Genomic DNA, 60948 nt, shown 5'->3' with positions numbered 1-60948 from the left:
AAATCTTGGTGTGTCTTATACTCTGAAAAATACAGTAATGCTTTGCCTTGCATGAGAAAATCTGCAATCTAGAGAGTTAGAAATGAAATAATCAAGCCTATGTTTTATCTAACTTTCAGCAAGCAACCTACTGTATATGGATGAAAAATCTCAGTTTGAGACATGGGTGCAAATTTTTGCAGCACTGAACAGTCAGAATTTGTTTCTCCTCTTGAGCAAAGCAACCCATCTCCAGGCCAGTTTGGGACAAATCTCAGCCCTTCCAGGTCCTCCAAGGGCTGGGCTGATCTCATTGGCTACTGCCTCCTTTGGTCCTGTTTTTGGCCTGCAACTCATGCCCAAATCCAGGCTCAGATTTCTCTGTGTCAGCCCTGCCCATGGAGGGCAGCTGCTCGTTCCTTTCTTGCCCTGTCACACCGGCTGGGAACACCCGAAGCATTGACATCTTGAGCCCCAAGAGGAAAATTGAAATTATCCTTGGCAGATCTCTAAAAAGACGTTGTGAAGAAGGGAAGAGAGCTGAGTTTGGGACAGTTTGGGAAAGATACAATTAACAGGAATACCTTCTTTCTTTTAGAAAGTAAGTATTTCCCCCCTTTTTCTAGTTTTATTCTTTATAAGTTATTTTTTTAAACAGGGATACAAAAATCCTTTCATTCTGAGAATTGTAAAGCTAGAGAGTAAAAGCTTTTGTTTTTGGCCTGTTGTTTCTCCTCGTTTAAACTTTAAACTTTCTGTATTTGTGACGCATGACTGTCCAATTATGGAGGTCAAAAATGGCTGAATTCTAGAAGATCTGGAGAGGGATTGGTATCACAATGGAGAAAAGGCATTTTACGACTGCCCTGCAGGCCAGGGAATATGGTGGTATCCTTGTATACTGTAACTTGTAATTTGAGCTTCTGCCAGCGTTCAAGACTGGCCTAAAGTTTCATTTTCACCAGACCGTTTTTTTCCGGATGTTTCAGTTCTGCAGGAAAAAAATTGGCATCTGTTACCAGCTCAGCAAGTCTCAATCTGAGAAGGAACGGGGTTGAGCTTTCAGTCTGTGGCTCTTTGCAGCTCCCAGGAGGCAAGATTCCTAGGTTGAAATGTGAGCAATGATTTAGTATGTGGGACGGCCACGGATCCAGAATGGAAAAGGGGAGAAGCTAAACTTTGAGCCGAATTTGAACCCTCAGTGCTGGAGGCAGGTTCATTCTCTGTACAGCCCTGAGATCAATGGGAAGCTTATGTAAGTGTCTGGGTGGAATTGGGGGAGGGGCTGGCCTGCCAGGCCTATTGCAGAGGGCTTTCTGTCCATTTGGGGGCAAACAGAAATTTTGGAGGTAGAGAGATGCATTAGAAAGCCCCAATGTTTTTCCACCAAGAAGCTGCACTAACATGATTGATAGCAGGCTTGAGTTGGGCTTGGGATTGGCCACTCACTAACTTTGTCACAAAAGTTGAGGTGATAATGTAAAGATCAGAGGAAAGGAAAGCAAAAAAAAAAAAAAAAAGGCCTTTTCCCCCCCCTTCTGGTTTGGTAATGGGGCTCCATCCTGGTACTGATAAGCAATAGCTCTCTGGCACATGGGGGAAAACTAGGTGGCTCAATACATTTCTAGAGCAGTGATGGCTAACCTTTTTGTAAAGGCATGCCAAAATTGTGTGTGCACGCTATCGCGCGCACGTGCATACCCAAACCCAAAATTTAATGCGCCACCCACCTGTGCATGCACGCATGACCCCCCCAATGTGTGTGTGAGGGGGGGGGTTGCCCTCCCCAGGCTCCATAGGCTTTCTTGAAGCCCGGGGAGGATGAAAACGGCCTCCCCCGGCCCTCTAGAAGGCCAAAAATCAGTGCGCACCAGAGCTGAGGGCTGGCATGCTGGCAAATATCGCTCCATGTGCCACCTGTGGCACATGTGACATAGGTTCGCCATCACGGTTCTAGAGGGTTCAAAACAGGGGTGGGTTCCTGCCAGTTCTAACCTCTTCTATAGAAGAGGTTCCACAAATCTACAGTGCTGTTTAGAACCGGTTCCAGCTCCCTCCCCGTGCCCGTCTGCACATCATCAAGATGAAGAGCGAGAGGAGGAATTCTGGGAGTTGAAGTCCACAGGTTTAAAGCTGTCAAGTTTAAACATCCCTAGGGTTTTCTTTCTAAAGGGTTAGGGGTGCAAGGGTCTTGTAACTTGACAGCTTTAAGACTTGCACTTCAATGCCAGAGTTCCTGAGCCAACATGACTGGAAGAGGAATTCTGGGAGTTGAAGTCCACAAGTCTTAAAGCTGTCAAGTTTGAACATCCCTGGGGTTGTTTTTTTCCTAAAGGGTTAGGGGTGCAAGAGTCTTGTAACTTGACAGCTTTAAGACTTGTGTGCTTCAAATGCCAGAGTTTCTGAGCCAACATTTTGGTTGCTAAGCAAGAGCAGTGTTAAGTGAGTTTCACCACATTTCACAAGTTGGCCACGCCCACCCAGTCACATGGCTGGCAAGCCACTCCCACCCAGTCACATGGCTGGCAAGCCACTCCCACCCAGTCACATGGCTGGCAAGCCACTCCCACAAAGCAGGCCACACCTACAGAAGAGGTTCTAAAAAATTTTGAAACCCACCACTGGTTCAAAAGGTGGGATGGGGAATGTGAGAGGATTTCAATCATTCTGTGGTATTTGCTCCTAGTATAATTTAGGTATTTCAAGCTGGATGTGCGCCCCATGTGGCCCATGGTGGCATGTGGCCCTGGACAGCTAGTAATGTGGCCTCAGAAGATAATAAACGTTATAAAAAATAAAGGAAGTTTATATACCTTAATTTTATTCTGTTTTTTATTCGACCCAAGACAATTCTTCTTTATTCAATGCAGCCCAGGCAAGATTGGGCAACCACGGCCTAGAGGAATACTAAGGGCAGATACCTCTGAGTGTGTACAAACTGCCTTTTCCTTTTTTCTGGGTAATCAAAATAGATTGGAATAATAAATAAATGTGTCCCTAATTGCCTAGGAATAAGACACAGAGATTTTTAGGTGATATACAAGTAATAGCTTCTAGCCCTTCAGTGCTGTATCTAATCTGATTTTTAACCAAGCAGTACACGCAGAATAATTTATTTTTGGTCTGGTATGAGATAGAACAGCTTTTCAAGAACAGATATTTCCTTTTATTTTCTTTAATCATAATGAATTGCTCCTTTCCATACTGCCTTTAGGAAGAGCAGTCAGCCAGAGAAATAAAAGTGCTCTATCATTGAATTTTGGCTGCCATACCTGATCCCATAAACTCCACCATGGAAATCCTGTGTGAAGATTTCATTATAGATTTAAAGGTGTTTTAGCAGCCATGCTTTCTCAGGAATCTAATCAAACTACAGTTCCTAAGATTCTTAGAAAGAAGAGCCATGACACTTATTTCATCCATGCAGTGGTCTGCCATTTTACCAGCTGAATTTACAGTAACATCTCTGGATTAATTAGAGATAACTAATCTGTACTAGAGATGCGGTGGCTCAGTGGCTAAGATGCTGAGCTTGTCGATCAAAAAGGTTGGCAGTTCGGCGGTTCGAATCCCTAGTGCTGCATAATGAAGTGAGCTCCCATTACTTGTCCCAGCTTCTGCCAATCTAGCAGTTTGAAAGCATGTAAAAATGCAAGTGGAAAAAATGCAAGTGGTGGGAAGGTAACAGCGTTCCGTGCATCTTCGTTGTCTATTCATGCTGGTCACATGACCACAGAGACATCTTTGGACAGCGCTGGCTCTTCGTCTTTGAAACGGAGATGAGCACTGCCCCCTAGAGTTGGGAACAACTAGCACATATGTGCGAGGGGAACCTTTACCTACTGTACTAGCTGGCAAAGTTCCTAGATAAGTGGTAATTAGGGGTATATGTACAACCTGAGAGATATGTTGAAAATGCATCCTTCCCGTACAACCTGAGAGATACGTTGAAAATGCATCCTTCCTGGAAAAAAAGAGAGAGCCAATTCTCTAGATAGTATTTGGCTTTTTCCCATCCTGTAGTTAGCAGTGGAATGCAAACACTGTTTGATAGCACAACCTAGAACTAATATTTGCTCTAAATCCAGTGAAAGGAAATGATTGCATTTACTTTTCTCATGAGATATAGTAAAATGAAAAAATAAAGCTCCGAGGTTGTTCCTTGCTTGGAACAAAATACCCCAGTTGCAAAGATGATGGATGGTGATGGATTTTCGAATGACTGACTCGGTCTGAAAGGAGTCCCAATTTCAGTCATTTTTAGAAGCCATGCTTCAATCAGTTTTGACAAGGACTGTGTCTAATTTGAATATAACATTTACTTTGATCGAATAATAGGCATTCAGTTTTATAGTTGGTTCCTGCTTATTTCTAATGGGTTTCAAGCTAAAACCTAACCCTGGCGCTGTTTACCCACAGCTACTGCCCAATGGATAAGCACTTTTTTTCCTCCTGTATAATTGTACACAGTGTAAAGTGAGCATGAGAAAAGAGAGATTTTATGCAAAGGAGATTTTCCTATCGCTTCTACTTGGCTTCATATCGCCTGCTGAGGTACTTGTGTGGTTCTAAGGCGAACCTTTCCTATAGGGCAGGGGTGTCAAACTCGCGTCGTCATGGCAGCATCATATGACGAATCACGACTCCACCCCCCTTTCGCTAAACCTGGTGTGGACCTGGCCAGCACGTGACACATCTGAATTACCTCATATGTCACGCCTTGAGCAATTTCCAAAAGGGGAGGGCTGGGAACAGGAGGAGCAGATTTCACCTCATTAGGGGAATGCAGAGATAACTTTGGAATTTTTTTTAAAAAATAGCTGAGTTGTCCTAAGGGAAGGCATAGACGAGAAATTCCAAATAACTTCATACATGGTTTAGTTTGGGATAAGAAGGGCCAGAGGGAAAATGTCAAGCTTTCAAAATGTGGTTATTATGCCCTATAACAATAAAGTACAGTACAGCATTCCTGTAATCCTTGCAAAGTCTCTTGATCTGGCCTACTGCAAAAGGCTGACATCCCTTCCAGATTTGAACTAAGCTGAGGACTTCTAATTGCTATGTCCGTAAAATACTATCTGCCTAGGACAGGGGTCAGCAACCCACGGCTCTGGAGCTGCATGTGGCTCTCTCATCCCTCTGCTGTGACTCCCTGTCACCAGTTGGCGCCACAATTTTGAGAGGAGCTTCTGGTTTGTGTGGGGGGGGGGGGGGGAGCCAAGCGTGCCAGGAGACTCTGTGGCAAGGGGAGGGTTTTCTGCTCCACAATTGATAGGGCTTTTGGTAAGGACAGATAGAGGAAAAAGGATGCTGCACTAGGAGGAAACTCTATGGTATGGGAACCGGACTTCCAGTCGGTAAAAGGAAAAAGGATGCTGCGCTAGGAGGAGACTCTATGGTGGGAGAACCAGACTTTCGGTTGGCTTCAGAATTGAATGGGGGGCTTCCTGTTAGGACCTTTGTGGCTCTTTGAGTGTTTAAGGTTGACGACCCCTGGACTAGGACAAATTTTCTCTAATCTGTCATATTCCAAATATGTTGGGACTGCCAGTCCCATAATTCCCAGCCAAATAATCCATCAGATGGAGTTTCTGGAAGTTGTTGATTTCCAGCACTTTGCTGGAGAAGACAATGGCCAGCTATTTTTTTCCAGCTGTGGTCCTTAATGTTTTTTTTTTAAAGTATCAACAAGTTGAATTCTTCATTCCTTGCCAGATGCATGCAAGATGTATTTCTGCTCTTTGGAGGAGGACATACTGGTCAAAATTAGTCAAACCTTTCACAATGGTTTTGCAGGATTGAAAGCATGAATGGGCTGCTCTAAGTTGCAAACTAAATTGAGAAATGCTGCTTGAATAAATTGCCCTTTTCCATGGGAGCAAAACCACTTATCTCAACAAATCAGAGTCGCTAAGCTCTGAAAACTAGTCTTTCACTTCAGAAATATTTTCTGCCCATCTCTACTCACTTGATTGGTTTGGATCCTGTTTTCTACAAGTAATAGAGTTAGGTTGAAGAATTAGAATTACAATTGACTTTTAGAGGCGAGCATCCCACATACACACAAAGGAGTGGCAGGGAAATAGGTTGGGGGATGCCAAGAAATAGCTTGGCCTTTGAGCAGCAAGCCAGCAAAGATTAGACTCTGAAAAGTTGTAGCATGTGGCCATACAAAGATAGAAAGGAAGTTTGATTTCATTTCCGTAGTTAGTAAACATCACAGCAATGGCTACTCCTCATGCTTTTAATACTATTTCCCTTTTGTCTTACTAGAAATGTAAATTTTGTACCCGTTTTTGGAGAGGTTTCAGAGGCTGAAGCAAAGCTTTTGAAGCATTCAGTAGTTTGATTAGTGCATTAAGGAAAAAGGATTAAAAGAATGTTCATTCCCACATCGCCACTTCTCTCTGCACCATGGCAGACAAGGAGGCAAGCATTTCAAATGTTGCAACTCTCCCTCTGCATTCTTACATATGTACTAGTCATGGAAAATGGTTCCCAATTGATATCTGCTAAATTGGGTATCAACTATTGGGTTTCAGGACAATATCTTATGTCTTTTTTTAAAAAAACAACCACCACCTCATAGCCATAAGTTAGCACGGGGAACAGCTGGTCATGCATAACCAACGCAGCCAGATGGATCCCTTTATATCCCTATTTCAAAGTAATCCTCCATGCATTAAATGAAGTAGGCTATAGTTGCAATAAAGTTTATGTCATCATAAACTTCTTAAAGCTCAACAAGATACTGTCATATTTTCTGCCAGAGGCATTCCAACCAATTCCTACCTTTGTTTTGTTTTGTTTTACATGTTTCATTTCCAAAAATGGCTTAATTTCTCAAATGAAACAGGAGGAACTGGAGCTTAAGAAGAGGGGAGATACCTTGAATTTAATGGATTTCTAGTTCATTTCTATCTTTTCCTATTGGGGACAAGAAAGACAGTCAGACAGAATATTACTCAGCTAAGTGGAGATGATTAAGTCACTTCTTCCTAAAGGGAATAGAACTAAAATTTTCTTCCCCAATAATTACTTACAGCATTTTATTAGATCATCTATCAATGAAATGATACAAAGCCTATTGTCACTGCTGTTATTTTGGCACATAGATAGTTGAATGACTGCAGATAATACAATGAATCACTAGTTGGGAAATGACCTTGGAATAGATAGAGTTTCTCCTTAATCGTTTGTGAGTAACGTATTGATTACTAATCATAGAGTAAGATTTTCCCTCTATTCATAAACCCATATTGCTCATATTTTAGGCGTTCTCCATACAGTTAGAGACAAGGCATTTATTTTGGATAGAACCACGGCAGACTGCTTTATTAAAGATAATAGATGCAGTGAAGAAGTTATTTGGAAGGCTAAATATGTGTGGATTCAGTTAACTCTGTATTCAGCTTCAAACGTGGGTATTGGGGAAAAAGGCTTTTGAAGTAATGAAAAATAAAATTTGTAAAACTGAGCTGGGGCGGCATCTTGCTTTGCTGTCAAAACAAAAATGTTTTGTAGATTAATAAGGGAGTAATTGTCCATAGGCACTAGTAATTTGTTTTCCCATTCCCATTTGCAATTAAAATGATACAACAAAATGCTCAGGATTGTATAGATTTGACGTCTTATTAAATTCCGTCCCGGTCTGATGAATTCTGCATCCTCTCTATTGTATCAGTTAAAAGGGGGCAATAGTTATTGGACTGAAAGTGATACTCCATGTGTTCAAAAGAACCATTTTTATAGGTCTTTTTATAGGTTTATGGTTAAGTGTTGATCCTGAAATTGCATTCTGGGGATAAACGTGGCTTAGGTTTAAATCCAATGTAAGTATTTGCATCTTCAAACAGGCCTGTAATTTTGACATTTAAGTGTCAGCTTCCTCACAGTGGGGAATTATAAACTGTTATTGCCAGTGTATCAAAAGTATTGGATATATGACCCAACTAGATAAAACATCAGATTTTGCTTTATTTTTGTAAAGAGTTGAAATTTCTTCTATGTTTGTATTTTATCTTTGCATCTGTTCTCTTTTTTTGTGCAGTATGACAGAAAAAGAAATTCTTGAGCCATCCGGTTCACCCATATCTATAAGGGGGAAATCTCCAGAAGGGGTAAGTGTTATGGGTTATTTTAGGAGGGTAAGGGTGTAAAATCCTATCTCCTAATTCCTCCACAATCAGCCACAAGGTTTTTCTGGAGTCTTTTCCAACCTCCTGTCCTCTGGATATTTTGAATTATTGAGTGAGAAGTCTGAGAGTTATCATCTAATATATCTGGAAGCCACAAGACTGAAAATCTGCTCTGGAGAGACATGGTTATTCAGAAAATCCAATGATGCCAGAACCTTCTAATGACAGCCTTTGGCCATGATGGCTGCAACCAATCTTCTCCTTTCAATTAAGGTTATAACCCATCCTAAACCACATCTACTGTGTTCACGAGCAACACACTATTATTTTTTTACAATTAGCGTGTTGGGTTTCATGACTGGAGAAAGTACTTCCTCCTTACCATTATTTCTACCAAAGGTTAAAGTTGCTGCCATTGGTCCCACTTGTCCAGCCTCAAATTTAGTAAAGTTCTCTTTTCTGTGATCCAATATAAGACTTGCCCAATGGGATTTTTGAGAATGTATTTTCTTGAACAGAAGTCAATATGTTACAAAGAACTAGTTGTCAATAAGGTATTAATAATGTTATTATTAATTTTTAAGTAGAGGAAAAAGGGAAGGTGCATACAGAGCAAACTATAATGGAATGATGGCAGTGCCACAGACACTGTCAAGATTTTTCTTATCTTCTATATAATACACCATTATTCCACAGTTCCTTGCTTATGAAAACACAAATTCTAATACAACCCAGCATGTCCAATAAAAAAAAATCATGGGGGTAAACTAATACTTTAGTTCAATTGGAGAAACCTTTTGAAGACCCCATTATCAGACTCATAACATTAATTAAGCCAAAGCTTTATCCTAACACATAGTTCCTCTCCAGTTTGAAGATCTCCAGTGGGGAGAAATGTCCACTTCTATCAAGACAATTGGTTCTATTTTCAAACTCTTCTTGCCATCAAAACATTATTGTCACCTGAGAGCTTAAACTCATTAGATTTAATCCTAACTCTAGGGCAGAACTGAGCAAATCTTTGCCCCACTTCTATACGGTGGTCTTTCAAATCCAGGCACCTGTATTGTTTGACATTGAAGTTGCCAGTGCAAGTTTTAGAATTCACTTTGCTTTAAAAAAAATGGATTGTGGGTACATATGGAAACCTGCTGTTCAAGAAGCACACTTCCAAATCCCATTTAAGCGGCAAAATTACATCTAGGAATGAAATTGCAACCTGGTTGAAAACTGCACAGCATCGTGGAACTTTGCAAAAAAAGGAGGTCAGATTTCTGTACCAGTGGATATCCATCACAGTGAAGTGTTCAAATATATTTAAGCTGCATAATTGCTGCAATCTTTTAAAGGTCCATGGAATTCCTGAAAACTGCAGAGAATGGATAAGTTCTGACATTACGAAGATGTTTAGCAAGCTTATCTATGAGGAATTTCATGTGGAAAGATGAGCTAGCTTTTGGATAAAGGCGTGGTTTCTTTCTGTGAGTTCTGAACATTAGCACGGGAGTATAAATGCTAGAAAAGTGGGTCATTTATATGTGGATACACACATTCTTGTCTGTGTGGCTTGTAATATATGAAACCACTATTGATTATGGATCCACTAAAATGCTGGCTTAAATCAGCCTATGGTATATCAAATAAGCCTATGACCCATGGCAATTGGTAGTTAATTTATATTCTTACCTGTGCATACTATTCAGTTCCTGCATTTAAAATAATAATCAAACACCCAGCAAATCAGGATGCGGGTCTGAAATTGAATGTTACTTACTCCATCAACTGCTTCTAACCCAGCTAAACTCATAGGTCTGAACTCTGCCTTTCTCCAAGTTGAAAAGCTGCTTCTATTTCTTGTGCTGTTTTTTTCCCATCTGTTGTATTCTGATAGGTGTTCCTTTCCATAGAAGAGAAGGAGTTCCAACCATCAAGTGACATATTATTTTGCTAAGTCAATAGTGGTTCAGTGTTGGGTCCATTTACTTAATTATGATGTCAAAGGGTTGTTTTTGTTTTTGTAGTGTAATAACCCCATAATCCCTTGCGAGATGGAGTCATGGCGACTGAATGGAGCTGAGTGTTTACTGGCCGGATGCCCTCCCAGTTGCCAATGCGGCGTTTTTGCAGCAGATATATTCTCATTGTGCCCAGAGAGAGAAATATCAGCCTCTACCTAGGATCGAACTCACAGCCTCCTGATTGTGAGGCGAGAGCTCCACCTCTAGGCCACCGCACCACTCAATTAAGATGCCAAAGTCATAGTGGTAAAATAACGTAAAGCACTTTCACTGGTCTATAGCAGATCTTAAGATACTTGCAAAAAAAAGTGTTGGATGCTAATGGTGGCATTATCATGTAGTTTTAGGTAACAGGGTAATTTTTAATCTGCATTCTGCATCAATGGAATCAGAGCAATAACCTCCCACTTTATGGAAGAACTGTTCTCCAACTGATAATAATAAAAACATTTAATAAAATTAAAATGATATAGGATAATAAGTGAAAGAACAAGAGGAATATGAGTCGAAGATAATTAAGAGCCAAGTCTATAAAATGAGGGTTCCTATTATAAATATCTTTGGCAATCTAACCTTCTCTCTCTATTTTTTAAAATATCTTTTAATCCTGCCTTTATTATTTTCATAACTAACTTAAGGTGGGGAACATACCTAATAATCCTTTGTCTTCCTCCTATTTTCCCCATATCAACAATTGTTGAGATGGGCTAGGCTGAGAGAGAGAGTGATTGAGTCGCAATCACCCAGCCAGCTTTCATGCCTAAAGCAGGATTGGAACTCACCATCTCCTATTTTATAGTCTGGTACCTTAACCACTAGACCAAACACTTGACACCTGTATCCCTAATATTCATAAGTACTTTTGAGAAAGTGTTACAGGTGCATCCTCCGCAATGCTTACAATAAGCCCTTTATAGTCAGACCATTATTCTGATACCTTTATTTCGTGTAAGGGTTGGTAAAAGCTAAAAATGGTTTGTCCAATGCCCAGCTAGTGAATTCACTGTATGAGTCAGATTTGTACAAGGGACTGGGATTCTCCATTTGTCACTCTCTTCATTGAGCAGTAACTGTGATGGATGAGTAGTGTAGCTCATTCTTGCTACATGCCTTGGGTCTTCTGTTAAGGCAAAATCTGTCATTTCCCTGGTAACAGGTTGGCAAGCTTAAAACATCACGAGCTACTATGACTGCATAGGGCAATTGCCACTGACTGCGGAGTGAGAGGAGAACTGAAGGCATTTGTAACAAGACTTACAAGCCCTCTTTCCACGCAGACTTCAGGTAGAAGATCGAATTAGTAGGACTTTGGAAACCTGAATTGGAAGTGATATAAGCAGTCAGACCTGAAGTAGAAAACGCTGAAGACACATCTGTGACCTGATTCAGACCTTTCACTAAACCAAAATGTATTTGGTTGGTTTCTGACTTAGTAAGATTTGCAAACCCAACTTTTCGCTATTTACTCAGCGGTTAATCACAGCATGGTGTAATGTGCTATGCATACAGTGCCAACAATCTCACCTAAGAAATAGACTTTTAGCAGAAGAGAGTTTGATATTCGTGTTTTTCCGTAAGTTTGCCTAGAGCAGGGTTCAGTAAGCCACAGCTCTGGAGCCGCAAGTGGCTCTTTTATCCCTCTGCTGTGGCTCCCTATCACTCAAAATATGCGTGCAACACTCCCTGGCATGCGATTTATTGAGCTTTTCGATCCCCCCGGTAGGCCAACCATGGATGAATCCAAGAAAAGAAAAGTTTCAGAAGAAAACAGAGCCTTTAATTCAACTACATATGCTAGTTCTGTGGACGCTCAGGAAATAGTCAGGCACCGGGAAGGTTTTGTGGCTCCTGGAGTTTTCTTTTCTGTGGGAAATGGGTCCAAATGGCTCTTTGAGTGTTTAAGGTTGACGCCCCCTGGCCTAGAGTTTCCTAGAGAGAGAGAGGAATTGAGGGCTGAAGTGGAAGTGAGCATTGGCAAGAGGTGCAGTTCTTAACCATACGGAAACTTTGAAAGAGAACATAGTCCCTTCAACCCAATCAGGAGAACCTGCAGGATAACACAGATGGAAATATTGCTCAGGCATCCAGAAAGCTGTTTGCTTGGTACGGGATCTATGTTGTCATACTTTGTTCTGAAAAACCCTGGACAGAGCCCAGAGTGTTGTGTGCTGGGTAAAATCGTTATGTCCTCTGTTGCCAGAAGCCTGTTGCAAGAGCACCAATGCTGCAAGAATTTCCGCATTTCATTAAACTGCCCAATTCTGGGATCTCAGGAGACCCTGAATATGAATGAATGAATAAATATATGCAGGCGAATGATTTGCTGCTTCCCCCCCTGAGACATATGCTATCAGCCCTTAGCCTCAGGAAATGGGCTGCATGTCATCCATTGCTTTCTCCCTGCTGACTCTGGAATTTGCAACTTGTTCCGTTCCCAGGAATCCTACAGTATGTCCTCTGCTGCTTTGACTGCCCTGCTCAGTATACAAGCAATATCTCAGCCAGTAAACCATCCTCCTTTCTCAGATCTTACACAGTTCGTGGGGTCAAGATGACATTCGCCCTTGTGGAAATAGGTTACTGTATCAATAGCTTAGGGATCGATAGGATAATAGGGGTACATAGAGTATAAATGTGCACTTCAACGGGGACTTAGAATAGAATAGAATTGGAAGGGACCTTAGTGGTCTTCTAGTCCAGCCCCCTATTCAAGCAGGAGAACCTATACCATTTCAGACAAGTAACTGCCTATTCTCTTCTTAAAAGCCTCCAATGATGGACCACATATGATATTTGAAAGCAAAGCCGTTCCACTGGTTATTTGTCCTCACTGTTAGGAGGTTTCTCCTTAATTCCAGGTTGCTTCTCTCCTTGATTAGTTTCCACCCATTGTTTCTTGTCCTGCCCTCCGGTGCTTTGGAGAATAGTTTGACGCTCTCTTCTTTGTAGCAGCCCCTCAAATACTGGAATACTGCTACCATGCTACCCCTAATTCTTTTTTTTTTTGTCTTTAGACTAGCCAAAAACCAAAACCTGCAGCCATTCTTCATATGATTTCATTTCCAGGCCTTTGACCATCTTAGTTGTTCTTCTCTGATCTTATTGGAGTTTACTTTCTCAGGTGGGGTGAGCCAGCTCACTCTCTCACTACCACTGGAGAGAATATCGTGTACTGAAGAATTATCCAGAAGCTTACTTTCTTTCCTCAATTAGGCTGCCTGCCTTTCTGAGTATTTCCCCAGTCTATACAGGTAGCCCCTGACTCACGACTGCAATTGAATCCAACATTTCCGTTCCTAAGCGAGACAGTTGTTAACTGAGTTTTGCCCCGTTGTACGAATCTCTTGCCACCCTGGTTAGGTAAAATCACTGCAATTGTCACGTTAGTAACACGGTTGTGATGTGGATCTGGCCTTCCCCGTTGACTTTGCTTGTCAGAAGATCGCCCTTCTGATTTAAGAATCAGGTGGCCTAATAAACGAGTAAATGATTCTGTGAGGTTTGTATGGCTTGCTGGGATAATATACGTAAAGACGTGAACTATATTAACTCAGTTATAGATTACCAATAGTTGATCATTTGGTTGAAAAGATAACCAATCAACAAACCTTTATTTGGTTTCTAGTCCTGCTTGAAATGCTATCGCATGGCCTGCTGTTCCCCATCTAAATCTATTTTTATTTATTTACTTATTTGTTACATTTATTTGCTGCATATTTCACCATGGACTACTCTAGGCAGCCTTCAATAATAAAAAGGACGAAACATGAGAAAGGGTGTAAAGAGAACACTAGTAAAATAATAGAACAATAAAGCAGCCAATGGCAAAGGAACACAATGAGAATGAATACATCAATATGATAACCAAAATGATGGATGGGTGGAGAGCTGAGAGTAAGTGGGGAGAGGTGGAGTCTGCCATCAATCTGGCAGCCACCTCCAATGTGGACTCCTCCATTTGGTCCCCAGGCCTACTACTACTACTACTACTGCGACTACACCACACCAGTACACACCAACAGCTTGGTTACCATTAGCTAATATTGGGAATAGAAAGCTGCTACATGCAATTAACGAGCTTTGTGGTGGACTCTTCATGCAGTTGCATGTTGCAACCTTGCTGCTTCTTGTATCTTCACACTGGACATTTGCTTGCATTTACTTTGAAGAAAACCTCCACAAGTAGGAATTGGGGTTTTTTGTCTCCCTGTTTTTACCGTGAACCCCTCTTCCTTTCTCTTGCCTTTTGGGGCTAGACAAGTTGGGTGTCTGTGTGCATGTCAATTCCACGTGTTGCCAAGGTTCTTGGTTGGCATCTATCAAGTGCTGATTGTCCGTCCCATTCATCCACCCACCCACCCACCCATCCTGCCCCATCCTGCCCCATCCCAAACTGGACCCTCAGTTGCAGAAGCTAAAGCAGTTTTTCCAACGCAAGCCCATGGAGGAGGAGCCTACCACAGAGGAGCCACAAGCCAACGGGGAGCTGGTCAGCCCTACCGGAACCATCTACTACTACGAGGAAGTGGAGGAGGAGGAGGAAGAGCCTGAGGCACCAGCTGAGCCGGAAAAACCAGTTAACGATAAGCCTCACAAATTCAAGGACCACTACTTCAAGAAGCCTAAGTTTTGTGATGTCTGTGCCCGCATGATTGTCCGTGAGTTTCTATTATGCCATGTGCAGTTGTTAAAAGATGCATGGATCATGCCTGAACAAAAGTAACAAAGGAGGGATGGTGGGATATATTGAAAGCCGAGTAAGTCCTAGCAGGCATATGATTTGGCTCAAATGGAGGGAGGAGATACAGATTATGATTTACGTCTAGTGATAAAATGGTAAGCTGACTGTTGAAACAGAGAAGGGTTATATGCTCACGTGCACCTCGCATGATTGTTTAATAGTTTAATGTAAATAGTTATCTCTAAGTAGGTATTTAGCCGAACCAAAGAATCCCTAAGACCGCCCCAGTGGTGGATTGGCAATTTTTAAATCACTGATTTGGGCACGCTCATGTGCGTGCTCCTGCGTGCACATTCGCATGTGCAGAAGCATCCGAGTGGGTGGATGGAGCCTCCGGCCACTGCTACTACCCAATCTGGGCCAAACTAAGAGAAACCCACCTCTGGATTGCCCCCCACCCTAACACAGACAGGCAAGACACCAGAATATAAACTGACAGCAAACTGCACTCCTTACTAGCACTGATGGTGTTACCTAGTTAGGTTAATGAAACGTCTGCAAGAAAACAAGCAAGCTCAAAGGGCACCAAGGACCCCTCGTAGTTATCTCTGGCAGCCCTGCTGAAATTCAGGAAATCCCTAGGAATCTTTCACAGCAAACTATGAACGGTGGAGGAACATTGTATGAAGAATGGCAGAATGTACTCATAGGCATCCATAGTTACAGGTGATGTCCGGTGCATCCTGAGGTCATTGTGCAAACAATGCAATCAGGCCCTTGTGCCATTGCTTCTGATACAAGCGCATAAGTAGGGTCATTTGCATTGTGATACATTTGCCCGCACTCGATCCCTGAATCCTTTACGTCTACATTCAAGTGTCAGCGTTCCAAATATCATGCAGAATTAAATCAGAGTCCAAGGCTCTCTCCTTAAAGTTCCAATTTAATAAGACAGACATGTTGGCACATCTGTGGAATCCCAAATCTAAAAGCTTCCTGGGATTCCACCCAGTTGAAAGTTCATGATCTTATCCCCACACCCATAAATCCATCACATGGTCCAATCTTCTTCGGCCACGCTGGCATCTCCACCCAGCTGGTTCCGGTCAGGTGCAGAGGTGCGGAGACAAAAGATTACCTTGGGCGTCTAGAAAGGAATGACGACAACACATTCCACAATTCTACTCCTTTCTATTCCTCCTCCCAATTACTACACTAATGAAACAGCATAATGAAATAATAGAGAGTGTGGCAGGCCAAAGATCCTAAAAAGGAATATAACTGCAGGCCTGACATCAAGCTTTATCACCTCTTCAGTTCTGAAAGCAGTGGCCTTTTGAATCACCCACAATTTTGACTTCTAGGTTGGTTGCCGGTAGAGGTGCATCTAAAGCCAAGCCAAAGGGAGAAAAGTATGCTTGATGAAATATTTCTAGTTTTTCAAACCTTTTTTTTTAAAGTTATCTTTCAAAACATTGTCAGGATGTATGCATTTTTAAAAGTAGCCCAAGCTATTTTGTCCTCTAAACCAAACTCATTTCCTTTTGTTGAGAAAATGCTGATGATCGTAGTTTTACTTAAACTGATGATCGTAGCTTAGTTAAAGCTGTTTGTGAGGGAGGAGATTGCATGTCAGTCCTCCCTTCCCTGTGTAAAAGAGAAATGAGAGTTTGTAGGGTTGAAGAGAAGTTGGCTGCTAGAAATGAACTAGAAATTGAAAAGCAGAAGCCAGAGAGGAATCAAAGCCAAGGAACAAATGGAAATATACCATACCAGCCTTCCCCAGTTTGGTACAAACAATGGTATAATCCAGAAATGCACGAAATATTTATCATTCACAGTGGAGATTGGTCATGATGTCTGAGCATGGTGGGAATGGTAGCCCAATACATGGCACTATACTTGGAATATCTTATTTGCTCAAGCCAGGCCATAGGTCAACCAAGTGGCTCTTCTTTCTATCCAGGAGGCCAAGACATGGTGGAGAGCAGGAGGACCTCTCAAGCTAAAAGTTAGAAATCCTTTGTTGCCAAGATGATTCTCCAGGCTACGTTTTTTGATAGAACTGAATATACACAGAGATTTCCCTTATGGTTTCCGGCAGAACATTTTTAAAATGCCAAAAGGAAGCATGTTTAGGGAAAGTTGATGTTGCCTCCTGAAAGTAATTTCCCCTCCATCTAGGAGACAAATGGCTTCTTTGTATGCTTTTAAATGGCCTCTGTCTGGCTCAATTAGAAGGCATGCTGTGGTGTTATGCTATTGCTTGAGTTCAGAAATGGGGACACCCAGGGTTGGGGGCTGGGCGGGGGGAGAGATGCAGAGGTGGGCTGATGCCAGTTCAGACAGGTTCGGGCGAACCGGTAGTTCCAACCACCGGCTCACCCCGCCCACCTGCCCCGATGCTATCCCGTCCTATACATCTCATTCTTTGGCTCACTCGCCCCGCCCACGCAGCCCAGCTGATTTCCGAGCCACGCCCGCTCTACTCACCGTGGCTGCCTGAGAAGGTATGCTGGAAGCCGCGTGCATGAAATCGGCATATGTTAGAAGCCACACGTGCACTCACATTTTCAGTTCTGCATTAGGCCAACCAGTTTAGCCTATATAATGCCAATGATTGCCTTTCTTTTCCTTGTAGTCAACAACAAATATGGCTTGAAATGCAAAAACTGCAAGACTCACATCCATCATCACTGCCAAAGTTATGTGGAATTTCAGCGCTGCTTTGGCAAGATAGTAAGTAGGCCTCTTCTGAGCCCCAATGCAATGTATTTGCCCTCTGCCGATGGCTATCCATAACATGATTTGATATGGGAGGCTGCAGTTTGGGTTCTTTGCTTGCTCCATTAGACGTGTAGAGAACACTGAGATGTAGAAGTGGGATAACTTTTTTCCAGAAAGGTATGCTACCGGTACTTTGAAAAGGGTAGGATTCTTTTCATTAGTTTTTAATCATAAGTGTAACAAAAGCTGTACGCTCAAGAACCTGCCTATAGCAAGCTGAGTGCTCACAGCTAGAATATAATTAGCTAACATTGGTGGGTTTTTTGTGTATTATCTTTGGATCCAGATTGGGATGAGGTATAAGGCTGAGGTTACTACATTTTAATTAGCAAAATGGAGAATATTGCAAGAGTATCTTTTAAAGAAATGAGGAAACAAAGACATTTAATTTGGTTTTGGATCCATCGGTATTTGATGATTTTAAAAAAATCTATATAATGAAGTCTATAGGCTGGCTTCCAATAAGAAACGTAAAAGTGTTTGTTTGTTTGTTTGTTTGTTTGTTTGTTTGTTTGTTCATTCGTTCGTTCATTCATTCATTCATTCATTCATTCATTCATTCATTCATTCATTCATTCATTCATTCATTCATTCATTTATTACACTGATATATGACCTATCTTATAACAAACTCTGGGCAGCTCCCAATCAAAAAATGAAAGCAATGTAAAAACCACATTAAGACTGCAAAAACACAGCCTATTAAAAACAAACAAACAAACAAAAATGATGCCAAGTCAAGCTTCCAATATTCAGTCACCTCATCTGATAAGAGCTTGTGGGGAAAAATCAAGTCTTCAGTTGCTGGTGGGAAGGTAGACTCCTGCCAAATGTCAGGGAGAAGAATGTTCCATTGGCAGGGGCTGCCATGGAAAAGCTCCCATAAAGCTCCCATAAGATGCCAATATTTAAGGGAAGGGACTAGGAGCATGCCTATCTATCGGATCTGGTAAGACAAGTAGATAACCCTAACCCTTCCCTGACGCCTTCGGAGCGCTCAAAACGACCCTCCGAGCAAACCGGTTTGCTCGGAGGGTCGTTTTAAGCGTTCCAGAGGCTTCAGGAGGCTTCCCTAAAGCCTCCGGAGCGCAAAAAACTGGCCCTACGGGCAAACAGGAAGTTCGGGAACAGACTTCCGGTTTGCTCGGAGGGTCGTTTTGAGCGCTCTGAAGGCGTCAGGGAAGCCTCCTGACAGTCCCTGAAGCCTCCAGAGGGCGTCCGGGGGGCGGGGGAGGCTGTTTTCGCCCTCCCAGGCTCCTATAAAGCCTCTAGAGCCTGGGGAGGGGGAAAAAGCATGTAAAAATGGGGGAGGAGAGCGCCTGTAGTGCACGCATGCGCACTGGTGGGGTCACGTATTGCATTATGGGTGCGGCACACCCGCACATGACCCCCCCTGCGCTCCCCCCACTTATGGCACGCGAGCCAAAAAAGGTTCGCCATCACTGGCTAGAAGCTCAAAACCCTATAGACACTCTGTGCTGCCGAGGTTGAGTCAGAGCCCGTTCCTCCCCATGGAGTTCATATTTAGGAAAACTGACTGACAGAAACAATAGATCTCAAGCCAGATAGAATTGTTACCTAAATGCGGATCTTGTGCCTCCAGTGCTCAAGGTTGTGAAAAGAACGGCTAAAAAAATCTGTTGACTAGACAAGGTGAGAAGGAAACTCCTGGGATTTGAGTATGGGCTTTGATTCCTGTGTTCTGCAGCTCTTCCTGCAGTGAGGCGCTTTATTCAGCTAAGCTCTATTTGTGAAGTCTCTAATGATTACTGGATATGGCTGAGTTTGTGGAGAGTTCATACCAGTGACTGTGTCTGGTAAATATGGCAGGAGCTGCCCAAAACTCAGACCATGAGATTGCTGTTTCCCCACTGCTAAGACTTGTGTGTGTGTGTGTGTGTGTGTGCCTTTGAGCCAGATTTTGACTCCTCTAACAACTTCCTAGGCCCTAGGACAGTGATGGTGAACCTTTCTGTCCTCATGTGCTGAAACTGTGTGTGTATGTGCATGCGCGCGCGTACTAGCGCGCACTTGCATGCATGCCCCACACCCACAATGCAATGCACCCTGCCCACCTGTGCTTATGCGTGCGACCCCTCAATGCATGTGTGCGTGACACACACACACACACACACACACACACACACCGTGCAGGGGGGAGTTTTTGCCCTCCCCAAGCTCCAGAGCTTTCCTCAAGCTTTGGAAGGGCGAAAACGGCTTCCCACAGGCTCCAGAGCCCATCCGGAGGCCAGACACACGCTCTGTTTTTGGCATCAGGAGGCTTCAGGGAGGACCTTCGGAGCCAGGGGGAGGCTGTTTTCACCCTCCCAGAGGCTTGAGGAAAGCCTCCAGAGCCTGAGGAGGGTGAAAAACAGGACTTCCAGAAGTTCCGGAAGTTTGGAAACGGGCGTGTTTCCGGCCTCTGGAGGGTCTCCGGGGGAGGCTGTTTTCGCCCTCCCAGAGGCTCGAAGAAAGCCTCCAGAGGCCGGAAGTTCTGTTTTTTGCCCTCCCCAGGCCCTGGAGGCTTTCCCAGAGCCTGGGGTGGGCACAAACGGCCTCCCCCGGCCCTCCGGAGATGCCGAAAATCGGCTGGCTGGTGCGTGCGTGCATGCATGCTGGAGCTGACATAGGGCAACAGCTCGTTTGCCCACAGAGATGGCTCCATGTGCCACCTGTGGCACGTGTGCCAAAGGTTCGCCATCACGGCCCTAGGAAATCTCTGCAGTTTTCTTGGCAAGATTTCAGAAGCGGTTTGCCCTTGGGAGAAGAACTGGCCCAACATCACTCAGTTGGCTTCATGCCTAAGGCAGGACTAGAACTCCTGGTCTCTTACCTGATACCTTAACCACTATATCAAACTGCCTCTCTCCTGCTAGTAAGTGAGAAACAACAAACCTGGGTAAGATTTCTGGGTTCAGAGCCAAGAAACTAGCTTCTCTCCTCGCCAACAGTTTTATGTCTGGGTGGCCTTCATGGATGAATGTGTATGGTGTAATCTTACTCATCAGCTCTACTTGCCTTGAAGCCTCTAAGTGATTACACAGAAGAGCTGTCATTTTTATCTTGCACCATTTCTTCTTGCATTTGTATCCAGGATTTTTGTCGGTATCTGATCCAAATCAACCTGGTCTTATGGTGCCGCCGGAATTTTAAGTAGGGCACCTTGATTTAAGAGCTAGTTTGCTACACTTGTTCTACATGGATAAAATAATGCACAATCGGAATATCAATCTCCGGAAGTGACTATCTCAAATAGATGTATGCCATTGCCTCTCCATGGGCCAGAATAAAAAATAGAAATGTGCAGTCGTTACGGTGTATATAAGGATTACATTATTTTTCAATTGGAAATTATTCTTGTGGGAGAAAAAGTACATTTATTGGCCCTACAATGGACTTTATACTTTTGAAAAATGGATTCCAATTCTTAGTGTAGTGCAATGCAAGCGCATTGCCTTTGATAGATTGAAGCCACAATTCCCTAACTGCAGAATTGGAGGAGAGCAGTCGGTGAGTAAGCTAACAAATTACCCGGTATTTTTGTATATTATTAAAAGCTGAAGCAGCCAGGAACATATTCTTTATAAATAGCTTTATACTAAAAGTTCGGTTATGAACATTTTTTACCTGCTTGGAGAAAACCAAATGGTTCCCCAGAAAATCACTCCCCGCCCTCAGTATTATTTGCAGTCATTTGGGCTTTGGAGTGCCATTTTTTCCTCTGACCTTAGACCAGTGGTTCTCAACCTTCCCAATGCCGCAACCCTTTAATACAGTTCCTCATGTTGTGACCCCCCAACCATAACATTGGTGTCTCGGTTCCTAAGACCATAGAAAATATGTGTTTTCCAATGGTCTTAGGTGACCCCTGTGAAAGGGTCATTCGACCCCCCAAAGGGGTCCTGACCCACAGGTTGAGAACCACTGCCTTTAGGCAGTCAGGGATCACAGTGAATCAGATTACATAAATGAGAACAAACATAGCTGAGACAGTCTTAGCTTAGAACAGGGGTGTCAAACTTGATTTCATTGAGGGGTGCATCAGGGTTGTGTTTGACCTTGGGGGTGTGTGGCTAGGGGGTGTGGCCAGCTCAATGTCACTCATACCAGGGGTGCCTGTGGTGGCCTGAGTGCTCTGCCAGTGAAAACGGGCTCCCGAACTCTGTTTTTGGCTGCAGCAGCCTCCTGCAATCATCTGCCAGCGAAAATGGAGCTTGGGAGGGCTGCCCGCAGCCCTCGTAAGCTCTGTTTTTGGCTGCAACGGCCTCCTGCATGCACGCGGCCTTCCTGAGCTCCATCTTCGCTGGCAGAGGTACCATGGGACACTCCTTTGCTGTTTTCAGGGTGGTCCTGCAGGCCAGATCTAAGTACTCCATGGGCTAGATCCAACCCACAGGCCTTCAGTTTGACACCCCTGGCTTAGAACAACATAGGTCATGTGGATGAAGCCAGTCTGTTAGTTTCTCTTTAGCAGGTCCAATCAATAGGACCTAGCTTTTTCTGAACATTGGAATGTAAAAAACAGTTGCAACCAGGACTCTTCTCTTTCTAATTTGGGATTTCACAATTATGTAGTCATCATATTGCAGAACACACACAATCTTTTGCAAGGGCAACGGGTAACATAATATTTTTTAGTAGCCAAGTGTGATTGGACACACAAGGAATTTGTCTTGGGCGCATAAGATCTCAGTGTATATACAAACAACAAAGTGATACATCATAAAAAAGTAAAATACCTGTTGTGTCTACCGGTGGCCTGCAGAGCTGGCAGCAGAGTTGGACGGTGAGGAGGTTGGGGAGGAACATGGGCCGGTCCTGGAGTCCGGGGAAGGCTCTGATGAGGGATCTGTGTCAGAGGCAGAGAGGGGGCCAGGGCCATCTGGGAGTTATGTGCTGCCGCTGTGGCCTCCAGAGTCTGATATCAGTGAGGCAGAGGAACAGGAGGAGCCTGTTCCCAGTGCGCACATGCACAGAGCTGGCAGAAGGCAAGAACAAAGCAACTTTGTTCGTTCTGGTCGGTTTAAACTCTGAAGCTTCGTTTGACTCTGTGCTCTGTTTGGCCTGGCAAAACTAATTGGCAATTAGGTCTTTGGCAGTGTTTCAACGGAGATAAAGGTGGGTTCTTATCAGTCTTAAAGACTGTGGCAGACTTCTGTTGGACTCTTCGCAAACTGTTTGTGAATCATGCAGTCTGTGAATGAACATAATTCACAGCCATTGAAATTAAAAAAGGGGTTTTGGAACTAAGCGTGTGATTTTTACTGTCTCAGGAAGCCTAAGTCCGAACAATACCAGGGGCTGCTCTGCTAGGTTGAGTAGAAGTAGGCATAAATAATTTTTGCACTGGAAGAGGTCCAAAATAAAATTAAACTATATTAAATATATGCAACGAATTAATATTTCATGCATTTAATGACTTCCCATTTCCATCATCCTGAAAATGATAATAAAGTGTATAAAACAAGCATTAGACTAAGGCTAGAGATTCTTTTCAAGGATAATAGCTGCCTCTGTCACTAAGCTCCATCACCTGGGAGAAAAATGGCCTTTCTCCCCTTTTACCCACGTTCTTGACTGTGTATAATCTTACTCTTCAGCCTCCAGGTTTCCGCCGTGCTTACAGCTCTCCATTGTACAGTGCCCAACAACTCTCAGGTGGTAAGTCAGCCATCCAAAAGGACTTTAGTTTTGGTCATCCATCCTCAGAAACACCTCCGTTTTACAACTTTGTTTGTTTGTTTGTTCATTTCACAGCTAGCCGAAATGATCCTGTCTTCGATACCTTACGGTCGGGGGTTATCATGGCAAACAAGGAGCGCAAGAAAGGGCAGGATAACAAAAAAAACGTAGGAAACCAGTATGATGAAACATCCCAACGTAAAAGGGTGGTGCATAAAATGCTATTCAATGGATGAAGATAGAAGCAATTCTAAAGCTAACATTGGCCACCTATAGTACAGTGTTTCTCCGAAAACACCGCCACTCCAATAAGAAGCTCAACCCTAATTTTGGGGGGGGGGCATAGGCCTAATATTACCCCTACCCCAAAAATAAGCTTGGAGGGGATGAGCGTGGCCAGCACAAGTGCCAGCGTGGGGGGGGGGGGGACTGTCCGGGTGCCTCTGCAGCCTGCTGGCCCCTTGGGGCAGCGCAAATACCACTTTTGCCCTTCTCTTCTGCTTGTTGGGCCGCATTTCTGCAGCCAGCTGCTTTGCTTTTCCCCTCTTTTTGAGAGGCTCGTGGAAGGCTTTTTTGGCAAACAGGAGGAAAATGGAGAGGGAGATTTTCCTGTCTGTCATCCATACCTCAAGCTCAGCACAAGCTGAGGGAAAGATGACGGGGGGAAAATCCCCCTCTCCATTTTCCTCCCATTCGCCAAAAAGCCTCCATTCCGAACGCTGAAGGTTTGGAATGGAGGCGGCGGGGCATCCACAGCGCGTCCAGCTCACCGAGTCTGCCCTGCTGCACCTCAAAAGAATGTAAGACCGCCTCAAAAATAAGCCCAAGTGCTTATTTTCAAGTCTAAAAGAAAAATAAGACTCTGTCTTATTTTCTGAGAAATACAGCCATAGCAATAGCACTTAGACTTATATACTGCTTTACAGCCCTCTCTAAGCTGTTTACAGAGTCAGCCTATTGCCCCTAACAATCTGGGTCCTCGTTTTACCAACCTTGGAAGGCTGAGTCAATCTTGAGCTGGTAAGCAGTGAACTGCCGGCCAACTGCCAGCCTGCAATACTGCATTCTAACCACCGCAGCCGTACATAGCATTCCAGCTATTTCTAGACTCTCCATTCCCCATGTTGGCTGGGACTGATGTGAGTCCATTGAAATCTGGAGGGCTACATTTTCACCATCCCCCTTTAAATTACTTAAGATATTCAACTATTCCTCTCCTCCTCTCCTTAAATTCATGCTACAAGGCACTAATCTGCCATCCAGAATCTGTTGATGCTGGGAACTCTGGATTCTCATCAAGATTCTGCAGAGCTGAAGAAGCTTCTTGGATGAGAAGCGAAACATCTTCAAAGAAAAACCAGAAAGTCCAGTTATCTTTTGAAAAAGCACCTTTGGGACAACCATGACCTAGAATGACCGAGAATCTCTATCTATTATGATTATTATTTAATATTATTATAATCAATGCTAATGTAATGAACACTTGTAAATATTTTGATTGCTACTTCCTAAAACTGTACCCAGACAACACACTGTTTCGTTGAAAATGGAATTTTTATATGTTATAAAATAAAAAACTTGGGGGGTGGGGAAGAATCTCCATCTAGTGTAAGGTTTGAAGCTTAGTGTAGATCAGGGGTGTCCAAACTTGGGAACTTTAAGACTTGTGGACTTCAACTCCCAGAATTCCCCAGCCAGCATGGCTGGCTAGGGAATTCTGGGAATTGAAGTCCACAAGTCTTAAAGTTCCCAAGTTTGGACACCCCTGGTGTAGATGAAGGATAGAAGTTTGTGGTTAGTGTATTTTGTTTCTCATCGCTCTAAGTTTATTGATTGGGGTGGCATATAAATATTGTGAAATAAATATTTTCTATTCTGCTTCCTACATTTTAGCCTTTGGCTGCCATGATGGAAGAAGAAACAGAAGCCCCCAAAACAGAAAGTGACAAACCTGAGGGAGGTAAGTATTAACAGACTTCAGGAAACCCTGTTATCTCTGGAATCCAGAGTCTAAATATTTGTTAAGCAAATGTTGCTCAAAGTAAGCAAAGTACAAAAGAAGCCAGAAGTTCACTGAAAAGAAAGGAAACCCCTGCTGCCCACAAATTAAAACTTTCTGCCATGTGACACCTCAGGAGAGACAACGGTTGCTCAACTGAAACCAGGTGTGATTCTGCTTACGTTTTTGAGTGAAGCTCGTCTAGGTTAGGGATGTTGAACTCGGTTTCATTGAGGGACACATGAGGGTTGTGTTTGATCTTGGGTGGGCATGGCCAGCTCGACGTCACTTGTCTCAGGGGTGCCTATAGTGATCAGAGCGCTCTGCCAGTGAAAACGGGCTTCCAAGCTCCGTTTTTGGCTGCAGCGGCTTCCCCGCAGCCCTTCTGAGCTCTATTTTCGCTGGCAGAGGCACCACGGAGCGGTCCTTCACTGTTTCCAGGGCGGCCTGTTGGCCAAGCTTTATCCTTTAACTATAAAATGCAAATATAAAAGTGAAATGAATGTAATGAATCAAGGCCAGAAAAAAAGGACACCTAAATTTGTGACCTGTAAGCAGGGAAAAAGAAAGCAGACTAGTACAAGGAAAGCAGAGAAAGGGGGAGTTAATTTATGAATAATTTCCTTTATAGGCCTTGAAAAAAAAAAAACTAGGAAAATTGTGACATTTTATTTTCAGTGCCTTGGGAGAAGGGAGACTGTCTGATCTTTTATCCATACAGGTAATCTTCGAGTTACAAATGTAATGGAGCCTGCCAATTACATTAGTAACCCGTGGATTCGTAGCACCGAATCACACAACTGGAACGTGATCGCTCCCTGCTTTTCCTCACACATTTGCTAATCGAATATGCAGGTCGTTAAGTGCAAGAGGCAACTCAGGGTGAGGAAGGCCATGGGGGGAGGGAGGCTAGTGCTTCCAATCACCTAAGGCCTCCTCCAACCCACTGAGATATCTCATGCTCCCCCACCCCCATATCCTGCCTGACTGGGTCATTTACCATACGTCGATCTCAATGATCAAGGGAGCCTCCTCCTCTCCAGCCTCTCTACCATGGTTTTGCCTTGAGCAAAGGCTTGCTGAGGCCTGCACGGATGAAAGGTTGTATCCCTATAGGCTCCGGTTGTCTTTGCAAAAAGACTTTCCCAACGAGAACGGAGCCCAGGAGGGGCGCATGTGTCCAGGCCTCTGTTCTCAGCAGCAAAGGCTTTTTGCAAAGATGGCAAAAGGCTTTGCAAACAGAGGGAAGACTTTGGTACTTCAGGCCTTCGTTCCGTTTGCCAAGCCTTTTGCCCCAGATCTCGTCCAAGCCTCCATTTTCAGAGAACAGAGTCCTAAAGTACCATGAGATCATGCGAGATCAGTAGCGTGAGGTCTCACATGATCTTGCGGTACTTTAGACTTCCATTCTCTTCGAACACACCGAAGGCTTGAAGCACCGAAGCAGGCCAAGAAAATGAAGGCTCGCTAGATCTTCGCAAAGTGAGTAACCACAGCCCAATACCTGTGGAGACCCAGGGGAGGGCGGGGAATAGGCAGGGCAAACGTTACAGGGCCTCTCTAAGTACGAACGACTTCATGGGGCTGCAACATTTGTAACTTTGGGACTGTGTCATAAGTACTTGGGGCGGGGGGTGGGGAGAGGACGGTTATGTCATAACTTCGAATGGTTTCTAAGTGAACTTTCCTAACTCAAGGATTACCTGTATTTCATCCCATCTGAATTTCACTTGCTTGCTTGTTTGTTTTTAATCCAGGAAAACCAGAAGGACAGAAAGCAGAGAAGAATGCCCCGGATGACAAGGTGCTTACCCCTCCCTCTTGCATGGGAGAGGGGAAGAGGAAGAGAACGTGCTTGTTAGTTTCCAGATTGAACACAGTGGCTGCACTCTTTCTTGTCTCCAAATCCTACAAGTTGTGATGCTGTTGCAAGTCACTACTCTTCACTTGCCACCTCTGGTTATTCAAATAGTTGCCTGTGTTTATTTCCTGTATAGTCAACTCCATGTTTTCTGCACAGATCATATTGGTAGAAAGGACTGCATGGAGGGGGGAAATAGGAAAGTGGTACACAGAGAAGTCACTCGACTCATGTATATGTATTCTCTCAAAGTCAGAATCTCAAGGCCAGAACTCAGTCTGTTGAGATTGAGCAAGCAAGCATAGACTCCCAGTGTGCTTGCTTGCTTACTTTATTGCCGATGGCCTCAGATTCCACCAATCAGATTCCACTAATCATTCATATACATTTCAAGAAGTTTACATTTTGAGCATATGAACAGCATAGATTTCAGAAAATCTTTATATAGAGTATAATGGAAAGGGATGGCTTTGTTACTACTTGTGCCAGATAATTGAGGATTAGAAATCCTTGCTTAGGTCCACAGAAAGACCTATGGACTATATTTGTAGAGATGTAAGGTTGGGTAGCTACAGGATTTTGAATGGCTCAGCCCTAATATCTTGCTTGCTATCCTGCTTTCCAGAGGTGGATTAAATCCACTTTGGAGATCCACGCATGGGTGCTCCTGGTCATATAAACATGTTTATTTGTACACCAATGAATAATCTATTTTGATTCCTTGCCCATCCAGACACTAATTTTATAAAGGATATCTGTAGAAAGAGCTTGTGTTTTGCCAGCATTAAAGATTTCTGACAAGAACATATATACCTGAGAGCAAAATATATTAGGTAACATCAGAAGTGGTATTCAGCAGGTTCTGACCAATTCTGGAGAACCAATAATGGAAATTTTGAGTAGTTTGGAGAACTGGTAAATGCCACCTCTGACTGGCCCTGCCCCCATCTATTCTCTGCCTCCTGAGTTCCAGCTGATCAGGAGGGAATGGGGATTTTACAGTATCCGTCCCCTGCCATGCCCACCAAGCCATGCCAGAACCGGTAGTAACAAATGTTGAATCCCACCACTGGGTAACATCAATACTTTACACAATTTGGGTAATTACCTAGTTTGGTAATGAAACTTCTGCAAGAAAACTATGAAGCTTAGAGAGCATCAAGGATCCCACAATTCAACCATGAGCTTCAAATATTCTCTTCTATCATTGACCTTAGCTTGGCAGGATTACCCCAGGTTATGACCTACATGTACGTTTTCTGGGAAACCCAACCTACAAATTAGCCTGGAAATCCAAGAACCATCTCTAAAGGAGGCCATAGCTTCCACTTCCATGACATTGCCAAGAAAACTGGCAATGGATAAGTCACCAAGAGTCAAGTTTGACTTGAAAGAGACTTTACTTCTTTTCTTCTTTTGAACAGGGTAAGAAGCAGCAAACTGGTTTCCCACAGTCTCACTACTTTATTGCACTCTATCGCTTCAAAGCCTTGGAGAAGGATGACTTGGATTTTCAGTGAGTAATAAAATTGTCTTGTTATCATTGATTAGAACATCACCAACCTCAAACCTTGTTAAATCACTGCTTTGTAGAAACAAATCCCAACATAGAAGTGTCTGGGTTGAGTTTTTGGTACATTTTGTCAAAGTCATGTCAATAGAAGGGGGTGCAGTCTCAGGGCTTTAGAGACTGAGGAGTAATCTATGGAGCAGAGGTGGTATTCAGCAGGTTCTGACCAGTTCTGGAGAACCGGTAGCGGAAATTTTGAGTAGTTCGGAGAACCAGCAAATACCACCTCTGGCTGGCCACGCCCCCATCTCTTCTCTGTCTCCTGAGTCCCACCTGATTGGGAGGGAATGGGGATTTTGAGGTATCCTTCCCCTGGAGTGGGGAGGGAATGGAGATTTTACAGTATCCTTCCCCTGCCACGCCCACCAAGCCATGCTCACAGAACCAGTAGTAAAAAATTTTGAATCCCACCACTGCTATGGAGTAATATATATATGGAGCTAAAATGCAACATGCTCAGATAGTCTCTGAACAAGTCATTGATTACAAGGGATTTGGAACTCAAAACTTTGCTGAGCTGGTTTTACATGAATGTAAACAGTAATGTGAGAATGCTGAGACCTCAAATAAAACATCAAGACATAACTTGTCTTGAAGGAAGTTTCCTTATTCAGGAATATCAAAGGCTTGTGGAACACCACGGCTGTATCTCTCTTAAGTCAGTGCATGCATCCCATGTAAGACTGGGAGATCTCCACACGACAGCTTCTTTGTATGGTTTTGTGGGGAAGGGCTGGGAGACAAGTAAAAAGAGCTTACCCTGTATGCAAATGTAGGTACTGGCAACAATGCATATAGAATCCTACCAATGATTGCAAGATGGATATAGAAGAATAGAGCGTTTGTCAGGCTGCTTGGATGTTCTGGTGCTCAGCTAAGACTTTTGTATCTCATTACCTGGTTGAGTTTGTGGTAGTGTAAGGTTTGGCGATGCGCTTAAGTCAATGATAGGCCAAAAGAAGAGCTTAAGTGAAGACTTGGAAAAGAAACAGCTTTTTATTTTTGATCAAAAATAAATGGTAGACCATTCCAGGAACATACAGACAAGGTGCACATAAGGAAGACCACATCTTGCAGAAGGTATGGCACCAGAGGTGGGTTCCTATTGGTTGGACCGGTTTGGACGGTTTCGGCCGAGTTGGTAGTAACTTGGCTGGCCACGCCCCTGAACTGGTTCTATCAGCGGCGCTGTAGGCACCGCCATCTTGTTTTTTGCTTCTGCACATGCACAGAAGCAATTTTTACACTACTGTGCATGCGCCCGCGCAAAGCGCATCCCTGTGTGAACCAGCAGTAACAGAAGCTGGAACCCACCCCTATATGACGCCCTTTTAGACCTTCAGAGACATCAGCTTAGTACCCAATTCTGGTCCCCTGGTCCATGCCTTCCTTGTAGCCCTGCATTGGCCGTGCAGCAAGGAACAGAGGGACTGGGTGCTTAGCAACAGAGGGACTGGGTGCTTAGCAACAGAGGCATTTGCCCGATGTAATCCTGCTAGGCCATGACACACCCCGCACAGGCACTGAGTTGTACACAAAAACAAGATAGCAGGTGTTAGATCACTGGTAGAAGCAAATGGCAGAGGCAATTCTAATTCTTACAGGAGGAAAGCAATTCTTACAGAAGTGAAATAGCAAGTTATTATTATGTCCCAGTAATTCTACCTATTCTACTATTATTATGTCCCTTCGGTAGAACCATGAAGGAAGTATGGGGGGAAGTTGCCATCTTGGTCAGATATTCAGAACTGGGAAAGAAAGGACTAAATGGCCAGAATGGGCCATGTTGTTCAGCAGTTCTGACTCGCAGTAGTATTTTCATTGTTGGGTCCTTGTTCTCTTTCAGCCCTGGGGACAAAGTTGCAATTGTTGACGACTCCAATGAAGAATGGTGGCGGGTGAGAAGATGGTTTCTCTTTCAGGATCTAAGCCTGTTCATTGTGAAGAAAGCTCTTGATCTCTCAAAGTTTTTAAGTATCAGTGGTTAGCCACAAGCAAAATATTTGGGATTTCCTCTGTTTCAGCTTTTACTATGGCTGGAGTCTTCCTTCAGTATGACTTGAGATACATTTGAGTGATTTAACTAAACTTGGCAAAATAGTGTCCGCCTCCCCCCCCCCCCCCCCGGAAGTCAGTTACTGAGTGAAAATGAAAAATGGGCAAACATTTAACGACCAGGAGTTGCATATATAGTATATAATTAGAAATAAGCATTTAAAAAAATAGTATCATGTCACAAACTTGTGAAATCCAGGCCTTTCTATTATAGTTTCTTCCTAAGTTTTGGGGAGGAGGGAGCAAGGGGAAAGAGTTTGTTTGGGAACTCTGCTACAAATGTTTGGGTGTGCCCTGCTTCAACATTGTATGAAACTCTACAGCTAGTTTTTGGCAGCTGTAGTCAGGGAAGGGTTAAAAATGAAACAATATCATTAAGATGCCCAACCAAAGGGAGCGGGATTCTAGAATATCCTATTTCCACCTGCTTTGTACTATTATCTAAATCATATCCCCTCCTCCACATTTTAAAAATGTTCAGTCCACTCTCTGGCCCTCAATAGGCTGCCTAAGGTAAAGGTAAAGGTTCCCTTCGTGCGTATGTGCTAGTCGGTCCTGACTCTAGGGGGCGGTGCTCATCTCCATTTCAAAGCCGTAGAGCCAGCGCTGTCTGAAGATGTCTCCGTGGTCATGTGGCCAGCATGACTAAACGCTGAAGGCGCACAGAGCGCTGTTACTGTTCCACCAAAGCTGGTCCCTATTTTTCTACTTGCATTTTTACATGCTTTCTAACTGCTAGGTTGGCAGAAGCTGGGACAAGTAACGGGAGCTCACTCCGTTATGCGGCGCTAGGGATTCGAACTGCCGAACTGCCGACTTTTCTGATCGACAAGTTCAGCGTCTTAGCCACTGAGTCACCGCGTTCCTTAATAGGCTGCCTACTCTCCCACAAAATATATACATCCATCCTCTGTCAATAAAATGACATATGAATGACAATGTTAAAAACTGTATATTTTCATGAAAGAATTCAAAGCCATTAGTAATATTAATTTTGTATTTTTCCTTTACGAAATATTTCCTTTTGTAAAACTCACTCATTTTTCTCTCACGCTATTTTTTAATGTCTCCTATTTAGAGCATGCAAGTCATTTACTGTCCTGAAAATGGCTTAATGAGCAGTTTGTAGGATTATTGATGTCAATTTTGAGGAATGAGGATAATTAAAATATATCATGTTGACAAGAGCTAATGTTCCAAAATATTAGTTAGTTACTTGTCCCTTCCTCCTTTTTTTAAAGAGCAAAAGTGTATTTATGTGCTGAAGGAGAGAATCACTGCAAATTGCCAATTTTCCTCTCTGCTTTTTTTGAAGAAAAAAAAAACCCTCATGTTAATCCTATCTTGTTTCATGGCGATAGAATTGGGAATTTGGGGAGGGGAGGTGAGGTTATTTCTTTATAAAGTAACTTCGTGCATGAATCTCCTAGGGAAAGAAAATTGGAGAGATTGGAGACAAAATTGGATACTTTCCGCCAAACTTTATTATCCGAGTCCGTGCAGGAGAACGCGTGCATAAGGTCATGAGGTCCTTTGTGGGCAACAAAGAAATTGGTCAGATTACATTAAAAAAGGATCAGGTATGTCTCTTTGAAGTACTTCATTCAGATATAAATAAATGTTCTCCCCTCCCCCACTGTTCTGAACAGCCAAAAACAATGCTAACTTTTACAACTTTGAGCTGAAAGGTCACATTCACTGGAAAACTGCTCCCTATTTTTCCACAAATTGATCTTATATATCCCATCCTTTTCTGGCAGAGGATGTAAAAGTTAAGTAAACAAAGGCTACAACAGCACAATTTCTCTCCCCCCCCCCCCCTGCAAATTCTTTCTGAAATTGAGAAGTGGGATTTTTCGTTGTGTTTTCATCTGATAATTATCACATAAGGCCAGAGCTAGGGGGAGAACAGTTTAAAAAGAGACTGATCATGTTTAGATTTCTACTGAGCACTGTATCTGGGGAATCTGGGTACATGATAGTTATAAAACCCAGCTTTTTAAAAACACGTCGTCTAAATCAGGGGTCTCCAACCTTGGCAACTTTAAGACTGGTGGACTTCAACTCCTGGCTGAGGAATTCTGAGAGTTGACGTTTAGTTTAGTTTACCTTGTACAATGAAATTAAATGCGATCTTCAGTGTACCACGTCAGTTCAGGTTGTGGTTGTTAATGAATCATTTGCAGTCATTAAGCACAACATCAGATGGTGGCTGGTTTTCTCATTGACTTGACTTATTGGAAGCTGGCTTGCCAAGTGCCCCAGACATGATCCTGTGACTGTGGGGATACTGCGACAGCCACAACTTTAAAAACCAGCCATAAGTCTTCTTGTTGAGCACTGAAATTCACCAGTTGTAAAGTTGCCAAGGTTGGAGACCCCTGGTCTAAATAACAACCCCCACAACCGATTCTATTTTTTTTTCTAAACTCAGATCATGTGCTACTTATTGGCAGTCTCCCCCCCCCCCCCCTTCCTCTTTCCCTCTATATAAATGCACAAGAACTCCTTCCTAGAAAATATGGTAATCTGCTCGGGGATTCTGCCTCATCTAACATCTCTTATCCTCTTATAGATTGTGGTACAGAAAGGAGAGGAGCTGAATGGGTATGTCAAAGTCTACACTGGCCGCAAAGTGGGACTCTTCCCGGCGGACTTCTTGCAGGAGATCTGAGCTCCAACCCTGGCATTCGCAAGGATTTCATAGCCGAGGCCAGAGAAGGCCAGAGTGTTTGAGTGTCCATTACCAGCTGCCAACTCCTCTCTGCAAGGAAGCGGAGTTTCTGCAGGTCTGTGGTCCAAGAGCTAAGGCATAACAAGATGGCCTGAATCATCAGTAAGCCAGGATTGAAGGCAAGAAGATTATCTTTCTGGCCCTGGAGAGGACTCAAGTGCTTCTCTTGAACTCTGCACTTGGCTGCTGGCCGATTCCGGAATGGGTTCAGCCATTGCCCCTTTACGATCTTGTCATGAAGGTGCTGGGACGCGGCCAAAGCTGCTCTACTTCCTGTCTGCGAAGAAAGTAGTGATTGGACAGATTGACTGTCAGAATTGACAAATGGCAAGAGTTACTGCTGCCGCCCCCTGTAGGTGGCACTAACATGTGCACGCATTTACTTCAGGATATGGCTGTCCCTTTGCTGGCAGGGGGGGGAGCGTGGCTCCTAGTTTACTTGGATGGCTTAGATTTGGTTACGTTTTGCCAATAATATCTATTATCCTTTTCCATCCCTCGCTTGCCTATCTGTGTTGATGCAAAGCAGCAAGTTTCTGGATTAATAGAGAATATTTGACATAAGGGGTCCTTGGTGCTCTCCGAGCTTGGTTGGGTTTTTTTTTTTTGAAGACGTTTCATTACCTAAACTAGGTAACATCATCTGTTGTAGCACTGGCGATATTGCCTAGTTTTGTTAATGAAACATCTGCAAAAAACAACAACAACCAAGCTGAGAGAGCTCCAAAGACCTCCCAATTTCTGAATTTGCTGTCAATTGCTGGGCAGCTATGGAATTGTTCTGCTCCCTTAAATTGAACTGATATTTATATCACTCTTGCTATCCTCTTCCACTTGTTTTGATACCTTCAAGCTATTGTTGATGCCTGACAACTGCCTGTCTACTCCCTGTATTTTTCTTGCCAAGGTTTTTCAGAAGTAGCTTGGCCTTGCTTGCCTCCTAGGGTGGAAAAAGAGCCACTGATCCAAAGTCACTCAGCTGGCTTTGTGCCCAAAGTGGGAGTAGAACCCACAGCCTCCTAGTTTTTAGCCTGATGTTTTAACCCCTGGCTCTTGTCCTCTTCCACTACTTTCCTTCTATTATGAAATTATGGTTGGTCGCAGAGTAGACAGATGTCTAGGCTGCATTTTGCGTTACTGTCCACCTACTTCATCCTTCCCAAGGATCTGGGATAGGCAGATGTAATTGTTTAATAATATTAAGGATATTGTTGCAATCTATGCTGTGCTTTTTGCAATGGATGGTGATTTGGTTAGTGCTGATGTCATTCAAGCTCCAGATGTTTTGGAATTACTCCCAAGGGGCATGTAATTATTGTTACTATCTTTGCTTTCTTTTGCCATAGTTGCTCTAATTTTTATTTACAGGCTTTTATATTTTGTGATTTTTTGCTAGTTTTTTCTCTTCTATTCTGCGGTCTCCAGGTACTGCAATATCCACTACCCAGACTTTTTTTGTCATTATTTATTTTGCACTGTCCCCTTCTATACTCTCTTCTGCGTCTAGTCATGATAGAGATCTGATGTGCTACATGTTTTTATTTTAAGCAGCATTTCTGCTGCCGTGCCTTTGTTTGTTTATATCAGGGGTCCTCAAACTTTTTAAATAGGGGGCCAATTTACAATCCCTTAGACTGTTGGGGGGACCTGGACTGGCTGGGTGGGCATGGCTAGGTAAACGTGACTGGGTGGGCATGGCTAGATGGTCATGTGACTGGGTGGGCGTGGCCAATTTAGCAGTCCTTTAAAAATGCACACAAATTAAACTTTAATTTGTTATACTCCTGGTGGTGGAAAGCAGGTTAGTGAAGGGATGTGACTGCCTTGGTGTGTGTGTGAGGGGCTTCTGTGTGTGGGTGTCCCTCCTTCCCTCTCCCCACCCCTCTCTCGCTGGAAGCTGGAGAGGTAAAAAACGGGCCTGTCTCTGGTCTCCTGAAGCCTCTGCACATCCCGTTTTTGGCCTCTTCGGCCTCCAGAAGGCAGGAGGGGGTCAGCAGGTAGGTGGGGCGATATGAGCGGGGCAGTCTCGTGGTCCTGTGTGTGCCAGCTTAATTGCTTCGGCGGGCCGTAGTTTGAGAACCCCTGGTTTATATGATATGAGCATGCAAAGTTCCAAAGAGCTCCATAAAGTGGGGAAGCTACTTGGTTATCAGAAGGCTGACCGATCTGTATATCACTCTCAGGATTTTGATGCAAAACAGAAAGAGGTCTAAGCTCCAAATTCATCTGGAACAAACAAATCTTTAGGAAGAGGCATGAAAATAACGTTTCATTGGGTTATAGTTTTAATGGTTGAAACTGCCTTCCTGACCACATCCGTCTCATCAGGGACTGGAGAAAAAGCTTTTTCCTCTTTTCTCAGATCACTGGAAGCAATTATTCAGGAGGCCCTATAAATCAGGGTAGGCAATTGGTTGCTTTCCAGGCACTGTATTACAATTGAACTATCATAAAGACAACATGGTCAATAGTCAAGGAATTATAGCTAAATACCTATCAAGTGATGTGGTCTTAGTGTCCAGATAGTGTGCATATTAATGATTGCTACAGCTCTTTATTTTATCCCATCAGTTTACTCTGCCTGTTTGTACCTTGCAGAGTAATTCATACATGTTATTGTGCAGAATTCTCAAATGCCAGGAGTTCCTTGTACACTGACGCACTCGTGTTTATTTTCACAAAAAGTCAAGCTCAATAAATTTGTGCTGACAGGCTCCTTGGCTCGTGTTTCCTAAAGCTTGCTATCCACCCTCTTTACATCATACCTGCTTTTTAAATGCATTTCGGTACCTGCACATATAACAGCTTGCAGTTTCCTTTCTCCTGAAAATCAGTAGGATGTTGCTAAGGTAGCCATGCTGCCTGTTTCTCATTCTAATGTTCTCATCCCATTGGCCTTGTATCTGTAGTTTCCCTTGTGATTTCTATGCCTCTGTAATTCAGACTGCACAACTATTAATTTAATATGTGCGATTTTGTTTTTTACTTTCTATATATCTGCCTGCGTATCCTATCCTATCCTATCCTATCCTATCCTATCCTATCCAATCCAATCCAATCCAATCCAATCCATCCATCCATCCATCCATCCATCCATCCATCCATCCATCCATCCATCCATCTATCTATCTATCTATCTATCTATCTATCTATCTATCTATTTATCTACCAACTATCTATCTAGCTATCTAGCTATCTATCCATCCATCCTTCCATGCTTCCATCCATCCATCCATCCATCCATCCATCCATCCATCTATCTTCTATCTATACCAACCTACTTACTTACCTACCTACCTACCTACCTACCTTCTCTCTCTCTCTCTCTCTCTCTCTCTCTCTCTCTCTCTCTCTCTCTCTCTCTCTCTCTTTTTCTTTTTGATTTTCAGCCACACTACTTTTGTTTCATACTTTCCTTGTACTTCATGATTCACCCAAGTCTCCCATGTGGAGTTAATGCATCTACAAAATACTATTTATTAATGTGCTTTCCTGCCCAAATGTTACTAGCTTTCTCCTTTTAACCCAACCTCCTCGTCATTGTTACTCTATGTTGGACAATTAGGTGTTACAATTCGGGAGCTAGTCTACTCTACTCAACTATTACACTGCTTGTAATTTGAGCCTGATGTGATTCCAAATAGGGAACTGTAAAAAGGAGTTGTAATGTTTTGGACCTGGATTTCTGGTCTCGCGACTTCTGGGCCCAGGTGTTGCAGATCCAACTGCTATAATCCCACGTGGATGGCAGCGTGAACTAATTGCACCTCTTTAGGAAAGTTTGCAACGGCTTCATTAATAAGAAAAGATTGCTTAGGGAGAACAAAATAAATTCTAATGTATCTCAAAAGAAAATATCTATGGAAGTCACCTAAATCAGGGGCTCCCCCAACCCCCGGCTCAGGGCTCACTGTTGGGCCGGGGACTATTTGGAACTGGGCTGTGTGAGCAGTGGACGGACGTGCACAGCTTGATTTGTGTGAACAGCTCAACCTGTGCAAGCTGAGCTGCGCGTGCATGCATGTAGACACCGGCCCACTGCTCACAGAGGTCAAGCTATATGCTCACATGCTTACCGGCCTGCCGCTTGCACGGCCCACTTCGCCTCCCCACCAGGTCACAAAGCTATAAAGGTTAGGACTGCTGACCTAAATATATACCTAAAACTTCACACTGCGGATTAATCATTGATCATTTCATGCTAAAGTCTAAAGCCGTGATGGCGAACCTATGGCACACCTGCCACAGGTGGCACGCAGAGCTCTCTTGCGCCTGCACGTCCTGCATCTCCTGCAGGCCAGCTGGTTTTCGGGTCTCTGCCACGCATGTGTGAGCATGTGGGAGATGCTTGTGCAAGCGCGGGGGCAGGGGGCATATGGGGTCACATGTGCATGCATGGAGGTTGGGGCCCATGCAGGGGGTGCATGCTCATGTGTGGGAGGCAGGGTGGCACACATTCATGCATGGGGGAAGGGGGTCATGTGTGCATGCGCAGGGCATAGTGTACACAGAGGGGTCAAATGCGCATGTGTGGGTGGGACACATGGGTTCGCACGCACATTGCATTATGGGTGTGTGCACGCACACTTTCAGCACGCAGCAGCAAAAAGATTAGCCATCAATGGTCTAAAGAGTAAGGCAGGAGAGTTCCACAGCTGTAGTTAGTATTGATACATTTCAGATAACTTAGGTACTATCTGAGGTTAATGAGTAATCTCTTTTCTTTTCCTCCCATACTACTTCACAATTACATTTTGAGTTGGCAAGGCAGGGACAGGACATCTACCGCAGTGACGGTACCACATCTACCATTACTAGGTACCTGGTCTCTTAACAAAAGTGTTTTTCATTATCTCCTGCTACACTGGAAATCTGTATAGTTTGTTTCTTCTGGGGGCAGCCGGTTGTGCCCCTGTTATATTTCTACTTCATCCAAGGATTTCAGGGCTCAGCTGTACATGGAAAGTTAAGAAAGAAAAAGTTGGCATATAGGAATAATTTGCACTTGTTAGGCTATACGTACAGGAAGTGCTTGCACAAATGAGATGGTCTGACCCTTGAGGGGGAAAAAATGTTTGACTGTAGATCTCCAGCTGTCTGTCTAGAGCCATTTAGAATTGCATCAGTGGGTAATCAGGAAACTGACAGCTGAGATGGAATTAAGTTGACGAAGGCAATACACATGGAGGATATTTCTGCCTACAACTCTATAATGAATGCAAATACCTATACCATATTGTCTCTTATCTCTTTGGATTTGAACGATTGCAGCACAAGGATAGAGGAGGGAAAGATGAAGAAACGTCGGTGGTTTTGGATATGAATGGATCTGAAACATCTGTTCGGAGACTTACGCCTCCTGTAGGAATTTCCAAAGAAAGGTCCATTCTCTCTCTGTCTCTCTCTTCCCTCTCTCCCTCCCTCTCTTTGAGTCTGCACTGTACAAGCAGAGAAATTTGGTGCCTGGTGTACAACGCAACCTCCTGAGAGGTCCCATCATTGTTTATTAAAATCCCAAAGGGAAACAATGTCATATGATGGATGTGTAGTGCGCTTCATTCCTAAAATAAAATAGGCAAAAGCAGTCGACAAATGTGAAGGTCACATAATAAGTTCATCTAGAAAATATTTGCTTGGATAAAAGAGTTTCATTACTTGGTGATTAAAAAATATATGCATAGCCCTGGAGATACAGTCTTGATATTTATGATATACAAGGCTTGGCAAAGCAGATTTGAAGAAGCTTAGGTATTATGTTTTGGTGGGTTGGATTTGAGGCTGCTGCAGTGGTGGGATACGCCCTGATTTGAGCCAATTGGGGCATACGTACACGGGGCGTACGGCGCCTGCGCGACGCTCTACCGAGCAGCTGTGCACGTGGTGGACGCCCAGTCCCGTTGCAGCGTACTGGTTGCAACGGGATCCGGAACTCACCACTGACCTGCTGTAATGCTGCGTGATAAGATGTACAAACCTCTTCCCCAACCTTCTTCCGCCTGGATGTGTTTGGACTACAACTTCCAGAATCCCTCAACTGACAGTGATAACCTCTGGATGGGAATTTTGGACGCTATAGCCTCCAAAAGCTTTCCCCAGGCTTGTTATCCATCCTATGCATTGACTTGTTATCCATCCTATGCAGAATACCTAGTACGGTAGCTGTAGCGAATTCTGGGAGTCGAAGCCTTCGTTCTGGGCAGAAGGCTGGTTTAGGCTCCCTCCCTCCTTTCTTGGCTGCATTTATTTTGGGCATGCCATCTGCTTCTTCTTACCTACTAGAAACAGTCCAGCCAGAAGCTGTAACCCCGATTGGAATGTGTAACTGAAGATCTTGATGGGAAACGGGAGCCTTACCCAGGGGCTGCCATATAAAGGAGCAAAGGAGACAGGTGGCTTGCCAGTTTTTCCACATAGAATAAATAACTGCACAATTCGTGGGCCAAAGGTTTAAAGGGGGAGGAATAATCAATCCTTCTGGGCCCTCTTCCTTCAAAACCCTAAATCTACAGCTGCCTGGCTGCCTATGGTGACTCTAGTTAAGCCAGGAAAAGAAGAGAACAGTGGCCAGCAGAGAAGGCTTAAAAATAGGTTGTGCCATATAAACATATACCTCAAGGGGGCACTCATACCCTGCAGGATTTTTCAGTTAAGGTTTGCAGAACCCTGCTGCTCAAATTTTCCTTGCTAGCAATCCTTTCTCCCATGTTAAACCGACTGAACTGTCAGGTCTCCTCTACCTTATTCAGGGCCAAACATTCTGGCCAAGCACACAGAGATCCTTTGGTATGTGTCCCTTTATTATCATTGTGAAAAGCTTAAGGTTAAAAACAAGAGGAAGGAAAGGATTGCAGGAAAATAGGGAGAAATAACAGGAATTGCTGTCAAACTGTGGAGACAAAGTTAAAAGCCTTTCAGGTCCTTCTGTTTGTTATTTTTGTTTTTGTTTTTTTAATGAGGATCAAAAGAACTCATTGCTTCAGCAAAAGAATGAAGTGTGTTTCATAAGTCTTCCCAAACCAAGGGTGAAGCTTGAGTTGAGCTTGGGAACAAAACTTCTCTGGACCCTGCAAAACAAAACAAAACATCCAAAGGCTATGGAATAGAAATTCTCTTCTCAATTGCTATCTCATCACAATTTTCTAGCCACAGTCTTTAAAAAAGGGGGAAAGGGGGCTATATTTTCCACCAGGTTTTGACCTTCCTGTCATTGTCACTGCTTAATCCTTTCACGCTTCTGATTAGAGGAAGGGTGGGGGAAGTAGCCCCAAGTGGGCTGCTCTTTAGAGAAAATCTGAGCATGAATTAAGGGTAGAAAATAAAGATTTGGCACTATTAACCTATGTACGTTTGTAGGACTACGGCTTGTCACACCAGATAAAGCTTATTAGACATCTATTGTGGGTTTCCAGATGCCTGAAATCCCCTTGTAATCCGAGGTAGTTGCAAGCAATGAGAATCAGTAAGTTTTCTATGCCCTAATGAGGCACCTTACTGGGTAAGTGAATTGATTAGATTGAATCAGTGGTGAAATTCACATTTTTGCTACCGGTTCTGTGGGCGTGGCTTGGTGGGCGTGGCAGGGGAAAGGATACTGCAAAATCTCCATTCCCTCCCCACTCCTGGGGGAAGGATATTGCAGAATCTCCATTCCCTCCCCACTCCTGGGGGAAGGATATTGCAAAACCTCCATTCCCTCCCCACTCCTGGGGGAAGGATATTGCAGAATCTCCATTCCCTCCCCACTCCTGGGGGAAGGATATTGCAAAATCTCCATTCCCTCCCCACTCCTGGGGGAAGGATATTGCAGAATCTCCATTCCCTCCCCACTCCTGGGGAAAAGATACTGCAAAATATCTGTTCCCTCCCCACTCCTGGGGGAAGGATACTGCAAAATCTCTGTTCCCTCCCCACTCCTGGGGGAAGGATATTGCAAAATCTCCATTCCCTCCCCACTCCTGGGGGAAGGATATTGCAAAACCTCCATTCCCTCCCCACTCCTGGGGGAAGGATATTGCAGAATCTCCATTCCCTCCCCACTCCTGGGGGAAGGATATTGCAAAATCTCCATTCCCTCCCCACTCCTGGGGGAAGGATATTGCAGAATCTCCATTCCCTCCCCACTCCTGGGGAAAAGATACTGCAAAATATCTGTTCCCTCCCCACTCCTGGAGGAAGGATACTGCAAAATCTCTGTTCCCTCCCCACTCCTGGGGGAAGGATATTGCAAAATCTTCGTTCCCACCCCACTCTGGGGCCAGTCAGAAGTGGTATAGGGCGTTGGTACTTACCTGATACGCCTCTTCTAATAAGGGGGAGATAGCATCCATGTATGGGTTGACACTGTCCGTACTCTGATTGGACTGAGTCTGATTACTAATTAATTAGCAAGCCTTATAACACCATCCTGGTGCGACTCCACCCAGTTTTTTGACAAAGGAAATAAATACAGACTCAAAGGTGTTATCCAACCATGGCTTTAGTAAGGAACTCATAAACGGTACAAATAGCATTGAACCCTTAAGGAAGTCAAGGTTATACGCAACACGGAGGCACAGCTAGAACTGGTACAACAGATGGGAGCGGCTGGATGCGACCTCCCCCTTATTAGAAGAGGTGTATCAGGTAAGTACCAACACCCTTTCTCAATAAGGGTGGAGATAGCATCCATGTATGGGACATACCCAAGCCCAGCCTAGCCTACCTTTCACCACTGCACAGGGGAGAGGAAATCTAATCTTATGTTTTAAGAACTAAGTATCTTAATACCATAATGGTGCTCTTTATTTTGGGTATACCCCAGGCAACATACTTTATAAACATATGTACATATTGTCCCTCTATTTCCTTTTAAAATATGCCACACATGAAAAGAAATAATATGACAAAGAAATTAAAGGAAAAGAAATTAAAATTATAAGGAAAAAGCAACTAAATCTATCCTTCCTGCCAACGTCTATTATGTTTCTCCATATCTTTCTATGTTGGCAATCCATTCTTGCTTTCATACCTTGCTCCATTTGTTCCCTTTCATAGATTAGGCTTGTCACTTCTCCGTTTTTCAGAATGTCATCAGCTCCATCCAATCATAATTTTAACTTTTTTTTTTGATCTAGTCAAGAATATATTTGATTTGCAGTTCAATTCTCATTCATTTTCCCTACATGAATGAATGACCAGACTTCATTCATTCATAGTGGTCATTCACTTTCATATCCAGTCAACCTTTATTCATCATCCATTCATTCCTCACTCTATTTGATTTACCGCATGCATTTATAAGTACCACTATGTTTAATTTCCTTTTTATTTCTCCTAACCTACTGAACTCTTACTTTCACATAACAAAACAGGCAAAAGCACAGTCATTTTTGCTTCTTTTAATTCTCACAACAATCCTCACAACAGACTGACCTTCCATATTTACACACTTTAAAACTTTATCCATTTTCCCATCTTTGGTAAACATTCTTTAGGTCTATTTTTCTCTCTGTTTTCCCTGTCAAACATAACTACCCTGATCTTTTCTCTATTAATTTTAAATCCATATTTTCTTTGCATCATATAAGCAACCTGACAGTTACTGCAATTCATTTGGGTTCTCAACTAAAAACCCCAGCATCCTCGACATAGAAAAACATACGTACACTCTCTACCTAAATCAACACATCTCTAACAACATAAACACTCTTTATATACAGTAGTTATCCATAAATATAATAAATGCCCAAGAGATGTCACAAATCTTTGTGTTACCTTCTGTTCAGCGTTGAACCTATTGCTAAACTTTCATTCTCACAAATGCTTTATTCCCTTCATACACTGCTCCTAGGATATTGAGCAAGAGCTTTCAGCTCCATATTCTAAAATTAGTGTTTACAAATAGCAATAGCCAATTCTACAATGTAAGCTATGACAGAACATCTGAGTAACTTACAAAGGATTTAGGTTCAGTTCACCACTCCTTCAAGCAAGAAAGCCTGCCCTGAAATCCTGGATAGAGGAATGTGCAGGATTTTGTATCCAATCGCAAAAGGTATTTTAGAGGTCATAAGGGCAAAAACATAGCATCTGTCTGCAACATTCCACCTATTCTTAAAACAGGCCATTCTTTTCCTGCGACCATGAGGTAGCTGTAAATGACCTTAGCAAAAGACGTAGCTGTTTTAAAAGGTTGCTGTGTTTGTGCTCTGAAGTCCCTTTTTGGAATCAAATCTGAAGAACTTACAGTGCTTTAGATAACTTATTATTCCAGGTAGAGCAGGGGTGTCAAACTTGTGGCCGGATGCGTCATGCGCTGGCCACTCCCACCCCATTTAGTGAAGGAGAAAAAAAAATCATATGTCACGTGATGACGTGAGTTTGACACCCTGAGGCAGAGCAATAAAACTAAATGGGCCAGGATGTACTGTATTTTTCAGACTGTAAGATGCACCCGAGTATAAGACGCACCATGATTTTGAAGAGGTAAATTTAAAAAAAAAAGTTTTTGTACTCTACAGGCCTCCCAAACCCTCTGCACGCCTCGCTTTTTGCACAAAAAAGGCATGCAGAGCTTTGGGAGGCTTGTAGAGTGCTTCTGGGGGCTGAGGGGAGGCAAAAATGAGCAAAAAATGGGCTGTTTTTTTTGCAAAAAAAAAGGCATGCAGAGGCTTTGGGAGGGTTGTAGAGTGCTTCTGGGGGCTGTGGGGGAAACAGCCTTTCTTTTGCTCTTTTTTTTCCTCTCCCCAGCCCCCAGGAGCACTTTGCAAGCCTCCCAAGCCCTCTGCACATCCATTTTTGCAAAAGGGGCGGGGTTTCAGTAGACCAAAAATGCCATATTCAGTGTATAAGATGCACCCAGATTTTCACCCTTTTTTGTGGGAAAAAGGTGTGTTAGATATTAACACTAGCTACCATAGTTTCCACTCTGGTCCTCTGTTCCGGCGGGAACAGAGGTTTAATCTGATTTGCTAAGAGGTCTGACAGCTCCCTATAAAAGGAGAGCTGTCAGACCGAACAGTCGCTGGATTGTACATACTTGTCTGTTGAAATAAAGAGCTGTTGTTGTGTTAAGCCATTGTATGCCTTCTCATTGCCCGATCTAACACTGGCGACGAAGGTGGGATTGAGAGGCAGATAGGCGAAGAAACGAACAACGAGACATCCAGCAAGTAAATCCAGCCCAGAGCTTCGGTGCGGCATCGAGCGACCATTTCGAGTGGCAAATTCGAATTGGCTCAGTCAAGAATGGCCATGCACGCCCCGCCAACTCCGTATGACCCGGTGGCCGAACACTGGGAATCGTATATGTTAAGGTTTGAATGCTTCCTCAAGGCAAACAACCTTATGGGGGTTCCCGACTCCCACAAGAAGAACCTCTTCCTGGGCTACTGCAGCCGAGAGGTCTTCGAAACAGCAAAGGATTCAGACTCTAAAAACTCACTATGCGCCCAAACCTTCAAGGCACGTTCGCCGCCATGAATTCAACGTGCGGAACCAACAAGAAGGAGAGTCCATAAACCAATATGTTGCGGCCCTGCGAAAAGCAAGAACATATTGCAACTTCCGTGACCTGGACGACCAAATTTTAGACCGCTTAATCTGCGGCGTGTGGGACATTAATCTGCAGAGACGTCTGCTAGCCAGATCAAACATGTCTCTGCAGATCGCACTCGACGAAGCCAGGGCGTCTGAATCTGCTGACAAATCCACGGAAGCCTTGCAGCGCCAACCTAACGCACCACAAACTGCGCAGAAGCAAATGCGCATACATCACGAGGCTGCTGAACAACAACCCTCTAACAGGGAAAAGGATGACAGCTACCGCATGCGCAGTAGCCGCACAAAACCAGCGTGAAGATTCAACTCGCACCTGCCGCCCTGCGCAAGCTGCGGAGGGGACCATGCCCGGTCTACCTGTAGGTTTCGGGACGCAACCTGTCAGCGTTGCGACAAGAAGGGGCACATCGCCAAAGTGTGCTGGAGCGAATTCCCTGCCACCACTTGGCAGTCAAAACCAAATCCAAGCCGCCAACAGAGGCCCAACCCAGGGGCCTGGCGGAAAACTCAAGGGCGCCCAGAGAGAGAACCCAAAGTGACCTATCAAACCACGATAGGGCAAGTCCGCACCAGGCGGCCAAAAAAGCTGAAAGTCACAGTCATTGAGGATACTCCCTGCGAGCTTGAAGTCGACACTGATCATCCCTAACGATCATTTCCTGGTCAACCCTGAAGCAAGCCATCCCGAGCCTGAAAAAATGGCACCTTCGCACCCCAGACATCAGCTTGCGTGACTACCAGGGGAACCTAGTCCCCATCGTGGGCCAAGGCACCTTCCGAATGCAGTTTAAAGACATTTGCACCAAGCTTCCCATGACCGTGGCCAGTACACCGCTACAGAGCTTCCTGGGGCCTGATTGGTTTGAAGCCCTGGGGTTGGAAGTCAACGGAATCAACGCCATAAAGGATGGCGGCGCCGAGGTGATTTTTAAGGAGTTCGAGGACGTCTTCAGCTCCGGTCTCAGTACGTATGTGGGGACGCCAATCTCCTTTAACTTGGACCCCAACGTAGTGCCTATCAGGCTAAAACCCAGGAGAGTACCTTTTGCTCTCCGCCCTAAAATCGATAGAGAAATTGACAAACTGGTGAGCCAGGGGATCCTAGAGCCAGTCGACCATGCACGCTGGGAGACCCCTATAGTGACCCAGGTCAAGCAGGATGGGTCAGTCTGCATCTGCGCGGAGTATAAATGCACAATAAACAATGCGCTGCAACAAAGCGCCTACCCTGTGCCCATTGTACAGAACCTACTACATTCGGTAGGGCCAGGAAATTTTTTTGCTAAATTAGATATGGCGCAGGCATACCAGCAGTTGCCTGTAGATGGCACCACAGCGGAGGCTCAAACCATCGTGACGCACAGGGGTCCATTCAAATGCCACTGCCTGCAATTCGGAGTTAGTATCGCCCCTGGACTGTTCCAAAGCGTCATGGAACGGCTTTTGCAGGGGATATCAGGAGTCGTCCCCTATTTCGATGACATTTTGGTATCGGCTGCAAACGAGGTGCAACTTTTAAAAAGAGTTAGGGCTGTTTTGACCAGAATTTGCAAAAAAGGCCTCCGCCTCAAAAAAGAAAAATGCAAAATTAATGTGCCCAGGGTTGAATTTCTGGGGTACATGATTGATGGCTCTGGGATCCACCTGACATCCCAAAAAGTAAAAGCTATCCAGGAAGCCCCCACACCTCACAATCAGGCCGAGCTGCAGGCATTCCTTGGGTTCCTTAACTTCTACAGCATATTTCTCAAACAGAAAGCCACTGTCGTTGAGCCCTTGCATCGCCTCCTGTCCAAAACCGCCAAATGGTCCTGGGGCCGAGCCGAGGCCACCGCATTTGCTGCGATAAAACGCCTTCTGACTGCTGACTCCCTGCTGGTCCCAGACCCTGCTGCTGGTGTTAACGTGCGACGCATCCCCTTTTGGCGTTGGCGCTGTCCTCAGCCACCGCATGCCCAACGGCATGGAAGCCTCTATTGCTTTCTACTTGTGAACCTTGTCTCCCGCTGAAAGGAACTACAGCCAAATGGACCGAGAGGCTTTGGCTGCTGTAGTGGGAGTCAAGAGGCTCCATGAGTACCTTTGCGGCCGAGACTTCGAACTTGTGATGGACCACAAACCTTTGCTGAGGCTACTGGCTGGGGACCGACCTACCCCGGTTTCTTTGTCTCCGCGCATGACCAGGTGGACTGTTTTCCTGGCTGCTTACTCCTACAAACTGATTCACTGCCCTGGTTCCATGTTGGGACATGCCGACGCTTTAAGCCACTGTCCCCTACCTGAACTGCTGGCCGACCCCACTCCCGAGACACCGGTCCTACTTATTGACTGCCTGGACTCTGGACCTGTCTCGTCCAATGACGTTGCCCGTTTTTCTGCTAAAGACTCAGATTCTCAGATTAAGCAGATTCTGAACTGGGTGTGGAGGGGGTGGCCCAAGGGGCCTGTTGGGGCCGAATTTAAAATGTTTTTTATTAAACACGATGAGTTGTCGGTAATCAATAGCTGTTTACTGTGGGGGGACTGGGTGGTCGTTCCAAGCAAACTGCGAAAGGCAGTATTGGAGGCATTACATGTGGGGCTTCGTGGCATTGTCAGGATGAAATCCTTGGCTAGGAGCTACGTCTGGTGGCCTACCATGGACAGGGAGATAGAAGAGTGGGTGGCTACCTGCACTCCATGCCAGGAATCCAGACCAGCTCCCCCAGAGGCGCCGCTAAGGAGTGGGAGCGCCCTCAGTCATCCTAGTCTAGGGTGCACATTGACCTTGCATGCCCCGTTCATGGCCAAACATTCCTCATAGTTGTGGACGCATATTCAAAATGGTTAGAGGTAGCCCTGATGACCTTTACCATGGCAGAGGTGGTCATCAAGGTGCTACGGAGACTTTTCTCCATGCACAGCCTGCCCGACGCCTTGGTCTCAGACAATGGGCCCCAATTCACGGCTGTGCAATTTGAGACCTACTTAGCTAGCCAGGGAATTCAGCATGCCCTGGTTGCGCCATTCCACCCGGCTTCCAATGGTCAGGCAGAGCGAATGGTGTGATAGGCTAAAGAGGCCCTCGCCAGAATGGGCTCGGGTGATTGGCAAACACGGGTTGATCACTATTTACTAATCCAACACATGACGCCAAGCGCCACAACCGGGAGAAGCCCCTCCGAGCTTCTCATGGGTCGCCGTCTAAGGGCCCACTTAGACTGGCTACACCCAAACTACTCTGCCACATCACCCCCAGACTCCATAAGCGAGATTCGAAACTTTAGCATAGGGGATTCAGTATACGCCCACAACTATGCCAGGGGAATTCTGTGGATTCCTGCTACGGTGATAGGCATCACCGGGCCTCACTCTTATCTATTAGAGCAAGAGGATGGTAGAAATTGGAGGAGGCATTTTGACCAACTCCATGGTCGCCTCTCCCACTCCAATCTTAGAGCACCAGACGAAATTCTGAAACCAAGTAGCCAAGACCCTACCCAAAAGCAGCAAACATTCACTCCTTCCACAGCCAGTTCAAACCTGCAGGTTCCGGAAAACTTATCTGAGTTTGTTGCAGACCCACATCGAGCTCCAAGCGAGCCTGGGGTAAGTTCCAGCAGGTTCCACAGGGCGGAGCTGGAGAGCAGACAAGTCCGTACGACCTGCCTGAAGAACCGGTTCCAAATGAACTGCGCAGGTCTGGTAGAGCTGCGCAGTTTATAACCTAAAAAGGGCGTCTCCCAAACAGCACCTGAGAGCTCTTTACTGCCTATAATTACGCCCACGCTCCATGCGTTTGTGGGCGCGCCGGAAACGGGCATCTCGAAACGCCCTACTAAGTCCTGAGTCACTATCCTCTCCGCTGCTCCAAGGCAGGGCATCGGGAGTCCTCCTCCTCTCGCTCTCACCACTGCTCCATGCCTCTGGCGCCACCTGGTGGCCGACCAGACTCTCGGATTCCTGCTCAGCCTCCAAATCCTGTCCAGGATCGCACCTCTCCTCTGGAGCTGACTCGTATGGAGTCTCACTCTCGGAGTCTGGTGACAGCGGCACCGGCTGGGCCACAACACTTGTCTGTTGAAATAAAGAGCTGTTGTTGCATTAAGCCATTGTATGCCTTCTCATTGCCCGATCTAACAAGGTGCTTATACTCCGAAAAATATGGTAACTTGATTTTAAAACCAGCTTCTCATGTTCCCTTGAGCACGTGCTAAAAATACGCAACTCTTTAATCTTAAGTTTCTTATTAGTTATTATTGGGTTGGGAGGGGACAATATGACCAATGCTTGACATCATCCTTGTCAAAAATATAGCACACCTTGGTTTGGTTTTATAATATCTCAACTTCCTGGAATGGTGGAAAATTCCAGGGATATCCAGAGTTCTTTAGGTTGACTTCCATTGGAGTCATTGGAGTTTATATTACCCAAATTGGACACAAAGGAAAAGAAGCAGTGTGCTTCCCTTCCTCTAGGCCAGGGGTGTCCAAACTTGGGAACTTTAAGACTTGTGGACTTCAACTCCCAGATTCCCCAGCCAGCCATGCTGGCTGGGGAATTCTGGGAGTTGAAGTCCACAAGTCTTAAAGTTCTCAAGTTTGGACACCCCTGCTCTAGGCAGATCACAGAACTATAAGTTCCATAGATTTCCAGAGAGAACGGTTCAGTCTTCATGTAATTCTGTCTCACACTGGGGGTCTCACCTCCTGAGCTCCAATAGCTTTTTCTGTTAAAAGACCTGAGGAGAAAACTCCCATTCTTTCCCCGTCATTAGGGCCCATTGAGAAGATATCTGTTAAAAAGCTAGAGTAAAACATGTGTTCTGAGGAACAGTTAGGGGATGACTTCACTATATGGAAAGCAAAGCCTGAAGAAAATAAGATAGTTAAAGGCACAGCACCAGTGGCGGGATTCAATTTTTTTTGCTACTGGTTCTGTGAGCGTGACTTGGTAGGTGGGGCATGTCTTGGTGGGCGTGGCTTGGTGGGAGTGGCAGGGGAAGGCTACTGCAAAATCCCCATTTCCTCCCGATCAGCTGGGATTTGGGAGGCAGAGAATAGATGGGGGTGGGACCAGTCAGAGGTGGTATTTACCAGTTCTCTGAACTACTCAAAATGTCCGCTCTCCAGAACTGGTCAGAACCTGCTGAATATACCACCTCTGCACAGCACATAAATTGAGAGTGGCTTCAAAACTTTCCTGAAAAACGGCTTATAACAGGAAGCCAAAAAGCACTTTCCAACTTTGGATGGGACCACTAAAAAGCCACTCCTTCATACCAGTCCTCTAGCCTGGCTTTTAATTATTATTTAATTATACAATGTTAGCAAGGAAAGAAAGCCAGCAGCCACGTAAGGCCTGTGTTTCAAAATATTTTCCAGTTTCCAAAATCCGTCTTCACGAACTTGTTATCTTCCTCTGGATCTAACCGTATCTATGGCAATGCTACCTCCTGAGACACTGTTGGAAGAAATGTCCATCTGGGTTCAGTTCCAAGTGGGGAAAAAGACACTGGAAACACGGAGGCTGCTTGGAAAGATGGTTTTTAATGGTGGACAAGACCACATGGTTTGAAAAAAGGGGATCACATGCCTTGAAGATCTTGAAGAAAAAAGGGAAGAGAGAGCCTGAGTTTTATGCCCTCTCTTGGGCAAGAAATGTATTCTGATTGGTGGTCAGACTCCCAGGGGGCGGGGGTCTTAGCTAACTGTAGGCTGTCTGTCTCCCAGGCTTGGTTGACTCTTGCTGGGTGATGATGTAATGAAAGGGCTTTGGGATTCCTATTAGGGCTCTACCTAAAGGAGGCAGATCTTTGTTATGTAGGATAGACTGGGTCAGGCCTTAATGGCCCATTAACAAAGGAAGGGGATGAATTTCTGCCTCCCTTTTAGGAGAAATATTCTGCCCTTTTTAATATTTCCAAAAAATATTTCATTTTCCTAGGGGAGAGGTGGGTGTTAACTTCCTACAATCCCTTTGATGCAAGATTTCCTTTAGGTACAGTCCAGATGTGAGAATGGAGCTTCAATTGTTAGGGCTTGTCTTTGGGGAGCATTAGGAATGTTCAAGGAATTAAATAGATATTTTTATGCATTTCATCTTTAAACTATATTCTTTAATAGATTGATTCACACATACACACACACACACACAATTTTAAGAATAAACTTGTGCTTATATAAGGTTCGGACATAATCTGAACTCATATCATAGAGAGCCTAAGAAACTTCTTGCCTCCTTTTTGGGATCAGAACAGAGATCGGCTATTCCACGTTTTAGCCATTAGATGGCAAGCAAGGCCCTCCCAATATTTTTCAAAGTCAGACTCCAGACATGATAGCATAGGTCACTTCCTTGTGGGGCTCAGGTCCAATTTTTGGAACAGGGAAGGAAGGAAGGGGCATGCTTCATTCTTGACTCCAGGTGGAATTGTTTTAATTGCAATGCTTTTGTTTAAAATTGTCAAAATTATGAGGTGAGCATTAATGGAGGAGAAGGAGGAAGAGGACGCAACCCCAGCTTTTCTAATTCCTTGTCCTTGGTCAGGTCCTAGTTTCTTTCGTTCGCTGTGAGGCACAACTAGAATTTCTCCTTGCAATAGAGAGATGGGGAGACCCTTTTAAAAGTTTGACCATATTTCATCCTGGCCTTAGGATAAGCACCGTGACATGGAAAACCCACTCGATTTTTTTTCATCACAGTCACACAGGAATGTTTCCCTAAATGGTGTGAAGCCAGAGACATTTGTATCACATGGAGAGTGGCCTGGTGACACTCCAAAGATGCTATTGGTCACTAATGTGGAATGCCCTAAGCCAGACGAGAATTCAGTTGAGCTCCAAGCAGTGATGAAATTCAATTTTTTTACTGCCAGTTCTGTGGACGAAGTTTGGTGGGCATGGCTTGGTGGGCGTAGCAGGGGAAGAATACTGCAAAATCTCCATTCCCACCCCACTTTGGAGCCAGCCATAGGTGGCATTTGCTGGCTCTCCAAATGACTCAAAATTTCTGCTACCAGTTCTCTGAACTACTCAAATTTGCCACTGCCGGTTCTCCAGAACCTGCTGGATTTCATCCCTGGCTTCAAGCATCCCTAGTCTTGGTTGAAGTATAAAAATCACTATGAGATAATAACCCTTTCCTCTGTGGGAATTAATTGACCCAACTCAATTTTCAGACTGAGAATAGCTTATCTAGGATTGCTTGTCTCTGTCTCCCCTGTAGCCTTACGGGGAGAGGGGGAATATAAAGGTGTTGGGAGAGGTTTGTCTCTTGCGAAGTCCATCCACAACGGTACCAATCCTGCCACTTCCTATCCACCCTCAGGAAAAATAGGCAGGAATTGGTAACTAAAGTGACAGCTTCCCAGCTTCTTTTCCACCAATTGAGAAACAAACATTACATGCTAACATTCAGGCTGCAAAGATTTGGATAGCCACTAGGTGGCAGCAGAAAAAAAAAGCCAGACTCTCTGCTGCCATCTCATGTGCAATTGCAATTTTGCAGGTCATGCTGTCCACAGATAATTATTCTATTTAGGGAAGAGGATACTTAGGTCACTTGTGTTGTGGAAATGCAGCCTTTGAGGGCCCTTTTGACTATGTGGAGGGGGATTGAGCAACTTTAGAAATGGATTAGCAGCACAGTCTTTGCAGGTAAGGCGTCTCAAATTCAGCATTGATTTTACCTCTGATTCTACTGCTGTCAGCTCTTACCATCAGCAAATTCCTGATAATATCTAATCTCAGAATCCTTCCCTGAAGTTGCAACCCTGTTGTTGTTACATAAAGAAACTTGTCAAGCAACAATCTGAGAAGACGAAATTGCTTTTCCCCTAAAATGGGTTATCCATGGGTGTTCAGGGACTCTCCTGATACCAAAGTAGGCCATCCCTGACCTTCATAGATGCAACAATGGGAGTCCCCATTGGATTCAAAACTGGGAAGTTGAGAATGAGACCTGCAAAAGCTGTCCTCATGTGATGGGGTGGAATTTCCTATAACATAGGACAGAGATGAGATGGACTTGAGCTTCTGGAAAGCAATAGTTTCCTGTAGGCCACCCTTTATCAACTAATACCTTCCAAATGTATTTACCCCTTCCCCAAAACCTCCAGTCCCCATGAATGTCTACCTTGCTGGCAGGGGAATAATTTTTATTCAATATGTCTAGCGGACAGCCTGAAAGGAAATGTTGCTATGGGCATTGCTAATCAAAAGTTGTGGCTTTCCTTGTCAAATCAAACCTTTATTGTCAATGCACAACATCCGTACTGTCAGGGTTTGTTGCCGAAAATCAAATCCAGAAAGCACACAGAGATAACTGATGCAGCAGGATTCATTAACTTCTCTTTATATACAATATAACACATGAAGTAATATATACAATACCAAGAGTAGTTCTTCCAACGTGGTAGAGAGTACAAGCAAACACAAGCAGCAGAGTATAGCGGAGAACAGTTTCTAGTTCGGAGTTGCAAACAGACTAGTTACAGTTTCAATTCTCAGCCCAGCACTCAGAGCTGCAGGGCTAAACCATGCCCAGGCTCCAATCTGTTTCATTGGCTGACTTTGTTACTAAGCCCTATTCATTGGCTGACCTTGTTACCATGTCTCTCCCAGTTCATGAGTATTCTGGCATATACAATGAAATTGTCTCTCTGTCACACACGGCTTTCGGGTTCAAATTTACAGAGATGGACAGAGCCACAACTGTGGCTTCTTTGCCCTGGCACCTGCCTTGTGGAACAGCCTCTGCCTGGAGACATGGAAGGCCCCAACCTCATTGGTCTTCAGGAAAGCAGTGAAGACCTAGTTCTTCCCCATAGGCAGCTTGCATGCCATGGTAGGTGGATGGATGTGAGGTTGTGGTTTTTTTTAAAATTAGGGCCTCAACATAGTTTATTATTTTAAATGGTGTTGTTTTCTGTTTTTATTTGTTTGCCACCCAGAGTAGTAAATGGATGGCACTCTGTTTAATAGATGCAGATTTATTTATGTATATATAAATAAATACATTGGTACGATGGCCTAGAGGTTGAGCTCTCGCCTCACAACCAGGAGGCTGTGAGTTCAACCCTAGGTAGAGGCAGATATTTCTCTCTCTTGGCACGTTGGAATTATATCTGATGAATATAACTCCACATTAGCGACAGGAAGGGCATCCGGCCAGTAAACACTCAGCTCCATTCAGTTGCCCAGACTCCAGCCTGCAAGGGATTATGGGGGTCATTAAAAGACAATGATGATAAAAATAAATACATTAAGTGGACAGCTGAGAGCCTATTCCTTTATCCTCTGTTCTAGAAAGCTACTGGGAGAGGGAGCGGCTTAGCTAAAATTAGGGTTGGTTAAGGAAAACAGATTAAGGATTTTGGCAAGCAATCACTGACGTTTTCCTCATCACTCGCTTGCTGTCAGGCTTCAATCAGCAGCTGACTAAACTTAGCTGCTAAGATAGCAGTGCCAAACAGGCATGAAATCCTCTTACCTTCACTACCAGTTCGGAATTGGGAGCGCTCACCCAGGACCTTTTGCACATGCGCAGAGCGTCCATTATGACATCTGGGCAGGTGGGTGGAGCCTTCTGCCGCTGCCACCACCGGTTCGCCCGAATTGGTGTGAACCGACAGAATGCCGCCTCTGGTGCCCAGGCTTGGTAAGTCATTGGATGGGAGACCACTAACAAATCCCAAGGGCAAGCCGCAAAGTGGGGGCGGGGGGAACCCTCCAAAGAGAAGGCAGGGACAAACCATTCTGTTATTCTGCCAAGAAAATGGAACGACCTTGTCCACAAAGTCAGCGGGACTCAAAGGAGACAGGTGTTATGTTCACAGCAGGTGTGCCTTCCAGATTTTGGCAGTTTGGCCAGTAGTTTTTGGATCCCCTAGCCATCCGGGGCATTAACATCCTCAGGATTGGGAGAATATCTCTGCAACAGCACCTTCTCTCTGCCCTGCTCTCCTCACCTGCAGGAAAGAAGCATACATTTTAGGGTCAATTCCCAGTGTCCCCCACCTCACCAAAGCAGATATGTACAAAACTTTGGTGGTCCAAATGGGCACATTTGTCCCTTTCTTCTTGACAGGGGAATCAGAAAGCATCAAAAGAGCCCATTGCCACCTCTGAATTCTCTTCCTCTTGCTTTGCCTTTCCCACCTCGTTTCTTGCTTGTCAGCTTCTACAGAGCATAATATATTTTCTCACTGCTACCCAAAGTGGTTTGGTGTACCCTCTATCCCAGCGTTTCTCTCCCTCTCCCTCTCTCTCCCTCTCCCTCTCCCTCCCCCTCCTCTCCTCCCTCTCTCTCTCTCTCTCTCTCTCTCTCTCTCTCTCCATGCTCAGCCAGTCTGTCACATCTTTAATCTTTCTGCAATCAGGAGCCTAATTAAATTAGCCAGCTTTGTTATACCTTCTTGTAATCTTATTGCCGGCAAATTGCAGCCTTCACAGAATTCCCCAGCAAATCCCCCGGGGCCTGTTTGTTGCAGCCCACTACTGATTGCATTGCGGAGACAGACAGCCGACTGGCTTGCTGGAGTAGCATGCCAGTCGTGCTGGGAGGTGGAAAAGACCCACATTTTCTGCAGCCGCTGGCTCTGGTGTAAACTCAGAGAGGTGGATGAGTTTGCCATATTCTTTTAAGCAAGGATTAGATGTGTGACTGCTATGTATATCAGGAAAATGCCTATCTCTGCCAGTGAAGGAAGACAGAAGAGTGGCAGGGATATATGGAGTATGCACAGCTGGCTGATGGCATCATAACAAGAAAGATTGCTGTGCAATATTATCAGCTCCACCTACAACTTTTCATTTATCCCTATGGTAGCAAATAACAACTATGCGGGAAAAGCTAGCTTTTCAAATAGTAGAGTGGGGCTTAGGGGCAACACACCTTCCCACAAAGCCAGGATTCAGATGTCCAAATTCTAGGCAGGTCATCTGAATAGATTTTATCCTGATCCTCTGAGCCGTGCCTCCTAACCCACATTGTCACGCCTGGGTCCAGTTCTTAGTTTATGTTGAAATGTGGGGATGGAGGTTCATTCTCTGAGCTTGTGGGTTGGTTTCCAAATGTTTCATTACCAGGCTAGGTAACATCTTCGGTGGAATTTAAGGAATTTCAGTGTCGGTGTTCTTCTGCTTATAAGGGCTCATGTGGTCAGTAGGTCTTGTGATGGTGAGGTCATGTCAGGTGAGGGTCTTGTGATGGCTTGTGATAGGTCAGGTGTGGGTTGCATCAAGAGAGAGTCTTGGATTGGGTCTTGTGATAGGTCAGGAGAGAGGGTCATTTGGAGGTGAAGTGCTGGTTGGAGAGGGTTTGCATGGGTAGGTTGAGGGTCGTGCCCTCAACTGATGTGACCTCCCCATCACAAGACCTACTGACCACACGTAAGCAGAGAAACACCTAAATGTCTTCTGAAGATGTTACTTAGCTTGGCAACGAAACGTTCAGAAACCAACCCACAAGCTCGGATATGAACCTTCCACCCTCAACCTCCACTCAAGCTACAGCCACTATTGCAAATGTTGAAATGTGCCAGAAGACTCAAAGGAGCATGTGTGTGCATTGATTATCCTGTATGTGCCCATAGCATGGCACAAAGCAAAATATTCAATCTGGCCGTTGGGTAGTAGGGACACGATGCCTCCTGTAATGTATTCCTGGACTGGATATTGAGATAGAATTGATGGCAAGATTATCATCAAGACTGTAGACTCAGTTGGCCAGGTGGCATCATGAATAGCCTAAAGATGAAGCTGAAGTGTCCCCCTCAACTCCTCCTGATGCATTTTGAAAGTGGGGGAAGCTTTCTCTCTTGCTAGATGCATTTTGCAAAGCAAAAGAAGGGGTGATAACAGTACGGCAATAAATGCGCCTAGCTCCAGTTTGAATCACCCAGCAGAACATTGATTTGTGGGATACTGTGATCAGATTGGTGTGGTAGCATGCTGAGCTACCAGGAAGCCTCTGGTTTGAATCTCAACTCCTCCATGAATTAAGTAAGAAGCCTTCATTAAGATTGCCTGCCGGCTGCCAGCAATTCAATTCTCGCCGACTCAAGGTTGACTCAGCCTTCCCACCTTCCAAGGTCGGTAAAACAAGGACCCTGTTTGTTGGGGGCAATAGACTAACTCTGTAAACCGCTTAGAGAGGGCTGTAAAGCACCATGAAGCATTATATAAATCTAAGGGCTATTGCTATTTGCCCCCTGGCCTGCCTCCATGGCCGGAATGGAGAACCGACTTTAGCCAGCAGGAGGTAGCATGGCGACATCCTTCTCAGCGTCTCTTTGAGGCCTAGGCTATTCCACCGAGCAGGTGAAGTTTTCCCACCCGAGTTGCATTGGCCTTTAGCGAAAGATTTCTCCCCCCCTGCCTGGCTTCCAAGGCAGTTAAGGGCCTGCCAACTATTCCCTGGAGCTCGTTAGCGCCTGGGGCTTTTGAACTCCCTTCTCCCCCCACCTTTTCCTGAGTTTCCCTTTCTCGTCCTTTTTTCCGCCATCAATGTCCTTTAATGAAAAGAAAAGAGGCTGAACAGAAGAAATCCTGAAAGTGCTGCAAAAACCTGAAACCATCTCGAAGTTCAAGTAATTACGGTGATTTTTCTAGCCGCCGAATCCTCCAATGGGGAAAGAAAGGCAGCCTAGCAAGAAAAGGTGCGGAGATTGGATGACCCAGCAGCTGCTTTTATATTTTAAAGCAAAATGTTCTCATCAATTAGTTTGTGAGCCAACGCGTGCTGCCTCTCTGTGATCCCATTGCCACCAACGGTAGGACCATCGACGAAAAGCAGGCGTGGCTCCTTTGACACAAAGCATCAGGACAGTGTGTTTTGACTCGAGCTGTTTTCAATCAAAGGGAAAGCATGGGGGGTTAAAACGCAAGAGAAAGCACACTACAAACTCTTGATTTAAAGCAGATTTTCTCTCTCTTGTACTCTTGAGTTCTATAACCAGTAAGATATAGTGGTCTGCAATTCAGAAGGGGCCTTTGGGCAATATAAGAGCATAATTTAAATTCTGGCAGATTACACCCCAACAGAGGTGCAGTTTGGAGTTTCTTTGTCTTGCATGTAAAATTAGTACATTTTGATGTTGGCAAGTTGAGTGGTAAATTTTGAAATACAGAAAATCATCATGATGGCCCCCCCCCAAGGTTAAGCCTCCAAGGAGAATGCAAAAATGCCAGCAGCCTCACCACTAAGACAAGACTAATCAGAAGGACATATTATAATACGCATTTAGCATCCCTTGCCAGTTGCAGAAAAGGAACTGGCAAAGGACAGTGGAGGGAAAATGGACTTTGCTCTATTCAATTTTTTTTAAAAAAAAATCAAAACGTGACTGCAATAAATCAAATGAGCAATCAAGGCTCAATGACAGTGATCAGCACAGTACAGTACAGTCTGTAAACACCAAAGGACCAGCCCGCTGTGCCTCTGCCAGCGAAAACAGAGCTTCGCGAGGACTGCAGGTGGCCCTCCTGAGCTCTGTTTTCACGGGCAGAATGTTGCAGTAGGCTGTTGCAACTGAAAACGGAGCTTGCGAGGGCTGCGGGAGGTCCTCCCGAGCTCCGTCTTCGCTTATAGAGGTTGCAGGAGGCCGTTGCAGGCAAAAACGTAGCTTAGGAGCCTGTTTTCGCTGGCAGTGTGCTTGGGCCGCCACAGGCGCCCCCGACACAAGTGATGTTGAACTGGCCATGCCTACCCTGGTCTCCCCCCCTGAAATCAAACACAACCCTGATGTGGCCCTCAATGAAATCAAATTGGACACTCCTGGTATAGACCATAAATCAGTCTGAAACACTGCATTATCCTTATTGCCCTGTTCTGACTGTCTCTCTGTCCAAAACAGTTAAGTGCAACTGCCAAGGCCGGTCCCTTTCCTGATGTGCGATGGGGAAGGATCTGTTGATTTGAGTATCCATCATTCTATTGCAAAGAGTGCTGGGGTTTAAGTTTTATGAAGTATGGTTAGGAAGTAATTCTGTACCTTAGAGTAAATCAGCAGTAGCTTTGGGCAAAGAAAAGCTCATATTCAGGCTTTTCCACATCCACAAGTCCTTTGATTTTAAGGATTGTTAAGATATTGTTGAATCAATCCTCTCATATGGAGAGGATAACCCATTTGGGACCCCCAGTTTACTTTGAGGCTTCTAAGCTTGTCAGCCTCCTTTTGCGATTCTTCTATCATTGGCTGCAGTTGTTGTTGTTGTTTTTAAAATCAAATGCATTCTATCAAATTATATCACTAAAGGGGACGTGATTTGCTAATCTAGTTCTGTGAATGCAGCGTGCAATTATGCCAAATCAATTCTGAAATTAGACATCCAGAACTGTGTACGAGTCAATGAACATTTTGCATTGACTTGGCAATGCTTGCAAGCATCAGAATCCATTTATTTGAATGGAATCCATCCAAATTAGTATTGCCCTTCCTCCTCCCGCCCCAAACTATTTAAATAAATGCTAGGTTTAGAGAATCCAGTCTGACAACCAGTTTTTCCCTGTGGTATTGGATGTATTGCAGGGAGCACATTTGAGTCACTTGTCATTTTCCATGGGTGTACACATTTTGCTGTCTAGTGTGACTTCACCTCCTAGTTCTCCCCATGCATTTGTGTTTATTGATCCATTGATCTCAATGGAGAAAACAGCAGTGAGGAAAGGAAATGGTGATTAAGGCGGCAGTGCGAGAGGGCTCATTTAGTTTCTGAACCCGACTACCCAACTTATTACTAGAAATTAATCTCTTTGTAGCCACTTTGCGTAAAGGTTGTGACACCCTATCTTCCCCTGAAGGAGTCCAGAGGTTTTCTAAATGTCATTGAACTACAACTCCTGGCGGCAATAGCTGGGAGGCCATGGATTTCCCATTTCTAAAAGTTACTAAACTGAAAGTAGCATTATCTAAGGTAATACAAATGAAGCTTATATTGAATCAGACGGTCTACTCTGAGGGGCGGGAGTTATTTTTTAAGGCCTGGAAGAACTTGGGTTTTTTCCTCTGAGGCGTTGGGTCAGGTGGTCTTGTGAATCTGTCCATTTTGTTGCTGCTGTCGAATTGCTTCTGGCACAGTTGCTCTATGCCATTATATTTTGATAATTATTTTTATGGTGTGATTATATTGTTTTAATTATACACCATTCTGAGTTTTATGTGGAGAAGGTGGCTATCGACATAAACAAACAACTGAATTCTGGGACTCCAAGTGAACCTATCCCAGATCTGTGAAAGGAGAAAAAGATAAAAAGGACAAGGCCCAGTATTAATCCTTCAAATTCAGGCTGCAGTGAGTAACTTGAGAGTTGCTGGCAAATATCTCACTTCTCATTAAGAGGACAGTTGATAAAAGAGGCCACAGGTATTCCCTCTAAAATATTGGATTACCAGGAACTAAGCCCCTTTCCATACTTAAATTAGAGATCTTTGGAGATTCCCTCTAATGACCCCAGAATAAAGGTAAACGTAAAGGTTCCCGTCACACATATGTGCTAGTTGTTCCCGACTCTAGGGGGCGGTGCTCATCTCCATTTCAAAGCCGATGAGCCAGCACTGTCCGAAGACGTCTCCATGGTCATGTGGCCGGCATGATTAAATGCCAAATGTGCACGGGATGCTGTTACCTTTCCACCCAAGATGGTTCCTATTTTTTACTTGCATTTTTAACGTGCTTTCAAACTGCTAGGTTTGCAGAAGCTGAGACAAGTAACGGGAGCTCCATCCGTTACGCGGCATTAGGGATTCGAACTGCCAAACTGCCAACCTTTCTGATTGACAAGCTCAGCATCTTAGCCACTGAGCCACCACGTCCCTCTGACCCCAGAATAGAAAAGTGCCAAATAACAAGCAGAAAGGAATGAGAAGAAATTATTTCTGTCCCAAGAAGCTTTAGCTTAGAGCTGAACCCCCATATTCCCAAT

The 60948-nt window shown here is 44.4% G+C and overlaps 1 protein-coding gene across 4 annotated transcripts; it reads left to right on the top strand.

Annotated features, from left to right (window-relative positions):
* Nucleotides 1-429: 429 nt before the first annotated feature.
* Nucleotides 430-36218, top strand: STAC3 (SH3 and cysteine rich domain 3). Of its 4 annotated transcripts, none has more exons than XM_081939279.1 (12): nucleotides 430-580; nucleotides 8030-8099; nucleotides 14574-14793; nucleotides 17458-17555; nucleotides 23204-23264; nucleotides 23361-23452; nucleotides 25179-25245; nucleotides 27042-27088; nucleotides 28570-28661; nucleotides 30562-30613; nucleotides 32201-32350; nucleotides 33346-36218. In XM_081939279.1, exons 2-12 carry the CDS (start codon nucleotides 8031-8033, stop codon nucleotides 33442-33444), a joined length of 1047 nt encoding a protein of 348 aa, XP_081795405.1. In that variant the 5' UTR covers nucleotides 430-580; nucleotide 8030; the 3' UTR covers nucleotides 33445-36218. The 4 variants fall into 4 exon arrangements, with proteins under 4 accessions (XP_081795405.1, XP_081795404.1, XP_081795406.1 ...); XM_081939278.1 differs by having other exon boundaries at nucleotides 14541-14793; XM_081939280.1 differs by lacking the exons at nucleotides 14574-14793; nucleotides 17458-17555.
* The last annotated feature ends 24730 nt before the right edge of the window (nucleotides 36219-60948 follow it).

This window comes from Natrix helvetica, assembly GCF_964273705.1.
Source record: "Natrix helvetica genome assembly, chromosome: 1".
In the NCBI taxonomy this organism is placed as follows: Eukaryota; Metazoa; Chordata; class Lepidosauria; order Squamata; family Natricidae; genus Natrix; species Natrix helvetica.
Note: the sequence above shows the minus strand (reverse complement) of the source record. Positions and strands in the feature narration are given on the sequence as shown.

Excerpts from the sequence above, each read along its gene's own strand:
- STAC3 (XM_081939278.1), top strand. The coding sequence starts at position 8,031 with ATGACAGAAAAAGAAATTCTTGAGCCATCCGGTTCACCCATATCTATA. Across the intron at positions 25,246-27,041 it reads AAGTGACAAACCTGAGGGAG|GAAAACCAGAAGGACAGAAA; the intron begins GTAAGTATTAAC and ends TTTTTAATCCAG. Across the intron at positions 30,614-32,200 it reads CCAATGAAGAATGGTGGCGG|GGAAAGAAAATTGGAGAGAT; the intron begins GTGAGAAGATGG and ends TGAATCTCCTAG.